This window comes from Cupressus sempervirens, chromosome 1 (assembly GCF_028749045.1).
Source record: "Cupressus sempervirens isolate cs-2001-9-10 chromosome 1, ASM2874904v1, whole genome shotgun sequence".
Taxonomy (NCBI): domain Eukaryota; kingdom Viridiplantae; phylum Streptophyta; class Pinopsida; order Cupressales; family Cupressaceae; genus Cupressus; species Cupressus sempervirens.
In genome coordinates, this window is record NC_143118.1 from 29916698 (window position 1) to 29988786 (window position 72089).

Here is a 72089-nt window from a genome sequence, read left to right on the forward strand (position 1 = left end):
TCAAAAATTCCTCGTGTGCTTCTTCCACCAACTCCACCCGCTATCACATCTCCTCCAACAATGCTTCTACGCTTCTGCATCCGTCAGCAACAATCTTCTAGAACCTCTTTCTGCGTTCGACTTGCTACGCCAAAATCAAATCTCCGTGTGTTGTGCGTATTTCGTCCTTGTCCTTCAGCTTGTTCTTATTCTTGTTCAACTGATTCGACATTACTCTTCATTCTCCTGCCTTCCCAGGTCCATTGGGCAACAATGCCAAATGTTTACCATACTGGGTAAAGAAACAATGCATACAAATAATAGAACAGAATAGCAGATAAGAATAACAGAACTCCTCTGATTATATTCGCATATGCCAAGATATTACATTAAGTTCTGATATGATGATTACAACGATCCCGAAGGGGGATATAAATACTATCTGAGGAACCTTCTCGAAGGTATCTGTTGGCCACATATAACATGTCGGCTACAATAATAGAACCTTCCCGATACATCTCGATACATGTCGACCTTACGACATACATCCCGATACCTCGACGGTTACATCCTGTTACCCCGACGCATACATCTCGATACCCCGACGGGTACATCCCGTTACCTTGACGCATACATCCCGTTACCTCGATGGGTACATCCCGTTACCTCGACAGGTACACCCCATTATCCTGACGGGTACATCCCGATACCCCGACGAGTACATCCCGATACCCTGACGAGTACATCCCGATACTCGGACACATACATCTCGTTACATTATTTCCTAACAACAGTTGTTATGTTTGAAGGAAGCCAAACAAATAAAAGACCCTAATGCGACTCGATAATATGAAATACAGTGCAAGAGTTTGGATGCTTACATAGCATGACATTTTGAGCAGCTTGTTTGATGTAAGGCTTGTTTGCTGATAACTTAGAGGCTAATGCACTAGGACAAATATGAATGGTGAAATCTAATATGGAGAGAGCTAAGGAAAACTAAGTAGATTATACTAGGGTAGACATGCATGCCCCTGTTATTCTCCCCTAACAAACTGTTGCATAGGACTTTGTGCCATTGTTTGGCAAATTATGTCTCGTTGCAAACTAATTCAGTGAGGATTGACTTAGTTGTTTATATTTTTGCAAATTGCTCATGATTGGCAACTATTTTAGTTGTATTTACTTGCACTTTGTCTAATAATTAGACCACATTTATCTATTGGTTTATACAAAAGATTAATGTGTTATTCTAAAATGAGTACTATGTTACTAGTGAACATAAATTTTGCTTCCATATAATTGTGCTTCTATTTGTACTAAGCTTGAGTTCTAAAATATGATGTTTAGGAAAGGGATGGCTATTATTAAACACACAAAGAGAAAACGTACCCGTGATCCTTCACAAGTAAGGATAGCAAACGCTCTCTGAAGATTATGATTAGTACCAAATAAAACCTATCGGAGATGATGAAACTATAGCTAGATAAAACCTATTAGAGACGATGAAACTATAGCTAGCGCGTTGAACATGATCATGCATGAAAGGCGCGAGTGGATACCTCAGGTTAGGGCCGAGGTCAAAGCTGCATTGCTTGCTGAGGGCAAACCCATGCAAGTGGCTCAAATGGTAGAATAGAGAAGCTTGGAAGAGATGTAGCCAGGAAGAACACCAAAAGAAATGAAATGCTAGATATAAGGGAATGTAAATGCAAGTTTAGATATGGTCTCCTTAATAATGTAAAACAACTTTTGCAGTGTTATGTAAATACAAGTATCCATATGTGTTATGCCCATCCACGTTTGGAACTTATAAACAATTATCCTACATGGTTAACAATTAAACTATTATATTCAATTCCAGTAATAAGATCAGTGGAGGCTTCATGTTGGAATGCTTTTGAATAAGTAATTTCATTCTCATTGCAACATCTACAACATTATAATTAGGACCAAGGACTCATGAGTAGTTCTACTCTCCTTAGTTATTTCATTCTATACTAATGTTCGTCCTCGTTGTGCGAACAACGCTCATGATCTACCTAACATATTTGTGATGTTCAAAATACAATAAACTATATAGCAAACTCTAAATGTTCATCCTCGTCGTGTGGGCATCACTCGTAGTCTAACTAAAATATTTATGTGGTAGACGGTTGTGTTATGGAAATCAATCATAGGATATCTATATTGAACTCGCTTCCAAATCTGTTAGAGATGAATTTTTTTAGGTAACCAGCAATGTAGGCAGAGGTGAAGATGCCCATTTAGGAGCTGCCTAGCATCTACAGTTATCCATACCACAGAAATGTTGATTTATGGTCTAACTAAAATATTTATGCGCTAGATGGTTGTGTTATGGAAATCAATCATAGGATATCTATATTTACCTCACTTCCAGATCTGTTAGAGATGAATTTTTTTAAGTAACCAGCCATGTAGGCAGAGGTAAAGATGCTGATTTAGGAGCTGCCTAGCACCTAAAGTTATCCATACCACAGAAATGTTGATTCATAAACTTGTCTACACTCATGCAGAAATGCTGATTCAGCATAACCATTTACACTTTGTGAGTTTTCCATGCAGCTTCCCTTTTTTCCTATTCGAATAGGTCAAAATAAAAAAAACATGGATCAAAACCAAACACAATAGAAGGAGTACAGAATTAGGCAAACTAATATCTTTCTGATTACATTTAAACAACAAAACCCAAGTCATTCTTGACATGCATCATAAAATTAGAATTACACTACAGTGTATTATACCATTTAGAAGTACAGATTTAGGCAACCTAATATCTTCCTGATTACATTTAAACACCAAAACCCAGATCATTTTTGTACATAAGAAGACATACATCATAAAACTAGAATTACACTACAGTGTATTGTACCATTTTGCATTGTAGATGCCTGCTAATCTAGACCTTGAACAATTATAGAACTCTAGTTGCTTGTGAGAATTTCTCTATTTTAGATGTCTTTTAATGTAAACCTTGAGCAATAATAGACCTTTAATTTCTTATGGCAATTTCTCCCTTGACCAGTGCTGCAGGAGCAACTACAGGAATAATATTTCTGTATTGTTTATGGGGGGTACTTTGATATTTTAGGGCATATTTTAATATTTTGATATCACTTAGTAAATGATTGATGTTTTAGGGCATATTTTAATGTTTTAGGGCATATTTTGATGTTTTGTTATCACTTAGTAAAGGATTGAACAAAACCTTTATGGGTCTGGTGGTTGCCAAAAACAGTTTTTAACTGTTTGTCATTGTTTATATATTCTCTCCAAAATCGATTGCTAGGGAGAGGGATTTGATTTTCTTTTTTGTGGAAAGAAGGCCGAGATATTGTGAAAGTTATTTGTATTCTGCCTTGAATAGATGAAATAGATGAAATAGATAAAATCGTGGTGGTTTCTTGTTACTTAGTTTATATTTTGTTCACACTGCAAATTAATTAGAGATGCATATCATAGTTATTGGTTTCTGAATAAAATAGTAGTGGCATTGGTTTTTGTGTAGGAGTTATTGCTGCAGGAAGCCAGACTCACACAAGAATCTCTGTGAGTTAATTTGGGCAGAAATGCCTCTTGCTCGCACGAACACCATATGAAGTGGTCTAAGTGTGGTGGAGAGCGGGTAGGAGGAATGTACAGTACTTTCTCCATGGTCATTTGTAGGAACAGGCTACAATTTGAAGAAACATGCATTTGGTAAGGCAGCATCCCTATGTGCTTGTCGTGAATGAATAGATGTAACCCATAAGGTGTTGTTTGTATTTGATGTTTTTCCTGTAGTCTTCTCTAGCTTCTTCTTTCCATCCCATCCTATATTACAATTTGCAACTATATGTCCAATAAAGCAACAGCAGACTGCAGCTGTGACATATCGGTTACAACTTTCCGATGGCGTACACACGCATCCTTGCCTCATTCCGCATCATTTTAACAATCTCATTGTGGACGTGTTAGAAGAAGGATCCATCATATGTTTGACGGATTATGAGTGCAAGACGTTTCTGAATTTCACGTATGTATTTTGCTCCATTTTGTGCCATAGAAATGCATGTACTCAACATTTTCCATTACTAAATAGTACCCTCTTTTAATGCAGAGCTATTGTAGTCAGTAATTTTAAACTAGTTGCGACTTCAAAAACATGAATTGGATCACCAATTCCTCTACTCAAAGCTGCCAACCGTGTTTTGTCAGACAATAACCAAACTGAAGTTGGCGAAAGTCTAAAAGAGACAACTTCAAATAGTGACCCAGCAGGTTGAGTAGGTATACAGAGCTTGCACCCATCTCCACTATCCCCAATTAAGAACCTGACGCCTTATCATAAGGCTTGGTCAATAGAAGGCAGAGCATTGAGGAAAACGACAATTCATAATTTCAAGAATGTCGGCTGCAATGGCAAGGTATTTGGCTTCGACCTTGTCAATAAGGCAAACAGTCTGATACATGTCATATGCTTCAATGATGTGGTAGAGCGATTTCACAATCTAATTCAATCAAGTAGTATTTATGTCATATTTAATGGTTGAGTTAAGGTTGCGAATACAAAGTACAACAGCTCCACTAATCCTTTCGAGGTAGTTTTACATAATTCATCTACCATAACTCTATCAACAACTGTAGAAAGTACCATTCCTCTGCATTCCTTCAATATCAAGAGCATAGAATCCTTATAGTGTCTACCTATAAATCATGTTATAGATGTCATTGGCATAATGCTATCTATCAATCCTACATCAACCATTCGCAAAGTAGATGGTACTGAAAGACACAAATGCACAATTACTATTACTAATATATCAAATTGTACTATTGATGTCACCCTGTGGGGGTGAACTTTGTGATGTTGAGGGCAGGAATATTGCAGCACTACTGCTACTACCAAACCCTCCAATACTCCTAATCCAATCTGCTCATATTATATATCTTGGCGTGGCAAGGCTCTAGATAGTATATCTCTAACTACAATTGTGATAAATCCTGATATATTAGAAGCCAATTGTTAGTGTATCAGATTGAAGGGAGAATATTATTCTAAGATAATAATTAATATATGATTGAAGCAGATCAGAAAAACTGAACGACAAAATGATATGTTCGCTGTTTATATTTATGCTTGAAGACTGTCTGAATGTATGTGTTTTGTACATAAAATAAACTGCAAGTATGATGTCTTTATACATCAACGGTTTGTCTATGGGTCACGACTGATAGCCGTGACTCATACTTGAGTCACGTCTATCGGGCATGACTCATTTAACTAATCTGCAAACATATAACTCAATACCGATAACAATGTATCGACGGGAGTAAGACACGGGCGGAATGTGTGTGTGTGTGTGTGTGTGTGTGTGTGAGTTATAAATAATTATTCAACTAATCTATACATTAACACCAATACACTAAGAACATGGTACAACACAAAAGGCCTTGACAATGCTCCAAGACCCTTGGTCCAGTGCCATCTCAACCACTCTGAAAATTCAGTCCCTATCTCATCTTTGCTCCATAGAACAATCTTCCAAGAGGAAGTCACATGTATCAAAGAAACTATAACACAATTACATCTTGACAACTTCTACTACCTCTCATGCCCGCGTATTGTGGAGAATTAAAAATGTAAGAAAAAGGTTGTGCAGTGTGATGTCCCCAGAGTGGGCCCCTAACGGAAGGTGACGTAGGTCTGTCCGTGCGGTTTGTCGCTACCACGTGTCCGGGGTCCTCGCCAGCGAGGCTATCCTGGGGTTGCCCCCTTAACGCAGGGAGGTGCCATTTACTAACAGTCCGGGCTTTTGGTACAACGGTTACTAACTTGGTATTAGAGCCGGAGGTCTCGAGGTCGAGACCCGCGGAGCGTGGTGGGCTGTGATGTCCCCAGAGTGGGCCCCTAACGGAAGGTGACGTAGGTCTGTCCGTGCGGTTTGTCGCTACCACGTGTCCGGGGTCCTCGCCAGCGAGGCTATCCTGGGGTTGCCCCCTTAACGCAGGGAGGTGCCGTTTACTAACAGTCCGGGCTTTTGGTACAACGGTTACTAACTAGACCTCTCCGACTACATTTGAATGCCCAAAGTGTGCTCTAAATTTCCTCAATTGTGAGTTTAGCTACATGCTAAAGATGGACTTAAAAGACGCAAAAAGTGAGCTTGAAATTGAAAAGGTCACATCATTTGATGGCCCTGCAAATGCCTTGTTGGGTATCTCTACAGAAGACCTTCAACTGCTACTTGTAGAACCTGATGCTGGCAAGGAAATTTTGGCTACAGTGGTAAACCACACATTTCTATTTCAGATCAACATTAGAGCAATGACATTTGATGGACAGAAATGACAAAGCATCATCATGACAACCTTTAAGACCATTTGAGTCACATTTGCAATGCTTTAACATAGAGATATTGTAATTATGTACAAGCTAGGAATTCTGGACAAGCTCACCGGTAATTGTTGTAAATGAACTCGACCACAACTTCTAAAACAATGTTGTTTTGTACATGCAAAGTGTTACTAAGTTTGAGTGTCTTGTAATGTAGTCATATGTATACAAATGTTGCACTTACAAACAAATTTATTCTTTAGTAATGGGTATGTCTCCAATTGCAACTATAAGGTTACAGATTTATTATGCTATATCAATTTGCCATTACTTAGAAATTAAGATTTACAAATTGTCTATAGACCATGCTATGCCTGATAAACAAGATTACTCTTTTTTTAAGTGCAATCAGCTAGACCATGAATTGTCCAACAATATTGTTCTCCCTATGAAAATAGCTAACATGCTTATTTTACGTGTGTTATACTTGAATGTACAAAACAGCTAAAATTTAGAAATGTCTTTAACAAATAACATCAACATTATTGTACACTGTCTGTAAATTAACGTTGTCCTTATATTAGTATTTATAATTTCGTATTATTTTACTATGTTTAAAAATTACATGTTCTAATGTATTACTATTTCTACAATGCACAATATACCTTCCTCTCTTGCCTATACAGTAAACTTCCATGTGCGTTCCAAACTAGTATGCCTAGCATTTGTCTATACCCATTAAGTATTCTTGTTTAACAAACTTTTTTTTCCATACACTAAAGGTACAAATAGCCATCATCAATACAACCATTATTGCACATAATCAAAGAAATCAGCTCAACAATGCAAGTGCACAATAATATTGATGCCGACAGATGGGCTCGAAGAAATGAGCTACAAAGAAAATAGTATTCTGAGAGAGCAGAAACAATCAATAAGAGACGTAACGAAGCCTTCATTTAACAACCCCAGATGTTACACTGTCACCATCTCATAACCTTGTTGTCCTCCCAATATGTCAACCACAACTCAACCAATCCAACACAACATGTCTATCTGACATCCCCATCTTCTCCGCACACCTCCAAAATGCAAGCCAACATACCGATTCAGTTGAGGCAATGGAATGGATACTGCAATTTGGTGCAAATTACTCCACTACTAGAAATGACTTCCGCTCAAAGTTGGATAGCCTATCAAAGATGCTAACCTGTGTAATTTGCATGGAAAAGTATCAGGTATCAAAAGCAAAAAATGCAATAGTACAAATACTTGTTCTAGATGTGCATATGAAAAGGACAACCATTGGTTCTCACAATAGAATCACATGGACCTTGGAGAGCAACCTTCTTGCTTTAAAATACTAACTCGGATAGAAGAGATGCTAATTGCAAGAGTTAGTCCAATACTTCAGGTGACCTATGCAAAGGTGTATGCAAAAGGTGGCCAACTAAAATATAGTGGTCACACTATATCTTTCCCTCAAGATATTTCTACTATCACATCTCAATTGCCAAGGCACATAGGTGAACTGGATATAATAATTGTTAACAAGAAGAGTATAGCAAAACAACAATACAATTTCTATGTTAGCAAGGACCGTGTATATGAAGCATTGAAGTACAAAATCCAGAATGATCCATATTATCGGGATATACACCTAGACAAACCCGCACTAGCATCGTTGCCTATTACCTCTATTGATGTCTTAGACCTCCTACGTCAAACAACATCAACTCTTGATCAACAAGAATTGGGCTTTTCAGCAATAGAAGTTACAGAGGACGACCTTCTTGAAGGTATTTTACAAGAACAATCCTTCTTTGTAGCAAATCTGCCACCTACATCCACTGAAATTGCAAAAGTGAGATCCCTGCTACAATTAGGAACAAGCCAATCAATCCTTAAAATACAATGGCCGACCATTTCACCATAGCCAATAAATGAGTATACCACAGAAAGCTTATTTGCAATGGCATTTCCTACATTGTTTCCTAACGGTGATGCAAATCTCAAAGAACAATGATTGAAGCAAGTGCACCTCCAAGAATATGATGTGCATCTTATGCGGCATCATAATAATCAATTTGGGCAGCACCCATGATTTAGATCCTTTCTGCTTAGCTTACTCATGAGGCATCGGACCCAATCTACAACGTCAGTTTTGTCCAAAGACAACTAGATGAAGCACTGCCTACAACTATAGCAAACCTTCGTCAAAGGCTAAAGGACCTACTAGATGATAAACTTGTAGAACAACTTATGCGTTTTACCTTGAAGATCCGTGGAACAAGGCCTTTTTGGAATTAAAGACGAGGTGAGTTGTCCGATATGGTTATACAACTTGGCTATCCAACACTCTTTTTCACATTGAGTGCAGCAGATACAAAATGGGTCGACTTGCGCAACATCATGCCCTGAAAACACCACTATGCCATCATGCAGCAAGCTCGTGGAGGCTACAAAACATAGTGCAAAACCCACAACTTACAGCCCTATATATGCACCACAGATTTACCGCATTTCATGAGGAGGTCCTCGAAAAGCTCTTGGGGGTTACAGACTATTGGTACAGGTACAAACTTAATTACATTTAGTAATTACATTATCATGATACTCATACCACCTAATAAATACTTTCCTCCTTAGGTACGAATGGCAACATAGAGGGTCTGCACATATCCATGGATTCATTTGGCTTCTTGGCACCCCAGACTTTGAGAAACTTGATTGGAACAATGCACAGGCAGTGGACAGTGCAGTTAAATACATTGACAACTATGTCTCTGCATGGAACCCGAGGACCACTGAACAAAGAAAGGAGGTGATACCCCGCTCGCCAACTGATGAGCCTTGCCTCCTGGACACTGCCTCAATTTTAACAACACCCTCAATGATTACATTGAATTAGTCAATCATGTCTAGCGACATACAAAGTGCACAACACAAACTTGCCTCCGAAAAAAGCAGGCTACTATGGTTTGTCGATATAAAGACCCATGGATAGTGCAAATGAGTTTAGACATCTCTATTAGTGCAGACGAGCATGCAAAGACCAATCTGACATGCAATGACGACCGCCTCAATCTGCACAATGCATCAATGTTGTCCATTTGGAGAGCCAATGTAGATTGCCAGCCAGTTCTATCAATAGATGCAGTCCTGAAATATATTGCAAAATATGCTGCAAAAGCAGAGCAAAAGTCTGAGACATTCCACTCTATGCTATCTCGCATCTCCACCACCTTTGCATCTGATAAACCAACTACAAATGCATTCCGTGAGATGCTAACTAACACACTAGTTGAAAGAGACATTGGTGCCCAAGAGACCTGCCACCTACTGCTAAAATTGCCCCTCTCCTTGTGTAGCAGGAAATTTGTAAACCTTAATGTACACAAGCAACTAACCGACCACATTTCCATCTCCACGACAACTACAAGCATGTCTCCACACCATATTGATGTATACATCGCACGACCTACACAACTTGAGGCATTGTCTCTTCTGGACGTAACACAGAAGTGGTCTTACAGAACATCTCACAAAGCCAGCCAATGGAAGGAACGACCCAAAAAGGCAATCGTGCGGGTATCTCCACGATTCACTACAATCCCTCCAACAGAGGACAAAACATTCTCTACATTTTGTTGGATGGAACTAATGTTGTATTGCCCATTTTGCAACATTGAGGCAGACCTTGGCAGCTCTAATGCTGAATTTATAACACATTGGGAAAGATTCAAACATTTGTACAATCCATGGCATGCACACCAACCAACTACAGCGACAACAAAAGAGGATGAAGGAAATAGTCCTTTAATAGGGATGGACTATATGGCAGAAGATACTCGAGATGAATGGCAAGTTCTTTTCAGTTCACAATCACGAGAACCTATCCATGTTAACGAGCTCGACATGCTTGGGCGACGTAACATAGATATAAACCATGATTGGGGAGAAGCTCAACTCAATCCCTTAGAAGAGACCATTGCTACATCATTTATTGACTCCAACAAGCAAATGCTTCAACCTCTACATGCTCCTTGGCAAAATCTGGAATCCACTCTCTCGCCAAAGCAAAGAAAGGCAAACGACCTCATTGCTTCCCATGCACAGTCCGACATAGCTCTCCCACCATTACGGATGATTATCCAAGGCATAGAAGAAAATCACACTTGATCAAATGCATTAAAAACACACTTATGAAAGTTGTTCTGAATAACCAGGCACCTCTCCTTCTCCTTGCACCTACAAGAGTAGCTGCATTTAATATACAAGCATCAACAATTCATTCGACCCTCCACATACCAATTATAGAAATGCAGCCATTACAAGGCTAGACACTTTGTTCATTCCAAGAATCAATGCGTAACATCCAATACATTCTAATAGATGAAATGAGCTTTGTAGGGGAGAAACTTATTGAAAAAATTGACAAGCAATTACGCGAGGCATTTCCATGTCAAAGAAAAATCCCATTCGGAGGCCGATCATTGATATTATTTGGTGACCTGGCACAATTACCACTAGTTAAAGACATCCCAATGTATGCATCGACATCTTATGGAGGAACACTTTGGTGCAACTTCAACACAATTATAACTCTGACAAAAATATTCCAACAAAGTGGAGATGACAGTGCACAGGTAAGTTTCTGGAACCTTTTGGAAAACCTACGAAATGCACGACCCACAATTGAGGATTGGCGGCTACTAATGACAAGATCAAACTTCTCCTTGAGTTCTGCAGAACACTCTACTTTTGCCACATCTACTCACCTATTTGCTACAAATGAAAAGGTATCATTACACAATAAACAAATGTTAGTATCTTCAACAGTACCCGTTGCCCTCTGCATAGCAGAACAACTCAGGGGTTCTACAACATTGGATATAGAGGATGAACAATTAGAGTCAAAGATACTTTTATGTAACAGACAAGAGGTAATGTTGTCTTGCAATCTGTGGGCTGCCACACGCCTTGTCAACGGAGCACTTGGACAAATCTGAGCAATAGTTTACAAGGCTGGTTAGATGCCACCTCAGCTACCCATTTTCGTTGTTGTCTGCTTCAAGAACTACATAGGGCCCCCATGGAACCACAATACACCAAGCGATGTTCCCATAACACCATTGAGTCATGGGCTTCGTCGACAAATACCATTGAAAATGGCATGGGCTTTGACCATACACAAAGCACAAGGCCTACCTTTACAACGTGCTATAGTTGACATTGGCAGCATCGGCCGCCAAGGACTCACCTTCACAGTGATTTCAAGAGTTAAGGAACTTTCTGGCCTGCATATATATCCCACCTTCACATTTGATAGATATTCACGTATGCAAACAAATCCATTTGTCACTCGCCAAATCCGAGAAGAAGCTCGATTAGCTGAACTATCAAATGAGGCACCATGCATCTCTACTTAGTACTGAACAAAGCCAACATTCACAAGTTGGCCCACCTTTTAAGCCATTTCCCACCAATCATTTTGAGGTTCCACTAGACCACACGCCAAGCTTAATATGTAATATACATATACACTTGTTCTGCCACTGTAAATTCCAACACTTGAAATACAATAATCCTCACCAATCTTCAACTTGCAATATGTGTATGTTTCCACTTGTAGCTATCTGATATCAGACAGAGATTGTCTGTTCATTTCTGCTCACTGCTCTTTACGTTTTATGGACGGATTGTATCTTTTCTTAGATAGAAAGAGTTAAGAGTACTGAATAATCTGTTTTAAGAAGTTGATCTGCAAGTGCTATTTCATAAAAGTATCTGCTTATGTTGGCATTTTTCCAAACTTGTTATATGATGTCATCGAAGGAATATAATTATGGTACTGCTGTTGTCTGATGTAATGTCCCCTCTTTAGTTCGACATGGCATTGATCATGGATTTGCCTATTCCAGACTCTCGTAGGCAAATGGTGTGGAAAGAGAGTCAATTCTGCGGATCAGATAGTCATATCTTGCTCTTGAAGAAGTGTTAAGAGGTTATATTTTATCATTATGTGATATTGGGGCCCACATGTTATAATTTTAATTTGAGTTGCACTTTTTATTTTATAAAATTACTTTATTATAAAAAAGTGCATTATAATGAGAAATTATAAAGGATGTTTCTAGAAGTTCTAGCAACTTCTTAGAAAAGTGAATAAATAGAGGGCTGGGCCTCTCATTTGGACATGCTTGGATTGGAGAACTCTTCTACTTCTTCATTGTGAAGACATTTGTGGACTTTGGATCTGCAAATTATTCGATCTTTGGGAACGAATCACTCCCTTGGATTGGCGACTTTGAGGGTGTGAAATATCACCTGAATTGTTGCATAATTGGAGTTGGTATTCAGCCATCTCATTGGAGCTTATTGAGAATTCGTTGTTAGGGTTTGTTTTTGGTTGGAATAAGGATTTCAGATTTGCCCTATCATTGGAGAAGCATTTGACAAGAGTTTGAAGACAGAATAAGTGCATTTTCAGAATTGGCAAAGCAGGGTTCGGAACCACATAATTGCTCATATCTCCTCAACCCCTTGGAGTTATTTTTTATGGTTTTACAGGGTTACTACCTAACCCTAGGCGCCCATTTTCCTTGCATTTGGGGGTCCCAAAACCCTAATATTATTTTATTTCAGCAGCCGTACAGGTACGGCCTGGTACAGCCCTGCTAGTTTGGGCAGCAGCAGCAAATTAAGGACAGTTTGGGGGTGCGGTTGGAGGTCTTCATCAACGATCTGCAGCAAAACGTGGTGTTCTTCCATAGTTCTTCAAACCAGGTTTTTGCATTCTGAAATATATGTCAATTTTTTGGGTGAATTTGCTGTCATACAGTCATTGTAATAATCAGTCCAGAATTGGTAATAAAAATAATTTCAGAATTTATTGCATTGTAATTGAAATATAGTTCAATGGCTTTATATATATTGTAATTCTGTGAAAGTATCAAATCTGAAATTACCATATTCTGAATATTGTTACTGTTACACGCCAAGTGTTTGACAAAATTCCTAAGTTCAGTTTGAGGGTTTCTGTGGCCTTTATAGTGAGGGTCATTACATCTGATATATAAATTATAATGCATACAACATGTTTTATATGTAAATTATAATGTCCAATATGCAATCAATCTATACATTTTGAAAAAATATTGCTTATAGTAACTCTGTGATATCTGATATATCTATAATATCACGCAGTGCAAAGTAATCGATCAGAAGCGATTAGTATCATACCTGGTTATCAATGAATGTTTACACTTCAAGGAGTGTCGTCTCTAATGTCAAATTAGTTTCGTCTGATAGGACCAGTTGAAATTGTACATGGAGCTTGCTCAGTTTCAATCTTCAACTACAACTTATCAGACTGCTTTCAGATTATGCAGCGTTGTTGTCTAATTGTTGCATTTAATGGTTTTAATCAGATTTGTTCAACTACTTAGCTTGAAATAGAGCACAACAGAATTCCATTTTTAACCTAAACCACAACAACTGAAGTCTGAAACTATAGAACTATCTTTAGGACCAGTTGCAATTGTACATGAAGCTTGCTCAGTTTCAATCTTCAACTCCAACTTATCATACTGCTTTCAGATTATGCACCATTGTTGTCTAATTGTTGCATTTAATGCCTTTAATCAGATTTGTTCAACTACTTAGCTTGAACTAGAGCACAACAAAATTCCATTTTAACCTAAACCACAACTGAAGTCTGAAACTATAGAACCATCTTCTGAGAGGCAAAGAGTTGTTCTCCAATTTAGTTTAGTTTAAATAAACCATGACTGAATACATCCAATAGTCTATTTTTAGTTGCATAAATTTAAGGCACGTGAAGTTTATTTTCAGCGTAGGTTTTCAATCAACAGTTTGCTGGGTGATTATATACATGTAATTAGTCTTTGTCATAATGATGCAGCAATACAATTGTTTAGCTTTGCTGTAAAAAAACCACAGTATTCTCTATAAAAAAACAGATTTATTTTTCTCTTCTTTTGTATATTGTTTTTCGTTGGTTGAATTTTCTTTTCAAATTGATGTTGTCTGAATCCTACAAAATTATTCCCAAATGATTTTAGGAATCTATATCCTTTCTGAATGATTGGAAACAGTATATGATCTTTTACATAGAATAGATGGTATTAGTGAATTCAAACTGGCAATAAGAAAACATTACAGTTTATTTCTGTACTGATTTTATAATTTGTAGCTTCCACAACAAAGTCTTTATCAATAAACTAATTTCCGAATGCTGAATCTTCCAATGCATATACAATGTGATTTTTTGATCAAGTTAAATCAACCATTTCAATCTATTGCCCAGATAGGTCTGTTGAGATGCAGAACAACTGCAATGCAAGACTTCATCCCGGTCCCTACTGTTCTAAGGGGAGTCCTATTAATCAACTTGTTACCCCCGGAGGGCGGCCGGGGCTCCAATTATTGGATTATAGTGAAGGTATATTAGTTGAAGGTGCCCCTTCCGGATCATCGACCACGGTAGGTAGGATCATCAATAGCGGGACGCTACCATCCGATGGACACTCAAGGCGAGGGGTTCAAGGCATGACACTCTATCGCACTCCTCGTCTCCATTCCTTCTCCGTCCGTTTGTGTGGAATTGCCCCAACTATCTTAGCAGCTTCAGGGCGAGACTGCTGGATAGCTTTATTTGTTTATTCGCCCTATGCCCGCCAAACAGAATTTGACACAATTTGTAATGAAGCAAGCAACGCCTCCATAATTGCAGAACAAGCATTGGCACAAAGAAGTTTGATTACATGTCGACTACCATCAGAACACAATTTCGACCATATGATCAGCTGCAGTACCTGCAAGTCAACAGATATATATTATCTTCCAAGTGAGATATGGTTCCAGCTAGCATCAATAGCAAGTGCACTAGAGTATGCTTGTTTACTGTCTGGAGTTGGAAATATGTGGATAGAACAAATGCTGCAGAGGCCCCAAATCAATAATCCAAGTTTAGAGAGTATGCACTACCATGGCCAAATATTCCGGCCGCAATTTGGCTCTACCTCAAACACAACGTGGAATCGACAGATAGTAGAAAGGTGGGGGCCACAGGAACTCTATCTAGCCCTGCCACTCAAAGACAGGATTACAATAATTGCCACAGAACAGATACCCACCTGGACACAGACGGTTTATATCTTTTCTCCAATACTACACCCTACCATGGGCAACTGCAGACTACAACGCCATCGACTTGAGCATCTCTAGTGGTTTGATGTGGTGTACCCAATAGCAGAAGAATTTGTACCAGCCCAACTTGAGCACCATGAAGGCTTACTTAACTCATGATGTAAGCTTAGTAACAGAGTGCAAATTTGTTGTTTCCAATTGGACAAATTGAATGTAAACTCAATAACAGAGCACAAATTTGCTGTGTCCAATTGCGACTTAAATTTAGGGGCTTATGGTTAAAATCAAATCAAAATAAAGTATATTCCTTTGAACTGAATCAGACTGAAGAGCACACGTTGGCTTTCTGGTTTTCATAACAAATCCTGAAGGGGATTCACCTACTTAACTCATTTCCCGGCATCTGTATATATTTTTACATATTAAAGGACTCCTGGGAAAATTTGCCAAAATGATGTAAGCTTAGTAACAGAGTGAAGATTTGTTGTATCCAATTGGACAAATTGAATGTAAACTCAATAACAGAGCACAAATTTGATGTATCCAATTGTGACTTAAATTTAGGGGCTTATGGTTAAAATCAAATGAAGAGGACACATTGGCTTTCTTGTTTTCTGGCAAACACTCCCCTGAACAAGCCCATAATAATGTAACTCGCATTCCTCAATCTCAGATTTTCCCTGATATAATTGCATACATACTCATAGGCTTCCAGAGAGCTTCCCTGTTTTCTTTCCATGGATTTTTCACTTTTACACCATGAAATTATCAGACAATCTTTGTCATGTTTGCAATTGCTTCTGTTAAAGGATCTTGACTCCCTCTACATTGACATTACAAAAATGCAGACAAAGTCAAAACCAGACACAATTAATCCTTCCAGAGCGTCATGATTTCTTCATGTGGCTCTTTATGATTAACACAACCCCAGTAGTGTGGACGTTCCCTTTCTTCATCTTCTTCACTGGCTTCGCTGGAAAGCAACCACCCTCCTCAATTCGTAGCTTGACCTCTGACTTTCTGGGAGTGTGTTTTCTTCCTCTTCCATTTGTCTTCCAACTGCTCCATCTCTGTTTAATGCTGGACCAGAAAGATAAATTGTTAGTATGGTTACTTATTGGTTCACACAAAAGAACAGCCAAAAGGTCTTACTCTCTAAACAATCCGCAATTGCAAACAGTATCTATGAACCATACATTAGAGGGATGTAAACTCCGACACAACTATTGTTTTGTATTTCCTAAGAACACCTGCAGACATCTACAGCCTACCGGTACATTTTGGTGTCCCTGTTGCACCCAAAGGTGCGATCGCTAGTTTAGTAATGATAAAGAGGAAAACCCCAAATTATCCTCGGACTGAAGCATGTCACAGTCGTCAATCCTCATCCAAATGCTAGAAACAAACTAAGTCTCTATGACCCTCTGAACAAAGCATCCACAGGCAAACAATTAGATGTCAGCTGTCATGAGATTACATCAACTTGCCACGTCAATAATGATCTCTATGTGGTCCTCCAACGAGTTCCTGCCAACGAAGGTTATACTTTTCAAAACATCACTTTAGGTTAGTAGTTCTGCAAAACTGTCATGGCAATTTTTGTGCAAATGAATGAATTGAGTGAAAAGGTCTGGAAATTCCAAATGAATGCTATAGGGAGCTACTTGTTTTAGCCTGTGAGTGAAGTTGGAGCCTGTTTTAGCTAATTATGAAATTCCATTCATTGTGGACGCCCCCCCTCAGCGGTGCGGATTGGGGCTTTGGAATCAGTATGAATGTGCATCAAAGCATTTAAAAGTTTTGCCAGATGTTGTGGCTGCTGTAAAACCAGATTCAACACCTTTCCACGCATTTTCTTTGCGTTTGTCAAGAATGGGAAACTTACAGAACAGGGCATCGACATCCCTCGTAGCATAAACGATGGGGTTTTAAATCATTTGCTAGCATAAACCTGCTCACCCAAATTATCCTCGGACTGATAAACCTGGTTTTAAATCTTATGCACCCTTGACAGAGATAAACCTGCTTGCCCATGATGCCAGCAGGGTGTTTGAGACCTGCATGCACAAACCCTCGGCCACTCGAGTATCTAAAAGAACACAGATAGAAACCATTCTGTGACTAGATCCATATCAAAATAATATTCCCCTTATGAACGTCCAAAAAAAATAAAGGCAAAGCAAAACCCTTTAATTCCATGAAACAAAAATGAACAAAAACAACAATTCTTATTAGGGTTTTAAATAACGGAAGCTCACATCTCAGAATGCAAAAAGAGGCTCAAAATTCATGAAATTTCACTGGGATTTAAACATACATCTTCCAAGGATGCAATAAGTATTTCTCATCTCATATTTGCAGTAATTACCTGTTTATAGCAGGAATTAATGCATGTATATGGGAGGAACTAGTAATGGTTAAATAGGGGTTTATAGCTTTGATTTTGTTTCGATATTCCCCACCTTCCTTCATTGTCTCCCACAATTCCATGTTTCCCCAAGATGAATAATTGAACTTCTTTAAACTTTTCAAACATTCCAATGCCTCTCCCACTTTCTTTAACTCGGGAAAAACCCCAAATAGAGACAAGTCCTCCAGACATGCCATCACTCCCTCTTCTAATTCGGGCAACTTCTCCAATTTTTTGAAGTTCGCAAGTGTGAAGAAGCGGAGGTGGGGAAATGCACCAGTCTTTCCAAATGCCTTGGGGAATTTGCTGCACCATTTATTCCCCCTCAACACCAAATTCACTAGATTGGGCATTCCATCCAACTCCGGGTAGTCAATACAGTCACAATTTGTCAACTCCAATTCCCTCATATTTTCCAAATGGCACATCCAACTTGGCAACGTAAAATTGGTTAATGCAAGTCTTTCTAGATGTTTCATTGCTCTTATTTTATCAGGAAGCTGCTTTACTCGACCATCTCCAATCACATTCGCTATTCCCAGACAACGCATCTTCACCAGGTGCGCGAGGAGCCCTTCTTCGATCCTCTTCAACTCCATCTCATGATTAACTCTTAACACTATTTCCTGAAGCTGATTCATACAGCCCAAATCCTCTTCAATGTATTCTTGCTCCACCCAGCTGACTGTTCGTAATGTTCTCAAAGAGACCAGCTTTGATGTTCCCTTTGGCATGCGATCAACACTCCCGCATTCTAAATGCTGAAGACATCTAAGCTCAGTCATCCATTCTGGTAATTCTTTGCAGGGCGAAGGCGTTACAAGAAACAAGAGACCTTTCAGATATCTCACACAGTTGGGTACCTCCTTTATATTTGTATACCTTAAATTGAGGACTTTAAGAAGTACCATCTTACCAATGGACTCGGGCAATGTAAAGATCCGTGTCCAACTCAGGTCCAGAACGCGCAGTCCTCTGGTAGTAGTAAACAAGTTTTCCGGAATGCTTGTGATCTCTGTGATCTGAGATAATGACAATGTACGGACATAGGCAGGAAGGCTAAGTCTCTGTGAGAGGGCATTGTGCTTTACATCTTTCTTCGCCAATAAAATCCGACACCATCCAGCGTTACCATTAGCATGTGTAGAGGCCTCCTCCAGAGAGAAAACGCATTTGTTTTCTCTGGAAATGTTTATGGCTAAATCATGCAACAGGTCATGAATTGCACAATATTTTCTTAGAGTTCCTTTAATAATTTCGACATCCAGATCTTCCCATAGTTGAAGAAGGCACAGCTGGGCAAGTTGGTCCAACCAATTCCATGCCATATCCCACTGCTCCTCTCCTGCTGGGACAAACCCCTCTCCTATCGACAGGTATATCAGATACTCGCAATCTACCCTCGCAGCTTCTGGGAAGAAACAAAGATAAGCAAAACAGGGTTTGAGATGTGCCGGCAAGGAATCGTAACGCAATCTTAATATGTCCATCACAGGATCATGCTCACCAAAGGGGATAACTGCCTTTTCCAGCTGACGGAGCTTGGACTCCCATTTACTCGGAGATTTAGTCTTGGCCAATGATGCTGCTGTCGTCTTGATAGCCAGGGGTAAATTTCCACACTGATTTACAATCTCATGCCCCACCTCTTCCAACGTCTTTGATGGCGCCCTTTTTTCTTTACAATCCGGAAATGCATAAAAGCAGAGCAGTTCCCAACTGTCTGTATCTGACAATGTTTTCATCTCATAGAGGTGAGCTTTCAAATTTGTAGCAACCTCTCTGTTTCTTGAGCTCACAACAACTTTGCAATCTTTATCAGCTGGCAGACCAAGTTTATCTAAGAGACTATCTTCTGTAGACAACGTCCACACATCATCTAGAACAATAAGACATCTTTTACCTTGTAGGCAGCCATGAATCAATACAGCCGCTCTCTCTTCAGTTACATCCGCCTCCACAATTTCACTTATTAAACCAATGTGGGAGGCTATATCCCTTTGTAAACTCTTGACAGAATAAGATTTCGAAATAGAAAGCCAAATGGAGGAATGGTACCTGGATTTCAAGGCATTAAAGACATATTGGAGAAGAAATGTCTTCCCCAAGCCGCCCATACCAACGACAGCTATAACTTGAATTTCTGGGTTGTTCAACAAGCCTTCCACGTCTTCAAATTTCGACTCGATGCCCACTGGATGTGAAACTCGCGGAAGAAGACTAGTTTTCTTCGCCGGAGCAGATGCCTCTGGAAGTTTTGCATCTTCCACGTATCTTGGAAAGCCCTGAAGTGAATTTCCAACCTTCTGTTACACAGCCAAGGCAATCTTTGAACACAACATCTCCACATTACTGCCAATTTAGGCGAATAAGAAATCAAAAGCGTTTAAGCTCAATATGGACATCGGGTGTGGGAGAAATAATAAGAAGACTCAAAATCATAATGTATTGAAAACAAACAACTGAAACAAGAAAAGAGTTAAAACGGAAAAGAAGTCATGGTAAAAAATAAGCTAAGCCTTACTCATTAGATGTACTGAATTCGTAGCCAGAGATGAGCGAAGAAGAGTGAAGGGCTGATTTCCACTCGTTAAGTGTCTCTTTGCTGAACCTTCCTTTTTCTTCATGCTTAGCGAATGTTTCTTTATAAACTCCCTTGTCAGGGAATCGAACATCAGAAGGCTTCAGATCACAAAATAAGGAATAAACAAAGCTTGGGTTTTCAGCATGTCAACCAATTCGTTTAGACACCATGGGACTCTGCATATCTTGGTGAGAAGATAGCGATTTGAACAGAGGAAGAGTAAACGGCATTTCGAATGGAAGGCTCAAGTAAATCTCCCAATTGTAATTCTTGATCATCAAGAAATGTCTTAAATCCCTTTTCCTCCAGTGAATCGTAAAGAGCAAAGGCCACAGTTTCTTTGGTGTCGGGACCTCTGTGATTGAGAAATGCATCATATAATTTTTTTGACACTGTGAACGTTCCCCTTTCAAATTCAGTGGAAGAACGTTTGTCAGATGAGGAGGAAGAAGCCATCGGATGGAAAATGCGAGTGAGAGTGGAGTCGACTGGGTTTCACAGAAGAAGAGAAATCTGAAGGCTTTAAAGTAGCAGTGATACTTCAACGAGCTTTCCACCCTTCTACAGACTAGAAGCGGAGAAAGCGCGTAAAGAAGAGTCGAATTCAGTGAAAGCGGAGAAACCGCGTAAAGAAAGCGGAGAAAATTACTTTAATTGTAAAGAAAATCCCATGGGGTCTTTACCATTGCTCTGATCAATTCCATAGAGAAAAACCAAATGAGTTTTATCATGTTTCCCCACTTTTCCTAAGCTACTAGCATAGGTTTGAAGATTATACTAGTACATATATCTATACGAGGAGGTTTGGGATTAGCTAGTAGCAAACGTTAAATACAAATAATTGTAATGGCAGACTTATGGTTAAAAATTATGTGTTGAATTTGGAATCATTATTTTTGGTTAAAAACTAGAACTAAGGGCAGATTTTTGGTTAAAAATTACGTGTTCTATTTGGAATCATTACTTTTGGTTAAAAATTATGTATCAGAATCATTATTATTAATGGCGGGTTTTTTTTTGATGAATAGTTACCTTTTCTATTAATATAATATACTCAATTACAATTATGTGTTGCATTTGGAATCATCACTTTCAGTTAATGTTTTTTTTTTTTTGACAAAAAACATAAGCCTATATAATATTATAATAAAATAAGAAATAAGAAATGATTATAAAGTTTGAGGCTCAAGAGTTGGAAATGAAAGAAAGAAAATTGCTAAAAGACTAAGAAGACATGACTAAATCTTTTATTCTCAGTGGATATGTGGGACATGCTGAGAACAAAAAACCAATATTGACGGAGGATTGAAACGATATCTAGTCAGTCTTGCAGTAGCTAAGAATGTTCATCAATATGCAATGGAATACCTTCGCAAGCATAGTTGGAAAGTATATTCGCCAACCTGTTGCCCTCATGGTAAGTATGAGTGAGAATGGTATATTGAAGCTTATCCAGCAAAGCCCAACTTTGTGACATGATGTATTTGATCTTCCTATTTGGCATTGATCTCTGCTTAGTAACTTGATTACTGACGAGGGAATCCCCCTCAATATGCAAATTTGAGATGCCCAATTTGATGACCATGCTAGACCGTATAATAGAGCAAAGGCCTCTGCCTGGTTATTTGTGGAATGTGCAATTAGAACAACAACTCCCTTAAGAAGAAAGCCACAATTATCCCTTAAACAAAAACCAATTCCAGAGGCACTAGGATTGCCTCGTGAGGCTCCATCAAAGTTGAGTTTGATGAAGGGATGTTGTGGCAGATGCCATATGATATCAGACCTATTAGGTTTACTCTTGTAGGAGTGAAACAGAGAGCCATCGATTAGAAGTTTGATAAAAGACAACCAATTAGCGAGGACAGAGGTGTCCCAAGAGGTGAAGTTAGAATCAACAGATTTAGTTGTAAAGCGAAATGCACAAATTGCCTCCTCAATGGCAAGTTGGAGTTTACTTAAAATCATTGTTGTTGTGTTTTGTTGGTGTCTGAACAGACGCAAATTTCTCACCCACCATAGCGTCCAAACAATGACTGACGGGATGAGCATCCATAAAGATGCAAAAAAGGAGCCCTTCTATAGCAACAACCATAACAAGAAAATATCCCATAATGTGTTGGGCAAGGGAAAGGAAATGTTTAATTTGTTGAGAATGAAGGTCCAACAAATAAATGCAATTGGGTAGCGTAAAAAAGTGTGGTCTACATCTTCTAGAGCATCTTGGCAAAGGACACAATTAAAAGGGTTGGTCGTGTTAAGACGACTAAGTCTATCGCTAGTCAAGATTCTATGTTTAAGGGTAAGCCAAGAGAAGCATCCAACCTTGGGAGGGACCATTGGTTTCTAGCAAAAGATGTAGGGCCGATGTGAAGCAAACTTGTCATGTCCCCTTTTCAAATAATTAAAAATAATAATCTTTGCTAAGGCAGGCAGGCAGGCCCAAAAAGGTGAAGTTTCAGCAAAAGGGGATAATCTTTGGAAGCGAATGGACTAATAAATAAAAATTATTATTAAAATATATTTTATTAACCCTTCTTGGATGTGAGTTAGGGTTATTCCCTCTTTTAAGGGGTTCGGAGGCATTCTGGGCTCATTCTAGAACTTGATTTTTGCTCATTTCTTTGTTATTCTTCAGAGGCTGCCAAACCTGTGGAGAAGGAGACCCAAGAACGGGAGTTTGCAAGTTTCTAGGGAGACCCAAGAACAGGAGTTTGCAGGTTTCCAGGAAGGCTAAGGACAGGAGTTTGAAGCCATTCCATGTGCATGCTCATGCAGAGTTTGCCTTTGTGCTGAACAGTGCAGATTTGTGAGTTTTCGGGTGTATTTTTTTGTAAGAGTTTGGTGTTTCCGGTTGAGTATTTCATATCAGTTTGGGTTGCTGCTGTATATCAGACTTTTAAATGTTAAAATAGAGCTGAAAATATGTATTTGGATATGATTATACTTCTGTGATAGATTATTAAGTTTTTGTGGTGATTCCGGGCTATTTTGTGCTATTTTCGGGAGCCCAATGAGCATTGTTTTGTCCTCCGTTTGGGAGCTATTGTGTGCATGTTATACAGATATGGAAATATCATTTTATAGGCTGTTATGCTGCTCAAATTTCTGTAAAAATGTCCACTTTCAGATTTATTAATAATAGGTGAAGCTATGAAGCTTTTGGCACTATTTTTGGCATACCCGATTTGGGGTTTCTTGAGAAATTTGGTTAATCTTTGTGATATTAGTTGTTTGATTTTGAAAATCTGATTAGAGGCCTGAAATATCATATAGAATCAGAGAAAGGGACATTTCAGTGCTATCAGAGCTATGATCTTGCCAGCCTGAGGGTTTGTAGAAGTCTGCATGTCAGTTTTGACAACTACCCAGATCTTGCATGTTAGTTTTGACACTACCCAGATCTTGCATGTCAGTTTTGACAACTACCCAGATCTTGCATGTCAGTTTTGACAACTACCCAGATCTTGCATGTTAGTTTTGACACTACCCAGATCTTGCATGTCAGTTTTGACAACTACCCAGATCTTGCATGTCAATTTTGACAACTACCCAGATCTTGCATGTCAGTTTTGACAACTACTCAGATCTTGCATGTCAGTTTTGACAACTACCCAAATCTTGCATGTCAGTTTTGATAACTACCCATGCATGTCATAATTTATGGTTGCATGTTGCTTCCAATCAGCTGGATGTCAAAATTTATGGTTGCATGCAACTAAGTGAAAGAGAAAAGAGATATTTACAACGAGAAAAGAATAAAGAAATTTTGATCAAACCTCCAGTTGAAAGTAAAAGTATAAAACCCAAGGAAGGAAAAAGTATGGCTAATCTAGATGAGATGGCAAAGAAATTCTTCCAAGACATCCAAAATACTCAAAAGCAAATAGTGGATAGTTTGGCAGAAACTAGAGAGGCTTTGCGAATATTGACAGAAAAATTGCAAGGAGTTGCATCTGTTAATGAGAAAGGGAGCACTTTAGAGGAGTCAAGAAATCTGAAACTCACACCCTCTCAATCAACAAAAACTATTTTTCTGCATGCAGATGAGCCACCAGTGCCAAATCCAGCCCTTAATCCCATGGAAGAGGTTACAGGTAACTTGATTGCATTAAGAGCTACTTACAATGGTTTAGATGATGACTTTCGCAGTTTAGTTCCTTTTAGAGAATATGTGGATATGATGAACACTTTGATGCCCAAGAAAGAGTACAGAAGGGAGCATGACATAAGTGGAAGAGAGCTCAAAAATAAAATAAGCAAGTTTATAGCACCTACTTTTGATGGAACAAATAAAATTTCAGCTAGAACATGGCTACAAAAATTATAGACCTTCTTCACACTTAACCCCATGAAGGAGAGTGATGCTGTTCAAATTGCAAGTCTACACTTGGAAGATGCAGCCTATGATTGGTGGTATCATGGAATGACTACTCAAGGTAATGATCAGGTAACTACATTTGATGATTTTAGTCAAAGAGTGATAGATAGATTTGACCTCAAGGATGATGATTATGAGGATGTTGTTGTGCATGATGGTGAGATACCTGGTAGAGATGAGCAAACATTGAGCATTCATGACTTTTCTGAGAGAGAGTACTAGGCACAGTTAGATGCTTCGTCACATGAGGTTGAGGCTAGTAGTACTTCACATGATTTATCCCACCAGCTAAAGGTGAGTGAAGATAGTATTGTGACTTCATTATCTCATCATGATAGGTATGTGGAGTTAGTTGCTATTGGTCATATTACTCAAGTGAAGATTTTTCTTGAGTTACCAGTTGATTCTAGTTTACAGATATGGACTCGAGATTGTTATATTGGCATTTGGGATTCAGTTGACAGGAGATCTTTAACACTTTTTGGTAGCAGTGTTTGTTTGGGTGCTATCATAGATTTGATTAGCAGATTGCACAGTGTTGTCTTTTCTTGTGCTAGCAGCTTGTCCGATGTTGGTATTAGTTTTTATACATCGGTGTTGGGCTTTGTTCATATATCCAATCGACCATACTTGCTGGAATGTGTTGATGATCTTTCATATTTGGCAGTGTGTACAAATGAGTCCCAGGATCATATTGGCATTGATGACATCCAGGAGGATGCAGTGGGCAGTTTTGAAGACTTAGTTTCTTTGGGTACAAAGGAGTTGGACAGCAGTGCTACAATTTTTGATACTCCATTTGTTGATATGAGCTTTAGAGTTGATTCACAGGATATGGATGGTAATAATCTAGAGACTAGTAAGTTTGAGGATACTCCTTTAGATAGTGCATCAGAGGAGGTTTGTAGGAGACAGTCAAGCCAGTGCCATCATGTGTCTAATCAATTGAGAGTTAGTGACCAAGACATTGCTATCACTTGCCAGCATTTCGATGCTGCTCATCAGTTATTAGCAGTTTATGGATGGGGTTCTCCTACTAGTGATGAGCAGGAAGGCAGTTATCTTTCCTTGATAGAGTTCCACTCTTTATGGGAGGCTATCCAAATTTTGAGACATGATTATATGTAGCTAGTAGCCGATAGAGATTATCTTATGGAGTGGGGCAGTACAACATACGATGCATTGTTGGCCAAGGAAGATGAGGTGAGTGAGCTTACTCAGCAGCTTGAGGTGACTTCTGAGATTCTTGAGAGTACACAGTTGGCTTTCAAGGAGTCACAGTTTCATTTGGCTAAGGTGACCATGGAGTTAGAGCGACTACAGTCTTTACCTGATTCTATACAGTCACAAGCTGTGGTGTTTGGTGATCCGAGGATGTCCATGGCCGAGATTGTCAGAGATAGTGGAGATGGGGATGCATCCATCCTTGATACTAACATTGGCATATCAGGTTCATTCCCACTAGAGTCAGGTTCAGTTGAGTTGGGTGTTGTAGCAGATTGTTGTATGCCTGACATGGTGGTGGCCTCTAGTACTGATGGCACGGAGACTAGAGATGTATCAAAGATCATGTGTGATGTTGGTGAGTCGGCAGTTGGCATGGTTCCTGCTAGTAATACTACTCCCTTGGTGATATCTTTGGAGGTAGTAGTCAGTTCCAACATGGTTAATGATCAATTGCAGTTAGTTTCATCTGGATTACAGTCTGAGCCACTGACTGAGATTGGCACATTCTATCGGCATTACACTGTGAGGTACGCTCATCAATTTACCTTTGATGACCATGTTGATGAGATGATGATACAGAGATATACTTTGGTTCCTAGTGCTTATCAACAGTTATGGGACAATTCGATGCCTCAAGATGAGAGTTGTGATGGGCATGACATGGTGATAGGTTCTGCAGTTGACAGCTCGATAATATATGACTTAGAGCAGGAGTTTGGGAGTGATGCTTCAGTGGGTGTTGTTATTGATTCTACTCGTTTGGCTATGACATCTCCTGACTTAGCTAGTGATCAGTCATAGTGGGTTGTATCACTTGTTCATGGTGAGTTGTTGACTGAGGTTGGTTTTTTTAATCAACATTATATTGCAGGGTATGTACATCAGTTAGCATTTGATCCTTGTTTTGAGGAGTTGATGGCAGGCAAATTTGGTTTGGGTTCCATTTCTTGCTCTTTATTTTGTAATGTCTTTTCACCATCACCAGTGCATGGGAGTTATGGTTATGAGATAGTGGCCGGTGATTTGCAGATTTGTGTTGACTACAGGAGTTGTACGATTCTCCATACTTGGTACAATTTCATTCGAGAGCATTCACCATTGTTGCAGAGTTGGATTGTACATTCTGTATAGGCCAGTGGGATGCGTTGATGGTATTTATTGTGTTGGTAGTTTGGTTTGTCCACTTTACTTGGGTTTTGATGTTCTAAGAGTTTGTGTCTAATGGGTTTCTGACTGTGGCAATGGTGATTTTGGAGTTTGGTTGAGTTGTAATTGTCAATTTGATTATGGGTTCCTCTTGGTCATATTGCAGAGGATATTGCAGGAGCTTGTGTTAATTGGCAGTAGTATAGTTCATGACTACATTTGGGATCCAGGTGGATTGATTGGTTTATTGTTCAACCATTGCTTGAGGACAAGCAATATTTGGGAGGGGAGGACTTGTCATGTCCCCTTTTCAAATAATTAAAAATAATAATCTTTGCTAAGGCAGGCAGGCCCAAAAAGGTGAAGTTTCAGCAAAAGGGGATAATCTTTGGAAGCGAATGGACTAATAAATAAAAATTATTATTAAAATATGTTTTATTAACCCCTCTTGGACGTGAGTTAGGTTTATTCCCTCTTTTAAGGGGTTTGGAGGCATTCTGGGCTCATTCCAAAACTTGATTTTTGCTCATTTCTTTGTTATTTTTCAGAGGCTGCCAAACCTGTGGAGAAGGAGACCCAAGAACGGGAGTTTGCAGGTTTCTAGGGAGACCCAAGAACGGGAGTTTGCAGGTTTCCAGGAAGGCTAAGGATGGGAGTTTGAAGCCATTCCATGTGCATGCTCATGCAAAGTTTGCCTTTGTGTTGAACAGTGCAGATTTGTGAGTTTTCGGGTGTATTTTTTTGTAAGAGTTTGGTGTTTCCGGTTGAGTATTTCATATCAGTTTGGGTTGCTGCTATATATCAGACTTTTAAATGTTAAAATAGAGCTGAAAATATGTATTTGGATATGATTATACTTCTGTGATAGATTATTAAGTTTTTGTGGTGATTCCGGGCTATTTTGTGCTATTTTTGGGAGCCCAATGAGCATTGTTTTGTCCTCCGTTTGGGAGCTATTGTGTGCATGTTATACAGATCTGGAAATATCATTTTATAGGCTGTTATGCTGCTCAAATTTCTGTAAAAATGTCCACTTTCAGATTTATTAATAATAGGTGAAGCTATGAAGCTTTTGGCACTATTTTCGGCATACCCAATTTGGGGTTTCTTGAGAAATTTGGTGGATCTTTGTGATATTAGTTGTTTGATTTTGAAAATCTAATTAGAGGCCTAAAATATCATATAGAATCAGAGAAAGGGACATTTCAGTGGTATTAGAGCTATGATCTTGCCAGCCTGAGGGTTCGTAGAAGTTTGCATGTCAGTTTTGACAACTACCCAAATCTTGCATGTCAGTTTTGACAACTACCCAGATCTTGCATGTCGGTTTTGACAACTACCCAGATTTTGCATGTCAGTTTCGACAACTACCCAGATCTTGCATGTTAGTTTTGACACTACCTAGATCTTGCATGTCAGTTTTGACACTACCTAGATCTTGCATGTCAGTTTTGACAACTACCCAGATCTTGCATGTCAGTTTTGACAACTACCCAGATCTTGCATGTCAGTTTTGACAACTACCCAGATCTTGCATGTCAGTCTTGATAACTACCCAAATCTTGCATGTCATAATTTATGGTTGCATGTTGCTTCCAATCAGTTGGATGTCAAAATTTATGGTTGCATGCAACTAAGTGAAAGAGAAAAGAGATATTTACAACGAGAAAAGAATAAAGAAATTTTGATCAAACCTCCAGTTGAAAGTAAAAGTATAAAACCCAAGGAAGGAAAAAGTATGGCTAATCTAGATGAGATGGCAAAGAAATTCTTCCAAGACATCCAAAATACTCAGAAGCAAACAGTGGATAGTTTGGTAGAAACTAGAGAGGCTTTGCGAATATTGACAGAAAAATTGCAAGGAGTTGCATCTGTTAATGAGAAAGGGAGCACTTCAGAGGAGTCAAGAAATCTGAAATTCACACCCTCTCAATCAACAAAAACTATTTTTCTGCATGCAGATGAGCCACCGGTGCCAAATCCAGCCTTTAATCCCATGGAAGAGTTTACAGGTAACTTGATTGCATTAAGAGCTACTTACAATGGTTTAGATGATGACTTTCGCAGTTTAGTTCCTTTTAGAGAATATGTGGATATGATGAACACTTTGATGCCCAAGAAAGAGTACAGAAGGGAGCATGACATAAGTGGAAGAGAGCTCAAAAATAAAATAAGCAAGTTTATAGCACCTACTTTTGATGGAACAAATAAAATTTCAGCTAGAGCATGGCTACAAAAATTACAGACCTTCTTCACACTTAACCTCATGAAGGAGAGTGATGTTGTTCAAATTGCAAGTCTACACTTGGAAGATGCAGCCTATGATTGGTGGTATCATGGAATGACTACTCAAGGTCATGATCAGGTAACTACATTTGATGATTTTAGTCAAAGAGTGATAGATGGATTTGACCTCAAGGATGATGATTATGAGGATGTTGTTGTGTATGATGGTGAGATACCTGGTAGAAATGAGCAGACATTGAGCATTCATGACTTTTCTGAGAGAGAGTACCAAGCACAGTTAGATGCTTCGTCACATGAGGTTGAGGCTAGTAGTACTTCACATGATTTATCTCGCCAACTGAAGGTGAGTGAAGACAGTATTGTGACTTCATTATCTCATTATGACAGGTATGTGGAGTTAGTTGGTATTGGTCATATTACTCAAGTGAGAATTTTGCTTGAGTTACCAGCTGATTCTAGTTTATAGATATGGACTCGAGATTGTTATATTGGCATTTGGGATAAGAACAATGTTAGTGACATTAAAATGGCTTACCATAGCTCTAGATTTTTGAGATTCTTTCATAGCCTGGAGTAGATCAAAACTAATAATTTCCCAACTTTTGTGAAAGAAGAGGGCTGTGAAAGAAATGAACCAAAAAAAGGAAAGTGGGGAGGGTTTGGATGGCATCATTGAGGAATCATTGGGGAAGGAGGTGCCAGTCTCCATAGTAAATTAGAATGGCCCAACATTAGGAGAAAATGATGTGCATTAGACTCAAAGTGTAGATAGGATAGAAGAGAATGGTGAGAGGCCATCAAGATCTATGGGGGAAAGAGTAGGGGAAGTCCTACCTATTCCGATGGGTTTGAAAGGAGGAGAAAAGGTAGATGAGGTGGAAGTGGTAATTATGGATTCATAAAAGGAGAAGAGCCAAAATAGGATGGAGGAGAATAAAGCTTTAAGCACAGGGTTTGAAGTTACTATTTTTGGCTCACAAGAGGTGAAATTTATGGTGGAGGAAATTAAGAAAGGTAAAACAATGTCATGATGGTAGGGAATGTGTGTCAAATGGAGTTAGAAAAGGATCCAACGTCCTTTTTTATTTTCAAGGATATCTTAACTATCATTAAGGCAAAGAAGAAAGCGGGGAGAAGGTAGGTGATGGATGTTTGAAAAAGTCACTCTAAAAATGAGGAGGATTTTTCTTGGCCTAAATGAGGAGGCTAGGATTTTAAGGAAGTGGATAACTAGTAACAAAAAATCAAAAGTCAAGAAGCCCAACATAGGAGTTGGGAAGACTAAGGGTAAGAAATCCACTTCAAAGAGATTTTGGAGAGAGTTGGAAGTATGAAGGACTGGTCTAAACTTAGATTTAAAAGAAACTTGTTCTCTCCTACAGAACAACAAAGTTCCTTATGTGTAACATCAAGGGACACAATTCTGTTGAAGAGAGGAACCTAATTGAGAGATGTGTTGATCAAGAAAGACTAGAGATAAAAAAAAATTACAAGAAACAAAATTAAAGAAAGAGGGTAGTGTGAACCTTTTATGTAGGGTTAGGTGATGGAATGGATTATTTGTGGATTTGGTAGGAGCTTCTAGTGGATTGGGGAAAGGGTCTTAATTTTCCACCTTAAACAATTTCTTTTTTTAATAAATAATGGTTTCCTAGTGGGGACAACTACAAATCAATAGGTATGGAATGAGATCTCAAAGATTCTTGAAATTTCAATGCTACTTTCTTTCTAAATGAAAAGAGGGGCAATAGAAGAGGAGTTTTTTATTTTGAAAAATATTTGTATTCCTTTGTTTACAACAATGGGATGTGGGAGATATAAACCTAGGAAGGGGCTTTTGCATGGAAAAACTAGAGATAGGGATTTATTGGGGTTGTGAAATAGCTATATCACATATTTGTGGTAGGCAATTGGGAAGCTCACATGCTCATATTTGAATGTAGAATTATTCCCTATATTAAAAGAAACTTAAGATATCATAATTCATAAATTAGACTAAACACAAATCTATTTCAAGTTTTGCTCTAAAGACATTTGCTCAATATCGTAGCTCTGAAATTTTTTTAGTTCAAGTATTTATGTATGCATACAATATTATCCACCATCGAACATCTGTAGTAAAATCCATTTGTTTGGTTTGTCCTTCAAGCATTCTTACCCACCATTGAACATTCTATGCATATAAGAAACACAATAGTAGCAGCAAAGAGATATATTGTAAAAATCATATCCAATTTATAACAAAAAATTCATAAATATTGCAACTTACATCAAAAATCTATGATAGTAGGAAAGTTGCATGACATCACTTCGTCCTTGTCATTTCAATTGGCAAAATACTGCTAAGTAATCAAGGGTTTTCTTTCACATTATAGCAAGAACAAGAATCAAATCCTAACGACGTGATTAAACAAGAATAATGAAGAAAAAGCGGAACACATAAACAAGAATGTTGCCCAAAAATGAGCTATCAAATACCAAATCAAGCTATGAAAAACAAAAACGTAGAGGTGATCTATGGAGCACATACCTATTTAAGGGCAAAATGCAATGGAAGAACATGTCAAAATGTCAATGGAAGAACCTGTAGGAAAATGTGTCAAGGCAAAAGTCAAGGAAAATGTGTAGCAAATGTGACATTCACGTCTTCAAATTCACACACACCTTAACCAACTCCCACATGTGCAAACCTCCAAACCTCCCGCCCATAATACCCAAATAGTAAATCAAGGTTTAGTGTGATCTTGTACATTTTTATTTATTTTATAATTTTTTATGAGCCCGATTTTGTCAAAAAATTTGACCAAATTGGGCTCATAAAAAAAAAACAAGAAGAATTGAACAAGCAAAAAAGGCTTTGGTCAAAATTAAAGGTTGAAAATTGACCTCAAGTGTATTAGAGTTGGTGGAGTACTGGGTGGTGTTTGAGTACCTTGTTCCTTTGGTTTATCTTCACTTTGAAAGATTGGTGTTTCTCCTCTAGTGAATCTTTTTTAATAATTTCCATCCCATGAATATTCTTCTTTAAATTCAACATCCTTGTTGATGACTAATCTCTTTAAAATAGGACTATACAATCTATAAGCTTTTGAATCTTCATTGTAACCAATAAAGATACATTTTTCACTTTTATCACCTAATTTCTTTCTCAATTCAGATGACAGATGACACCAATGAATAAGAAATACATCCAAAAAATCTAAAATGAGCTACATTGTGTTTCTTACCATTCCATGTGCTTATCGTGGAATTATGTTCTTAACACTTTTTATAGGACTTCTATTCAAGATGCATACAGTACATGCTACTGCTTCTACCCAATAATCATTAGATAAACTTTTAGCCTTCAACATGCTCCTTGCCATTTCCATTATGGTTTTGATCTTCCTCTTCGCTACACCATTTTTTGTGGTATGTACTGATGGGGATATTAAATAGTATAAGTTTAATCAGTTTTATGGTTTTTTGAAGGATCTTTTCCTTTTTAAGTTCAAGGATTATTAAATACTCTATATAAACCTAAAATTTCTATGTTATTCCATGGTTTTGAAGAAATCATATGATTTCATAAATATAATGCCATAGTTAGAACTTATGTGTGATAAATGGGATCATGTGTGTATATATTGGTAGATAGAATACTTTCATTCTTTTTAATTTTACAAGGTAGGTTCCTATAGTCATATGTCATGAGAAAGAATTAGTCCATCTGTGCATTTAATAATTTCTAGGAGTTATTAAGATGGATATATGTTTCAATATATGACATGTGTACTACTCTCTTGCAAGAACAAGTCAAAGAGGATTAGAAGGAGCACAATCAAGGGAAGTAATGACAAGTTCATGTGGTCACCCTATGCCAATGGTTTAGCTAGAGATTAGGTCAATGCAACTGTCAACCACTTGCACACAAATCTAGAAGTTATGACATGCTTCATTTAATGAAAACTTGTTCAATTGTGAAGAATGTGTTCTAAGTTGATGTACTTCATTAATGATGTTGTTGAATCCTTATTTGTTGAGGGCTCCTACATTTAGGGAAGTTGGTTTTCCTGAAATGTTATAAATATGCTATTGATTCAAGCCTTTGAAAGGAGTCCATACATGATTGTAGTTCATAACAACATAATTCAATATATTATCTATTATTTTCAGTTTGTACTATTAATGGTTTAATATTAATAAAGATGGCATTGTTGTTTCTCATCACTTTATCTAGAGTTCATAATCATTCCTTCATCCTAGGGGGCCTACTTTGTGAGTTAATCTAGTTAATAGGATTAGTTTCCATTGTTCTTAGAATAGATGATAGAACTTTGTTGCTCCTACAACCATTGGTAATAGAGCTATTGGTTATTCCTGAGAAAAAAAATGTAGAATATTATTTGTAATTTAATTCCTACACTCTAGATTAGTTTACTCATTTCTACACTTATGTTCAGTATTTTTTTTTCTGTTAAGTCTGGCACTTTTATTTTCATAGATTAGTAATGGCAACTAGGAGGTTTAGAGCATATACTTTGTAGATACCATTTCAAGTTTATGCTCCTAGTTGATAAATTAAATGAGTTCAATGAGGTATTTGAATGCTACTTAGGATGTCCAATCCATGAGTGCAAAGCTCTAGTTTCTAGACCAAGCATTTTTGGTGTCGTTGCTAGGGATGGTGTCAAACTAAACCTTTCTCAAGGGTCATTTTTCCCATTTCCATAGGATAGAAGTGTTTAGTGGTAAAATTGAAGCACTTTCATAGGATGTAGACTTCCACTTTATGGGGCACTGACCCATTCAAATATGTATATGTGAGGGAAGGAGGGGGATTTCCAAACTTATGATTATGCTTATGATCCAAATTAGATTAGCTAAGACCCAAAGGGAGAAGGGTGCTAATACTAAATCCAGGTTGTAAAGAGGATTGCAATACAAAGAAATTGATAAGATTAGTCTGGAGTATTATAGATAGTTGATAAACCTTCCGTGGTATCCCCTACTTACACAAGTTAACCCTAATCAATTAGATGATAACATTTCCTTAGACTTACCTACCTATTTAGGCTTTCACACTAGCTTGAAACTTCATTTTAGGCCTCCTTAATGACTTACTTGATCTTGCAAGGGTTGGAAGATCTTCCTAGGGTGTCTTGGACTTCTTTCCATCCATATACCACAATCATTTCTTTAGGTTCTTATATGATCCCTTCAAATTCATGAAAAACTCCTATTAGCCCTCCTAATGGCCTAAAATTTGATTTGTGTAAATATTTCTCAAGAAGAATCCAAAAAAAATTCATATGGTGATACCATTTTACAAGGCCTTCAAGAATCTCGAGGTTTTAGGTTCCCATCACCTACCACATCCCTTAACCCAATTTTGAGGGTTTGTTATGGTTTACCAACACTTTTAGACTAGTCAGCAATAAAAATTATTTTGCTCCTTCACTAGGGACCTTCAATGATCCTCCTTGCATACAAAAAGTCTCCACTCAATTCTCTAACCTCCCATAACATCCTTCTTCTTCAAAATGTTCTGCCCCTGCAAGAAAACTAGTTTCCTTGGCTAATTTTATAGCTGAGTACAACTCTGTCTCGCCTAGGGCTTCCAGGGAAATGGCTTGAACCTTCACTCCTTGATCCATCCTTCCTAATACATAGTATAAAAGGTGTCTACTATCATTCTTCAAGGTTTCATGAAGTTTCAACCATGGGGAATGCTGGTAGACACCATTTTGCCAATTCTGCCCCAGTACTGGCTAGCAAACAATCAATTTAGTAAAACATTTACTGAAAACACAAATTGATTGCTATGAACTCCTAAAAAAAACAAGAAACAAGTTTTTACAATGTAGAAACTAGAAACCAAAGCAAAATCACTGATCCAATCTCATGTCAATAAAAAACTCAATCTTTCATTCAAATTGTCATGTATTTACGTGTGTAATGTATGCATCTATACAACTCCAAAACTCCCAACTATACAAAGGTGATAGAGAAGTATTTACATAATAATTTCACAACTAACTTAACCAACTCCAACTCATTGGTAACTTCCTAGTGTCTTTTAACTAACTTTGTAACTTTGACAAGAAAAATTGCAAAAATTGTCAATGTGCAATTTTTGCAAAATTGACAACTTTTGCATTTTGACACCTTAGGCTTTGAAAAAATTCACCTTAAGACTCCAAATCAATCATGGAAGGTATTCAGGAAATTTTTATTCCATTTCCATGCCCAACTTCCCTATTATGCTTATTTAACCCTCTAAATCAACTTTTTTTCATTTTTGCCCCTAATCGACAATAAATGCAACATTACATCTAATTGCCTATCATACATTACATTGGTGCTTCACACGCATGACTCCTTATTCCTACTAAGTCTTATCAAGACTCTTATTTCTTCCTAATGAACTTTCCTAGCTACTCCTACACCATACTCCCCCGATGAACTAAAAGTCCTTTTAGGACTTTAATAGGGGAAGGTCAATGCCCTACTTCTTCAAATATCCTTCTACAACCCAAGTAGCTTCATTATCTAGTTTTCCATGTAATTTCATAAGATGCTTCATTGCATGTCTTGTTTCTAGTCACCTTGGAACTAAAAATCTGCTCAGCTTGTAGTTTTCTTGTAGATGGCTTGGGTAAATTAGCTACAATGTCTTGTAGGTCTGCATCCTCTACTAAAGTGGAAGATGGAATGGGTCCCTTATATGCTACTAGATCTACAACATTAAATGTAGTGGAAAATCCCATATTTGAGGGTAGATCAATCTATAAGCATTGGCACCATACTTGGCCAGAATCTTGCATGGGCCCACCTTCCTCATCTGCAACTTGTTAAATTCTCCCTTGGACAACCCATTCTTGTTTAGGTGAACCATGACATAGTCCCCGACTGCAAATTGAACATCTTTTTTCCTTGTATCTGACCATTGCTTCATCTTTGTCGTGTTCTTATCCAAGGTGTATTTTATCATATCATGAACCTCTTTCATGGAAAGAACAAAGTTTTCAGCCACACCACTAACCTTTGCACCTATTTTCATGTCCCTTAGTTCAAGAATGCCTCTAGGATGAACTCCATACACTTTAAAAGGACTCTTCCTAGTAAATCTATTAATAGTATCATTATAAGCATACTCTGCTTGGGAAATAATGTGGTCCCAACTCTGACCATATTCTTTGGTCAAGCACCTTAAAAGGTTTCCCAAGCTCATATTAACCACCTCTGTTTGCCCATTCATTTGAGGATGATGAGCAGATCCAAATGAAAGGTTTGTACCCAATTTGTGCCATAGAGTGTTCCAAAAATGACTCATAAACTTAGTGTCCCTATCAGACACAATTCTAAGAGACAATTTATGTATCCTTACTACTTCCCTTAAGAGCAAATTAGCAATGGAACATGCATCATGAGTGGTTTTAAATGGCACAAAGTGAGCCATTTTGTTGAACTTGTCCACAATGACAAAAACATTGTCAAAAGCTTGCTTGGTTTTAGGTAGCCCCACCACAAAGTCCATGCTCAAACATTCCCAAGGTCTTTGAGGAATAGGCAATGGTTGGTATAATCTTTAATTGGTGGCAAATCCCTTGGCTTTCTGACAAACCAAACAACATTCAACATACCTCTTCACATCCCTACTCAAGGTAGGCCAGTAGTAGAACCTTTGGACCAAATCCACAGTCTTATACACTCCAAAATGCCCACTCAAAGCACCATTGTGCTTCTCTTAGACCAGGTTTTCTCTGATGGATCACCTTGGGACACATAGTTGGTCACCTTTGAACAAGAGGCCTTCCTGCAAGGTGAAATTAGAATACTCATGATGAAAATGATTAGTATAATCAGTACACACTTGATAGAGCTTGACAAAGTCTGGATCATCAATATATAACTCTTTGAAGTTTTCAATTTCCATACTCCTAATCTACACTTCTTGCAGAGTCAGCAACCTATGGCTAAGTGCATTTGCAACTTTGTTTGCAATGCCTTTTTTATGCTTAATGGTGAAGGTATACGTCTAAATATACTCCACCCACTTCATGTGCTTGTGACTCAACTTATCTTGGGAATTTAGAAAGCTTAAGGCCTAATTATCTGAATAAACAATTGTAAATTTCTTAGGAAATAGGTAATGCCTATATTTCCTCAAGGCTTGGACCAAGGCATACATCTCAAGGTCATAGGAAGAATACTTCCTCTTGGCTTCATTCAATTTTTCACTATGAAATACAACTGGCTTACCCTCTTGACTACGTATTGCTCCAATGGAAAGGTTGTTGGCATCACATTCAATAGTGAACAACTTTTCAAAGCTAGATAGGATCAAAATAGGTTGGTGGCAATCTACTTTTTCAACAATTCAAAGTCTCTAGTGGCTTCGTCAGTCCATTTGAATTTAGCTCTAATCCCACCTTTAATGGTCTCCAACAATGGTGCACAAATATGGCTAAACTACTTAATGAACTTCTTATAGAATTGTGCGAAGCCATGGAAACTCCTTACCTTTGAGGTAGTCTTGGGTGTTGGCCAACTAAGTATAGCCTCCACCTTGCTAGGATCCATCTTGAGTTGTCCCTGTGAGATGAAAAAAACCAAGTAGACCAATTCTTCCTTCATAAAGTCACACTTTTCCAAGTTGAGAGTGAGTTTAGCATTATACAACATTTTCAAAACTAGACTCAAATGCCTTAAGTTCTCTTCTTTTGTGCTATTGAAAACCAAGATATCATCAAGATAAATGACAAAAAACTTACCCAAGTAATCAACAAAAACTTCATTCATGAGCCTCATGATTGTGGAGGGAAAAATTGACAAACCAAAGGGCATCACTAGCCACTCATACAACCCTTTAGTAGTCTTAAAATCTATCTTCCATTCATCTCCCTCCTTAATTCTTATTTGATGATATCCACTCTTTAAGTCAATTTTGGTGAAGTACTTTGCATTGCCCAAACAATCAAGTAAGTCTTCAATTCTTGGGATTGGGAATATGTACCTATTTGTAATCTTAATAATAGCCCTTGAATCTGTACACATTCTCCAAGTACCTCCCTTCTTTGGAACCAAGATAGTTGGCATTGACATGGGCTTACACTTTTCTTGATCAATCCACGATCCAACAATTCTTGCACATGTTTGGCTATCTCCTCATGTTAACTAGGTGCCATCTTATAAGCTATCTTATTAGGCAAAGCTGATCCAAGGATGAAGTCTATCTGATGGGTGATGGGTCTCTTATGTGGAAATATTATGAAAAGCTAAGTTACTAAGAGGGGAGGGGTGAGTCAGTAACTTCTAAAACTTTTATCCCTATTAGCAATTAATCTTTTATATGAGTTTTGATCTAACTTCATGCATGAGAAACTGAGACAACATAACACTTTGACACAAGATTTGGTGACTCGAAAACCTTCCAAATAGAAAGTAAAATTGGGGTGGGGATGATGCCCACAAGCTTTAGTACTGTAGTACAAAGTTGGCCTGTTAAGGCTTACATTGATTACTTCTAATGATCTGTCCTATTAGGAGCAATATGGACTGCTAGGTCCACCTTGTGAAAGGATTTACAAACATACAATAAAGTATACACTCAATAAAGAGATTTAAATAAGGCTGTTAGGTCTGCCTTGTTAAAGGTTTTGACTGATCCACCTGTTAGGATGAAATAGTGGCTGATCTTTGATCTGCAACTTGGTTTGCCGAATAAGATTCCTTTGAGTGTACAAATCACCTTGCTATGATAGATGAATCTTTGCTACTCCTTATACTATTTCACTCTTCTACTCTTTTATGATGATTACATTACTTCCTCTTCAATTCCATACATCTATTGGATGTGATACAATATAATACATATATATCAATACAATTACACAATTACAAAGTCGGCCACAATACAAGTTTACACAAAATATTACAAAGTTGGCCAAAGTGTAGAAACTTGAGCTTTCATGACCTCAAAGAGAATGTGAAATTTTAGGTTAGAAGCACACCTATTTGGGTCCAGTGTTTGGTTATAGAACCTCAATAGACAAAACCAATTTGGTACAGTCTAGACCACACCACATATCTCTATTTCCCTAGCCTTGTGTTATATGATATTTCTATATTGGATTGGAGCTTGTGCTCTATAGAATAGTGAATTCCCTTGTTGGAATCTTGACTTCCTCTTGGGTTCGTGATGAATAGAGGGATAATGATCTTGCCCACTCTAGCTCTCAGTCAATGAGTATGTCCAAACAAAGGAAATTATCTAAAAAAGAGGACTATAGGCTAGAAATATGTTCATTTGAAATTTTTTTTTTGCATTTATTTTTGACACTTGATAAGAGTTTATATAAGAATAGCTTTATAGGATAGGCATATTGCCAACCCTTTACATGGTCTTCTCATCTTGTTTCAAAATTCCATATTATTTGATACATTAAACAACTCCTTGATATTATTACCTTCTCAAAATAGAGAGCTTGCAATTTATGATACCAATGTCTAGTTTTTAAATCTTAATTCTCATGATTTGAGACTAAGAACAGTCTTTCAAAGAAAGAATTAAAAATAATGAAGTCAGCTATGACAACACAAAAAAATAGCCTCAAAATATAAAGGTAAATGAGGACAAATTTTGAAGTCTAAGCCAATAAATTTTGGTAGACAAGTTTTTGGGAAGAAAGTTATTAGATAATATTTTCAATCAAGAAGGTTTTGGCTATGGTTGACAAACTCTCAAGGGACTTACATTCTCTCTATTTGATATCACCATATTTGTGGAGCCGCCTTCCATATTCTGCAAGTTAGAGCTCATACTCCAATTATGTTGTGCTTTTTCCATTAAAAATTTCTTGTTGAATAAATATATTATGTGGGGGGAGTGCCATGTTTGGATATATTCTTATTATTTAGTAAATATATAAATAAAATAATTAGCAATAGAAGATATATCATATTTATTTTATTCATATATTGGTTAGAACTATACACATAGAGTGAAACTTAATTGGTTTTATTAAATAAGTTTTTGGGTAGAAAACTAGTACTAGATTTCACCATTGTTTAAATGCCAACTAAACAAAAAATACAAAAAGACAGACACTGGTGAAAGAAAATACACAATGTCTCCTTCAGAATTACCTATCATAAAAATGTTGGAAATATAGATGGAGTAATTGAAGGGGAGGGGGGGGGGGGGGGGTTGAATCAATTACTACAAAAAAAAATCCATAGATCCCTTAGATGTCTGATAAAACTAGTTATCACTCGATAAACATATAGAAAAATGTTGTAACTTGGTAGATGTAGTGTATGTTAACTTTAACAGATCTTAAACATTCATAGTGATTAACATGCATGCATAAAAGAAATAACATGAACACATGAGACACCAGATTTAACGTGGAAACCCAATATGGAAAAAACCACCAAGTAACTAGCTATCGGTTTTCACTCTTCTGAAGTGAGCCTTGTTAGGAGCCAACTTGGTTAAAGGTACAAAACACACTGTTAGGTGTGACCTTGTTAGAGGATTTAATCACCCTGTTAGGAGTGGTCTTGCAAAAGGTCTTTAGAACAATTCAATAGAACTGTCACCTTGTTAGAGGATTTACAAATGGCTATTAGACCAACTCTATTAAGAGATTTAGGAATCACTGATACAATGGTTAGAAAGTAACAATGAAATGACCTGAATGAGATGCAACTGAATTGCTGATTATAGATCTCTATTTTGCTTCACTAGATCCTTCTTGATCAAATAAAACTTTGTTGCTCCTCAAGGATATCTAACCATCCTTCAAAGTTCGCTCACACTTTCCTCTTCAAACAATCAACACACTTGCATGCTCGCTCATTACACTATAGAATTCTCAACTTGACCTTTCATATATAGCTTAAAAATTAGAAAGTTAGCTCATTTACAAGTTACAACTACCAATGATCATTACCTAAATCGGCTACAATCATTACTTGAAACAATTAAACTTTATTTCTCAAAACAACAAAATCCTTCATTGGTCGACCCTACTCGGTAAACACTATTCTTGAATGATTTCTTGTGCTAACCAACAGAAGCTTAGTTAACACTGTAAACCCTACAAAATCCTTTGGAGACCAAGTGAACTCGATAAACACTGAATTTCCTTTGTTAACCATGTGAGCTTGGTTAACACTGACATTCTGCCACATTTCCTTTGACGCCCAAGTGAACTCAATAGACACTATCTACACAGAGTAATTTTTAGGAATGGTTGGTAGACTCTAAAATTTTCTTTGCTAACCAACTGAGCTTGGTAGATACTATCTGCCAACTAAAATGACATTTATGTAACATCAAAGACAACAAACAATTAAACAATTGTATCCAACAATCTCTGTCTTTGGCATTGATGGCAACACAACATGTCATAGCACAATGAAATTTGAAAACAAGTAAAATCCTGATAAAATTTTCTCTCTCTCTCTTAGATTTCATGCCACAAACTCCTCTAATGTATTATTCTCCCTCTGTGAAGGAATTACATAGCTTCTTCTTCAAATAGAAAACTCTTCCTTCAATTCAAATTTTAGAAAGATATGACAGTAAATTCTCCCTCTTTGACAACCCATGCCAAAGACAACACATACCAAAATGAGTAACAATGTACCTTAAGTATTGATTCATATGAGTTCCCATGGCTATGTTGCATCAACTGATAGATCTTCAACTCAGTTCCTATTGATGTATCATTAAAACCTTATTTTAGTGAGCTTCATATAGGGGAATGACCTCTAACTTACCTCTTAGATACAAGAATGCATCCTTAGGTAATGGCTTAGTGAATATGTCTATAATCTGTTCTTTTGTATGGACATATTCCAATCTGATCTCTTTATCTTGCACTAATTCTCTGACCAAATGATATTTTTTTGCCATGTGCTTGGTTTTGGAATACATCATTGGATTTTTTGATATGTTAATCACACTTGTATTATTACAAAACATAACAACTAAATCTTTGATCTCAACCTTCATACCTTCCAATAACTATTTAAATCAAACAATATTAGAACAGTTCATTGCTACTGCAACATACTCTGCTTCTGTTGTAGATTGGGATGTACAATTTTGCTTTTTGCTTGTCCAAGATACCAACCTCTTTCCAAGAAAGAATGCTCCACCACTTGTACTCTTTCTATCATCAATGTTTCTTGCCCAATCGACATCAATAAACACTTTTAAGTCTAGATTTTCTCCAAATTTATACCACAATCCATATTCTTTAGTACCTTTCAAGTATCTCAAGATCCTTTTGATTGCCATCATGTGATTTTCTCTGGGTTTTGCTGAAAATCTTGCCACTATACCAACTGCAAGAGCAATATTAGGCCTTGTATGAATTACACACTACAATTTTCCAATCATTGATTTGTATAAGGTCTGATCTATCTCTTTTGAATCATCATCTTTGGTAAGCTTTAGTCCAGTACACATGGGAGTTCCAACTAGTTTTGAATCTTCCATACCAAACTTTTTGAGTATCTCCTTGATATACTTAGACTAAGTGATGTAGATACCATTCTTGCTCTATTGAATTTGAAGACCAACAAAGAACTTAATCTCACCAAACATAGACATTTCAAATTCTTTGTTCATTTTCTCTGAAAACTCTTTGCATAGATCATCATTTTCTATAAACAAAGTATCATCCACAAATATTTCTGCCAAAACAATCTTGTTATCTGGTCCTTTATGTATAAACTACTATTATCATTAACTCTCTAGAAACTAATCTGAATAAGATAGTTATGAAATCTATCATACCATGCTCTAGGGGCTTGTTTTAGATCATACAATGCTTTGTGTAACTTGCAGACCATGTCCTTCTTATCTAGATCAACAAAACCTTCAGGGTTGCTTAATGTAGACTTCTTCATCTAGAATACCATTGAGAAATGCTGATTTAACATCCATTTGATATACGTTAAATCTTTTATATGCAACATATGCTAGTAAGTTTCTAACACCTTCCAATCTTGCAATAGGAGCAAAAGTCTCTCCATAATCAATTCCTTCTTCTTGAGATTAGCCTTTACATACCAATCTAGCTTTGTTTCTTGATACCTTACCATCTTCATTTAACTTATTCTTGAATACCCACTTGGTTCCAATCACATTTTTGTCTTTATGTCTAGGTACAAGAGTCCATGTTTTGTTCTTCTCTATTTGCTCAATATCTTCATTCATAGCCTCAATCTAAGTTTCATTTTCCAATGCATCTTTGACATTTTTACGTTCAAAATCAGCAAGTAAACAAGTACCTTTTAGCTTACTTCTTGTCATAGTACCTTCTGATTTGTCTCCAATAATCTGATCTGGTGCATGATGCCTCCTCACATACTTGGCCAATATAGGTTCCTTTCCTCTTGAATGAATTGCATTGTCATCTTCTTGCACTTCAACTTTAGGTTTTGGCTATTTTGACTCAATAGGCATTGGCTTGGTAGTGTCTGAATGTGACTTAGGTTCTTGCAACTCGGTTTGAACTTCTTGCAACTCGATGATTGATGAAGACTTGGGAGTAGAAGTCTCTTGATTGATAGATGTATCTGGTACTGTATCAGGTTCAATGAATATCAATCTCCTATAATCTTCTAGTTCCTTTTTGCTTTCTTCTTTAGTCCTTTCTGCAAAATCATCAACTTTCACATGTGCACTTTCTATGATTTTGTGAGTAGACAAATTCAAACATCTATATGCCTTACTCTTGTAAGAATATCCCAAAAATATGCCTTCATCACCTTTCACATCAAATTTTCCTTTTCTCAAATTTTTCAAGATATAACATTTACTTCCAAATACTTTTAGGTAACTTACATTGGGTTTATAGTCATATCATAACTCATAGGGGGTTTTGAATGAGTCCTTCTTCAACTGTACTCAGTTCAAGGTATGAAATATAATGCTGATAACTTCCTTCCAATATTTGATAGCAATGTTCTTTTCAATCATTAGAGTCCTTGCACAATCCATGATTGATCTATTCCTCCTTTTAGCTATTCCATTTTGCTCGGGAGTTCTAGGGGCTGATACTTGTCTTTTGATTCCTCTTTCAATGCAAAAGTTATTGAATTCATGTCAAATGAATTCACCACCTTTCTCTAATCTCAAAATTTTTAGTCTTTTTCCTATTTCCTTCTCTTTTTTGGCCAAATACCATTTGAACTTCTCAAATTCTTCTAACTTCTCTTAGATACATGATAGTCATCATTTTAGAGTAGTCATCAATAAAAATAATGAAGAACTTTTCTCTAGTATAGCTCTCAATTCCAATAGGTCCACACAAATTAGTATGCAAAATTTCCAAAATTTTTTCAGACTGATAGTTTTAATTTTTAAAGCTAGCATTTTCCATCTTACCAATCTAACAATTCTTGCATAGACCAACATCAGGTTTCTTTATACTAGGACTGCCTCATACTTTCCTGAATTTTCTTATCTTTACCATATTATCAAAATTCACATGACATAACCTTCTGTGCCATAACCAAATTTCTTCAACTTGAGAAATAAAACATGAGGATTCACCAAGTTCAAGATAAAACAAGTTACCTTTTTTTTGTATGTCTAATCCAATAAGCTTTCCTTTGTCATCCAACAGTCTTGCCTTTCCATGCATGAATTCCACCTTGAATCCAATATTGATTAGTTGTGCCACACTCAATAGATTATGTTTTAGTGCTTCAACCCAATAGGCATTATCACATAAAAGTTCTTTGGTTAGTGAGATTCTTCCTCTTCCTTTTATGCAACAAGGTTCATTATTACCAAACCTTACACTACCACCATCATAGTCTTCAAAATGTTCAAACTTTGTTTTGTCACCAGTCATATGATGATAACAACTACTGTTTATGATCCATGTATCATTTTTTCTTACATGAGAGATAAGTGTCATCTTATCTTCCTCATCATTATCAGATTCATCTTTCATAGCAATGCAAACAATTTCATCCTCACTATTATCAAAAACCTTAGAGTCCTTAGCCATAAAACATGTTTTCTTACCTTTTTCCTTGAATGATTTGAAATCTTTCTTGCCATTGCACTTATGACCTTTCTTCTCATCCTTGCTTTGCTTGTTTGGGCACCTAGTTGCAATATGATCAATTTCCTCACATGAAAAAAAGATTAGGGGAACTTTACCTTTGTATTTTCCTTTGCTTCTAGAATATTTCCTTGTGAGTAGAGCTTCAACAACTTCAAGATCACTATCAAAACTTTCTTCTAATTCGTCTTCACTTTTTGAATCAGTGTCCTTTATCTTTTTCACATTTTCTTTGAGTGAAAGCTTAGCTTCAAATGTTGATACAATGTTCTTGGAAGTTGGAACATAATTGTCATAGTTATCTAGCTCAAATATTGTCAACCTTCCTACTATGGCATCCAAATTTATCTTATGATTTGCCTCACATCTTCTTTCTTGAATTGAAGATACTCTAATTGCATAGATGGGAAGTGATGTTCTAAGAACTTTACTTACAATTGTTTCTTCCTTGATATCTCCTCCAGAAGCTTTGATTGCACTGACACTTGCTTTGACTCTTTCAACATATTTGGCAATGTTTTTATCATCTCTCATCCTCACATGATCAAATTGTCCTCTTAGACTTTCTTCTTTGGCTCTCCTCACATTGTCATCACCTCCATAGATTTCCTTCAGCTTGTTCCACATCTCAAAGGTAGTTTTGCAGTCCTTGATTTCATCAAATTCTTCATAGCTTAGGGCACATGCAATGTCTATCATCATGGTGTTATGAGTCTTTTTCTCAGCAATTTCATTAATAGATAGTGTACCAGAAGGAGTTGTATATTCTTCATCAAGATATTTCAATCCTGTATCTCCAATGGAAGCTAGATGGAGTCTCATGAGACCTTGCCATTCTGAAAAGTTATCCCTATTAAGCCTTGGAATTTTCCTCTTGTAAGACATCCTGATCTTTAGCTTAGATCCTTGAAATCCTTCCTACAAGCACCAAAAGATTTGATACCAATTTTTGGAAATATAGAAGGAGTAATTGAGAGGGGGGGTGAATCAGTTACCACTAAAAAAAATTCACAAATCCCTTAGATGTCTGATAAAACTAGTTACTGTTGTCACTCAATCAACATACAAAAAAATGTTGTAACTCGATAGATGCAGTGTATGTTAACTTTAATAGATCTTAAACATTCATAGTGATTAACATGCATGCATAAAAGAAATAACATGAACACATGAGACACATAATTTAATGTGGAAACCCAATATGGGAAAAACCACCAAGTAACTAGCTACTAATTTTCACTCTTCTAAAGTGAGCCCTGTTAGGAGCCAACCTGGTTAAAGGTTAGAAAACACATTTTTAGGTGTGACCTTGTTAGAGGATTTAATCACCCTATTAGGAGTGGCCTTGTAAAAGGTCTTTAGAACAATTCAATAGAACTGTCACCTTGTTAGAGGATTTACAAATGGCTATTAGACCAACTCTGTTAAGAGATTTAGGAATCACTGCTACAATGGTGAGAAAGTAACAATGAAATGACCTGAATGAGATGCAACTGAATTGTTGATTAAAGATCTCTATTTTGCTTCACTAGATCCTTCTTGATCAAATAAAACTTTGTTGCTCCTCAAGGATATTTGACCATCCTTCAAAGTTTGCTCACACTTTCCTCTTCAAATAATCAACATACTTGCATGCTCGGTCATTACACTATAGAATTCTCAACTCGACCTTACATATATACCTTACAAATTAGCAAGTCAGCTCATTTACAAGTTATAATTACTAAAAATCATTACCTCAATTGACTACAATCATTACTTGAAACAATTAAACTTTATTTCTCAAAACAACAAAATCCTTCATTGGTTGACCATGCTCGGTAAACACTATTTCTGAAATGATTTCATATGTTAACCAATAGAAGCTCAGTTAACACTGCAAAACCTGCAAAATCCTTTGGAGACCTAGTGAACTCGTTAAACACTAAATTTCCTTTGTTAACCATGCGAGCTCAGTTAACACTAACTTTCTGCCACATTTCCTTTGATACCTAAGTGAACTTGGTAGACACTGTCTACATAGAGTAATTTCTAGGAATGCTCAGTAGGCTTTGAAATTTGCTTTGCTGACCAACTAAGCTCGGTAGATACTGTCTGCCAATTGATATGACATTTGTGTAACATTAAAGACAACACACAATTAAACAATTGTATCCAACAAAAAAATGATAAACCAATTTATTCCTTTCTATCATAGTCACAATAATTTGAGCATGAGATGATGTTGCATCTATAGCACAAAAGAGATTAATTAGATCAATTGATAAGGGCAGTGCCAACTCTTTAGCGGTTGGTTATTTTTAATGATCTAACAAAGAGAGCAACCACTTAGAGATGAGGTGCTTTATAATCTACTAGTCAAATCCAATTGCAACATATATTTTTGAACTTCAGTTGGACTACCAAGCACATAACCGTCTCTAATCATCAATCCCTAACAAAACCCCTTGGAAAACCCTAGAAAAAAAAAGATGTTATGTTGGCCCATTAAATAAATTATCATTTTTTGGAAAGATCTATCCATAATTGAAAAGCAATATAAACTTATCTCACATTTCAACCTTAGCTTGTTAACCATTTATTGTATTCAAAAATTACAAGCTTGTTAACCATTTATCATATTTGAAAATTAAAAACTTTATCCTAGTTTAGAGGAAATAAATAAAATTCAGAATCTTGAAATGGTATTTATCTAAGATAATGCTACAAATACTTCATGTTCATGTAGTGCCATTAATCAAACATTTAAAAATCCATTCTTAAAAAACACTTGCACATCTACCTAGTGTGTTATTTATCAATTAAAAATAAGCTAGTGCAACATTCCTATGAAATCTATATAAAAAAATTATAGGTGAGAAAGTACACCTTCTAAGAAAGCCCTAGGTTTTGAATCATCAAAATAATAATGCAAAAGTAGTCATAACAAATAGGAAATGGAGCTTCATAGCAAGCGCACAATTAGATATTAGATATGATGATTGGAATTGTAGACACCTAAATTTGTCCAAATCCCTTATCCTGACCAATTAAATAGATATTTATTATTTATTTAATTACCTACATTTATTTAATTATATTCGCCCTTCCTTGATTTAAATAAACTAAGGTTTATTTAAATCCTAGCCATTCCTTGATTTAAATAAACTAAGGTTTATTCAAATGCTAACCCATTCACTTTAATTAAGTACTTCGTTTACTTAATTAATCCCTTTCCTAATCCCACTTGGAATGAAATATTAAATTTAATCCTATTCGAGCACATGGATCCTAACTTTAACCCTCACCTAAGCTCACTTCCCTAACCTAACCCATCCTTCTAACCTAAATCAATCTACTTATCCACTAATTAATCCTAGTTTCCCATCTAATCACATTCTTAATCATTTGCACAATCCTAATCAAAGGATTAGCAAACCCTAGTCACATGTGACATGTGACTCTTACACACTTACAACTTTGTCCCCCTTCACATGTGAACCAAGGTGTCTCACACATGTGTGAGAAACCTTGAGCCTCCAACCCTCTTACACGTGTCATTGACCCATCACTTTCAACGGTGTCTCACACATGTGTGAGAAACCTTGAGCCTCCAACCCTCTTACACCTATCACAGACATGTCACATCAAAATTTGCTCAGACATGTGTGAGCATATTGCCCCCTTTGAATGGTCAAAACCCTAATCCACATGGAGTCTACTTGGCCTCCACCTCATAGACACCTCATTGATCCTGAGAGATCCTAACCTTCCATCTTGCATTCAATCACAGCCATCCATTGCACCTTTTTTCCTATAAAAGGAGAGCTCTCTCCTCATTTCCAACAAGCACTATCTACCCCATTGTTATGCTACAAGATTTGTGAGCAACCACATCCCACAACAATGAAATCATCTACACTTGATGATTTCATGAGGTTTGCATATGTGCTATTTTGAATAGTTTAATGCTATTTTGATGTTCATGTTGTCTTTATTTTACTTGTTCTCTTGCATATTTTGAGGTTTTCATAATCATGTAGGAATAGATGTTAGTTGCTTAGTGTTTATTCCTTTTATTACATTTTTTGTCAATACAAGAACCTTTATCTTGTCCTTTGACTCACTAGGTAAGTACTCTATTTAAATAGATTGAATTGTTAAGCTTTCCTTTAGTGGATTATGAAAATATAATTTAACATACCATCAACATTCAATAATGTCCTTATATTGCATCCCACAAAAGGGCCATTACTATTTTTGTCAAACATAAAAACAATATGATTTTAGTATGTAAAGATTGGGATATATTGTACCAAAGGGTAAGATCCATTGAGTTAACAGACATTTAAAAGGAGACTATAAATGGAGAAATAAATGTTAGTCTAGTTAATATCCAATTTTGAAACAGACTATAAAAACTACATAATTAACTAATTGTAAGAATTTTCCTAAGGGCAAAATTCACCTAGGAACTAAGAACTCAAACACAAGCACACAGTAGACCAGAAAGAGAGAGTATGATCAGAATGAAGATATATTCAATATGCCATGTTAAGAGTACACTAGGAGTGCCTATATATAAAGGCCTACATCTAGAATGCCTCATAATCAACACTATGATGTGTCATACAACTAGGCACATGTCCACCAGATATGGGTTATCCTCCATTAAGCACAAAAGTATGTGCAATGATGTGAGGATAAGCCTACAAGGGTGTGACACGCAAATCAGTGTTGTAGACACCATGTGTAAAAATAGAGTTGCATACTCCTATGTTGTCAACATGAAAACTCAAAAAAGAGTGCAAACTCCTAAGTGTCTGACAAATAAAAATAATAAAATAGTGCAAAATAATTAAATAATGCATTAACCTGAGTAAACTTAAGTAAGTGTAATAAGTAAATACTTATTTACACCAACACCCCCCCTTAAGTGCAACTTAGAGGAATGTCCTTAAGCTTATGAAAACTAGGATGAAGATGTAGAATGGGTCTTGGCTACTAGGCCATGTAAGGTACCCATGTACATAATGAAGATGCGATCTCTCATAAAGTGAGGAAAGAGGGAAAACCTCATGGGAAAAACCCTCCCCCAAAAAGAGAGATAAATAGGGATACATCAATGGATGGAGAAATCAAGACCCCCCCATTACGAAATACATCCAATATATAGATACGAGAATGAGAGAAGGAAGAGAGGCAAAATGGGCTCCCCCCCCTCCCCCCAAAGAAGAATGCCGACAATTGAAAGCTACTCCGATGAAGAAGCTGGTCCAAGAATGTAGAAAGGTGTTCATCCCCTTAAGAAGAAACAAAGGAAAAGGTACACTCCTAAAGATGTATGGTGGCCCTGAAACCTGCTCAAGTATCCCTATACTAATGTTGAAGTTCACCCCTTCCAACTATGCAGAAAAGAAAAAATGCAGATCTAGCAAGGATGTCTATTGAACCTGTTCCACTGAACCATCTATCTCCTCAACTGACAAAGAACCCTCCACTAATTGTTGTTCATAAGGATCCACAATTATGCTAACCTATGAAGATTGATCATGTAGATAATGGACATGAGGGTTAGAGTGAGCTCTTGCAACAACTGTAGAAGGATCATTATCATCAATGAGAAGATGTAAGTCCTCAAGTCTGTCTCCCAAGTCAACTGAAGCTAGAGCTAGAAGATGAGATGTACCATGCTATGTTGGACCTTTCACTATGGCAATGTAAGCATTTGGACTGGACTGATGTGACCTCTCACTGTAATTATCAATAGAATCCCATGTGTCTAAACCTGTTGAAGCACTATCGCTAGTGTCACTATTAGTTTCCACTATGAATGATGTGCGAAGAGGATTAGAGGATAAGCTGGGTGAACTTTCCTCAAAGTGAACATTCTTCTCCACAAAAAATTCATGTGTCTCAGGATCAATCAGTCTATAAGCCTTTGCATTGTCTTCATTATTGATGAAGGTACACAGCCTAGGTGCTAGTGCTTTGCAACTCTTGGAAGATAGGTTAGCCCATGCTGGACAACCAAAGACTCTAAGGTGACTCACAACTAGTTTTCTGCCGCACCATGCCTCAAAAGGAGTCTTGCCATCTAAGGCTGGATGAGGAGACCTATTAAGTATGTGAGTAGCACTACTAATGGCTTCAACTTCTAATGTAGGATTGAGAGACTTGGCCTTTATCATGCAACTTGCCATGGCCTTGAGAGTCCTAATCCTCATAACTACAACATCTATCTTGTGTGGACTAAATGCTGGTGGGTTTTGAAGATCAGTCCCCTCAAATCTACAAAAGTTCTTAAGTCTTTTGTCTACATATCTATTCTCATTGTCCACCCTTAGTACCTTGATTTCTTTCCTTGACTTGTGTTCAACATGAGTCTTAAAATCTTGAAGCTTATGAACTAATTCATTCTTGTGATGAAGGAAGAAGATCCAAGTGAATCTAGAAAAAGTCATCAACAAATGTGAGAATGTAGCAGCCTTAGCTGACTGAAGTCACTGCAAAGGGTCCTGCTAAAACCAAGTGAACTATCTAAAGAACAATTGGAGCTTGAGAAGACCTCCCTTTATCATAATTCTCCTTGAGATTAATATCCACTGAACAAGATGAAAATTTTCCCTTAGAAAAGATGATATTAAGTAGACCTTTGACAATGCATTTTGAGAAAAGTTGCTGAAGAGAGTGAAAGTCAAGGTGACCAAACTGCTCATGCCATAAGTTGATATGTGAAGTAGAGTAAGTCAACAAGGCTTGAGACAAAGACTTAGGCACAAAGTGGGAGAAGGAATAAAGCCTCTTTTCATCATTGAATTTCCCCACTACAACTAATGAATCATCTCGTAGACTTCACACCATCACTCAATCCAGAAGGAACTAAACTTTGTGACCATCTCCAAGGTGAGTGATCTAGTAAACTAATAGGAGATTGGAGCTTAAATTTGGAATGTAGAGAACATCTTTGAATTCCCCATTTTCTATTTCCACATGTCCTTTCCCTTCAACTTCCATTTTAGTATCATCTCTCATGAAGATGTGTGGTACCTTTGACTACTTTAATGAAGAAAAGTCTTCCTTTGAAGAACCCATATGGTAGGAGGCACCTGAGTCAAGTATCCATTTTGAAGAATAACTTGTATTTGCCATAAGTGCTTGAACTTTACCCTTTGAAGAGGTTGGATTTGAATCCTTGGAAGTACTTGGCACTTGAATCTTTTTCTTCTTGAGTATATTTTCTAACTCATTTATTCATTTTGTCTTGCAATGATGCTCGTCATGATTTGGCTTTTTGCAATATGCACATAAGAGTTTTTCCTTCTTGTCATTACTTCCCTTCTTTTTTGAAGAAGAATTGCCTTGTTGAGAGGAGGATTGTTGTGTCTTAGACTGTGATTTCTTCTTCCACTGCTTCTTGTTGTTGTTGCTTTTCCCTCCTTGACTTGATTTGTGCTCATCACTAGCCACTAAGGCTTTGGTCTTTGATGAATTGAGAAGTCCAAAATCCACCAAGTGATATTGTTCAACAATCAACATCTCTACAAATGCATCAAAGGAAGGCTTGTGGTAAGAAGATCCCATGGTCAACTTGTGAGTATTAAAACTCAAAACAAAGTTAGCATACTTAGAAGGTAGCCTCTTTAGAATGTGATGAATCAACCTGTCATCCTTCATGGGATTTCCACAATCTTTTAGAAGTGCCCTATACTCATTGACTTTGATGATGTAATCTTGAATCATGTCAAAATTCTTAGGATCCAAGAGAAGTAGATTATCTTCAATCTGAAATCCCTTTTCTTCATCCACCTTACCATACAACTATTCAAGTTTATCCCAAGCTTCTTTAGAGTTTGAACAATTTTTAATGTGGAAGAGAAGATCACCATCTACACAACTCCTGATAACACCTAAAGCCTGTTGGTCTTGATTTTGCCAATCAATGAGTTCTTTAGCATCAGTAGGTTTGGTAATTGTACCATCAACATAAAGACTATATCCTTTTTCCATTAATCTACTCCATGCAATATCTTTCCATGTAGAATAGTTGCATGAAGTTAGAGGAGGACATTTAAAACCCATGATGTAGAAATGAAAAGAGCATAATAGAGAGACAAAAAACATAGTACACACCCCCCTTTTTCCCTCAATCAAAAGACCCCCCCAAAAAAGATGCTGTTGGCACTTTATAAGTAGTGTGTTTACAATGGGCCACTTGTCAAAATGATCAAAGTGGACTTTCTAATTTTGCTTTTACAACTACCTTATGAAGCTTAAATCTACTTAAACTCTGAAGCTCATATTTACAACAATTGTGAAAAAGAATCAAAGCTTTACAATGCCAAAAAGGCCTAATTTTGAAAGTGAGATTTTGGTCCACACAACCCTAGAATCTAACTTTAGATATGAAAAGTAGACAAAAAGATATGCACTTTCAAAAAAGATAGAACTAGAAAAAGTGACTAGATGTGCCCAAATGGAGTGTTTGAAGTTGCAAAATGCAAGATTATGCAGGTACAATCAACAAAAAATGCAATTTTTGCAAAATCTATGCACCAAAACTAGAAAAAAACACCACAAATAGAAAACTAAGGAAATTCTATCCAATTTCAAAAAAAATTGCACTTGAATTGGACTTTGGATGTCCAAGTTATGGGCTTGCAAAGTCAAGCTACCAAACAGAAAAGCAATATGGAGAGGGGTCTAAAAGGAAATTTGCAAGCTTAAATTTGATGATCAAATGACTATCACTACATTTGTAAATTTCCCTATTATTATGGTCAAATGGGCATCAATTTTAACATTGTCTTCTATTAACGTCAACAAAAAATGGGCCCTGGGCTGACGTGGCAGGGTGACTGGATTACTGACTAGGATTTTCATACTATACAAAACTTGCATTGAAAATTGTGATGTCATCCATACGAAAAAGGTATGGTAAATGTGAGGTGTCTTCAGTGGCTACTGAGTTGGTAGGACTTAGGTCCTATGCTGCTGTTTGAGCCAATAAATAAGTGCCATGTGTCACCAGTAGAGGGGGTAGAAAAATTTGAGTTGGCAGAATATTCGGTGTAGAATCACACTCATGGTTTCTCAAACCATGGGTGGGAAATAGGGCCAAATTTCAATGCAGCAGCCAGATTTTGAAAAGAATGCTGTGAAATTCTTCAATCATTGTCGAGAAATCTGAAGCGGGCAGGAGATTTTTCACGTGTCAAAATCGTATGTAAGCCTTAGCATGGGTGGGAAAAATTTTTGCTACCAAAAACCATTTTTGAAAATCACTTTAGCTTGTCAGGAACTATTCTGTAGGTGGGAATTTTGTAGGGCGTGTTAGATGAAGTCTGACAAATCACTTACCACCAGAATAAGCCAAATGTGGGCTGGAAAATATTGTGATCTTGCTGTAGATTTTAAATGGTGCCAAAAACTGTAAATCACATCCGCCAAAGATAACTGGCCAGAAGAGAAGTTCAAACTCACTGAAGTCTTTAACCATGTGCTCACTGGGGAGTCTAATGGGAGGGAAGGGATATCGTGCATCGAGATTTTCAATTAAGATATCCCACATGCATTGGAAAAGCGTAGAGTCCCTAACTTATATGCTCAAGTTTGCACGATGTATGATGTAGTTGGCTGTGGGGTCTCATGTGATGGCCGCCGATTGTGGTGTGTTGAGCAGTTGGAAAGTAAGGAAGCTTAATCACCGAGAGGAAGGGCCAGATTTTGACTGTTTGAAAAATAAAAGTGCTCACCGTGGAATAAATTAATGATTGATATGGCCTGTGTGCCCAATGTCTCTTGAAGCCCTACGAACACACAATACCCTCCAAATGGTAGATCTGGGGTGTCACTGCCCGAGTTTGCTAAAAAAAATTGTTTGCTAGGTGCCTGAAAGGGCAAAAAAATTTCAAAAATTTGCAGTCAAAAGTTAAATTGCAGAGAAAAATAAAAAATTACAGATCCAAAAATAATAAATGAGATCTGCAAATGACCATACTCGATCTGCAAATTGGGTCTTTGGGTTCTGATTTGCAAAATTTTTTTTCCTCACAGTCGACTTTGGGCCAAGATAGCCCAGTTTATAGTTGATTTTCACTAGTTCAGCATTCTAGACAAAATGGTGAGGTCAGATCTGGCTCTAGACACTCCCAATTTTTGTATTACTTTGGATTTAGGTTGAGGTGCTGAAGCAAGCGTGGTCTCAAATAACTATGTGATGAGAAAATATCCAAGCTTTGATACCATGTAAGAATTTGACTAAGGGTAAAATTAATCCAGGAACTAAGAACTCAAAACAAGCACATAGTAGACCAAAAAGAGAGAGTATGATCAGAATGACGATATATTCAATATGCCATGTTAAGAGTACACTAGGAGTTCTTGTATATAAAGGTCACTGAGTTTCATCTAGAATGCCTCGTAATCAACACTATGATGTGTCATACAACTAGGAACATGTCCAATAGATATGGGTTATCTCCATTAAGCATGAAAGTATGTGCGATGATGTGAGGATAAGCCTACAAGGGTGTGACACATAAATTAGTGTTGTAGACACCATGTGCTAAAATAGAGTTGCATACTCCTGTGTTGTCAATAGGACAACTCAAAAAAGAGCACAAACTCCTAAGTGTCTTACAAATAAAAATAATAAAATAATGCATTAACCTAAGTAAACTTAAGTGTAATAAGTAAATACTTATTTACACCAACACTAATTTTGAAATAGGAATTTCTGCAAATGAACTCTAAAGTAACTAACACACATACAACTTATCAAGGAAAAATTTAATATTGAAATCATTTACAAATCTTGTGCTTATTCAAGAAACAACATGAGACTTACAAGATTATTCAAGCTTCTTACAAGCAACCACACTAGAAATAATAATTGGAAGATCAAGAGTCACAACTTAGAATCCTTACAATGAGAAAAATACAATCAATAGAAGACCAACAGTCACAACTTAGAATTCCACAAAGATGTCCCTCTTGGGATTTGAACCAACATCTCCATAATGAGAACTCATTGCTTCAACCAAGTTAAACCCCTTGGACTATCAAAGAAAAATTTACAAAACCATATATATACAAAATAGATGAACCCCTCTAATGAAACACCATAAGATATTTGGTATTCAACTGCAATTCATAAACTTTGTTGGCTTCCATTCTTGTCGAAATGGGTTTTCATCTTTAATGCAATGCACTTTCCACACTAGATAACCAACTCGTGGATTTGTGAAACATGGAAAATCCAAAATTGGCATCACTAAGTTGTTTGCCTTAAATCTATGGAAAAAAAGAGACACTTGAACAACCTACTCTTAATTTCTAGCATAATTCATGGGAATCTAGAAAGGACTATTGCCCATGATCTACTCATACAAAAAAGCATAACAAGGAGGCTAAAGATTAAGCTAATGAAATTGATGCCCCTTGACTGCTCATAACAGATAGAGATAGCCAAGGGCTAAAGGGAATCTTGAAGGCTAGGTGCAAGTGTTGAGTAATGGAATAAATGCCCCTTGGACATGTCTTCTATGAAGCATTCCTCCCCCAATTAACAAATGCTTAAAGTTGCTTGCTTGGTAAGTGGTTCCCATTGGCTTTCTAATTATTAAAGGATAAAGGAGGAAAAATGGGTAGTAAAACTAATATGTAATACTATTTCACTGAAGTCATTTTACAAAATCTACCAAACATAGACCAAAACATCAAAAGGTTATAATGACTAGTGAATTCTACCTATTTTAGATGTAAAAATAGGCTTTTTATTTTATAGAAAATATAAAATTATCATTTTTTCAGTAACCAATTTCTATTAGGAACAAGAACCAAAGCTTTGCAATAAATCATCCTCTTTTGGCTAGGAGAAAAAACTTACAGATATTCGTTCAGCCAAAATTGTGCAATCATTATTTTTACCAAATCTTTGATTCTTTAAAGCATTACAAACCTCACTAAGTGACCTTACACTAAGCATCATTGAAGAACTCATATTATTTAAAGGCATCACAGGTGCTCCATTTAGAAAAACTTGGTGGACTCTTTGTGTGTCATCTGAGTGCCACTCCTAGTAGACATGGTACTCTTGACATACTAAAAGAAACAAGCATACTATTTTTTTGAGAAACTTGTGAACTCATTTTGGAAGAATCTTCTAACAAGTGAATGAAAATAGCACAAGAATAACAAAAAAAAAGTCAACTGGTTGAATTATTCCATGAATATGAGTTGTAAATGAGTTGTACCCTACTTCTGGACCAAATCATACACTATGCATTTGCTAAGAAGTTGGCATGAGAATTACCAAACTGCTTTATCACAATTGCAAAATATTTATATGAGGGTTTTTAGGGGTTAGATATTTCTAAGAATTTGAAGACTTACTCTCCTTATTGTGCCCATTTTGTTCAATGTAACAGAAAGATAGCTAAATCTAGAGAAACTAATTTCAACAAATATATTTCCTACAAATGATACAACAAGACAATATTTTTTTGAAGCAACATGTTAAACACTTCACATGCCTTGTCTATTGCTTCAAAGTGTTTCAAACTATTGTGTTGGATGTTCCTAATTGATTTGAATTCTCTCATTTTGGTACATGCCACATAAAAGAAATTATTCCCCAATCAAAAACCTATTTGTTTCAGTTGGAGAACTTATTAATGGTAGAAAATATTTTCTAAAATAAAGCTTTGTGTGGGATTAATTCCCCTAAGAAGTAACACTAACAGTGAAATATATGGGTTTGGGGGGATTCATGATAGTTACAATATAATTAAAAATGATTATTTTCAAAACGGTGAATGTAAGAGGAATGAATAGATGCACATTACACCTAAACAATCAAAGTTTAATATGTGATGTTTGTGCTATGTCAGCCCAGGGCCCCCTAGGTAGTCAAAGAATAGTTTGTGCCCTTTAAGTATGGCTTGATGATACAAACAGAGGAAAACCATTGCTTCAAAAATATCTAGATGCCACAACCTATTATTATGGAGTCCCTAATTAAAAATATTGTGTGAAGTGTTGTTAATGAAACAAAATAAAGTAAAACACAGTAGATGTGATGTTCTGCAATCATTTTATGTATAGCATATGACAAATATTGATAGAGAATGAGTTTGATATTAGTCTGTTAGTGTACCTACAATTTACACCTTGCCCTTGACTTTGTTTCCCACATTTTAGCTCACATCACATGAATATTTTGAGAATATTATGAGTGAGCTTTGGTGAGCATTACCAATCCTTCTAGGTTTTGAACAAGTTTTTTTAGTATGCATTTTTACTGCATTAATTGTAGATTAGAGAATTTTCCACTTCAAAGCCTACATTTGGCCATTTTATAATTGTTATTTATCTAAAGTTTTTGTTTATCTATTGCACAAGATTGTAATTTGTAACAAACAAATAAAACAGCTACATAGGACCATGCAAAGTAATAAGCCATAATTATATATATACACTGCACTGCAAGAACATCATTATCATATTAAAATTTTATTTATTTATATATTTTATGTTTATATTAAAATTTTATTTATATAAATCATAAAATAGATGAAGGGTTTCTCACCTTATTCTAGCTTCTATCTTGACTGATACAAATCAAAATTAGCAATTGAGTTACATCAGAAATTAAGTCATCTCATTGTTACTCTCTAACCATTGCAACAGTGATCTAAATCTCTTAACATAGTTGACTTACCAACTATTTTTAAATACTCTAACAAGGTGACATTTCTAGATTGAAGTGTCTAAAGACCTCTAACAAGGCCACTCCTAATAAAGTGATTAAATCCTCTAACAGGGTCACACCTAACAATGTGTTTTATAACCTTTAACAGGGTTGGCTCTTAATAGAGCTCACACTTGAAGAGTGAAAATCAATAACTAGTTGCCATTGATGATTTTTCTCAAATTGGGTTTCCATGTTAAATCTTGGTGTCACTTGTGTTCATGTTATTTCTTTCATGTGTATGCAACTAAGTTAATTAAGATTAACCACAAATAATATCTTAAGATTTGCATGTTAAGCATTTTCCAAGTTACAGTTGTTATTTCAATGGTTACTGAGTTACAACATATTATCAATATTAATGGAGTGCCTGTGTATTTGCTGAGCAACAATATTTTTCAGTGAAGTTTATGTTCTGTGTTGAGATCTAAGGGATCTAGGATTTATTTTAGTGGTAATTGATTCACCCCTTCCTTCTCAATTACTCCTCTTATGTTTCTAACAATTTGTATAAGATCTTATTGGTGCTTGCTGAAAAGGTTTCAAGGACCTAAGCTAAAGATCAAGATGTCTTATAGAAGAGAGATTCCCAAGCTAAACAAAGATAACTTCAAGGCATGGTAGGAAATTATAAAGTTGCATTTGGAAACCATCAATGATTCAGGTTTGAAATATTTGGAAAATGCTTACAAGGTTTCCACTAGAACATTGAATATGGAGGAGACTGTTGAAAAGAAAAATCCTAACATTATGATGATTGACATTGTATCAACTCTTAACTATGTTGAATTTGATGTAGTCAGGGGATGTGCTACTACTCATGACATGTGTACCAAACTAAAGGATATCTATGGTGGTGATGATAATGTGAAAGGAGCCAAAGAAGAAAGATTGAGGTCAGTTTGATTAGATAAAGATAAGAGAGGATGAGAACATTGCAAAATATGTTGAGAGAATCAAAGCTAGTGTCAATCCAATCAAAGCCTCTGGAGGGACAATTGAAGATGTGATAGTGGTTAGCAAGGTTATCAAAACCCTTCTTCCTATTGATGCAATCACAATGTCTGCTATTCAAGAGATGAGATGTGATCCAAATAATAAGATAAATCTGGATGCTCTAGTTGAAAGATTGACTGCATTTGAGCTAGATAACTATGATAATTATACTCCTAGTTCTTGCAATCTTGAATTTGCATTTGAAACCAAGTTGTCACTCAAGAAGAAAGCTAAAAAGTCTAAAGGAAAACAATCTAAAAGTTAAGAGGAAGATAGTTTTGATAGTGATCTTGAAGCCATTGAAGCATTGCTTGCAAGAAGGTATCCCAAAGGCAAAGGAAAGTGTAAAGGTAAAATTCCTTTAATCTATTTTTCTTGTGAAGAGGTTGGCCACATTGCTGCAAGGCATAAAAGAAGCACAACAAGTTCAAAGGCAAGAATGATTTCAAGAACTTCAAGGACTACAAGGACAAAGGTAAGAAGTCTTGTTTTATAGTTAAAGATTCAGATAGTAGTGATGATAATGAGATGGTCTATATTACTATAAAAGATGAATCTAATAATGAAGAAGATAAAATGGAACTTATCTCTCACGCTAGCAAAAATGATACATGGATTACTGATAGTGGTTCCTCACATCATATGACTGGTGATAAGATAAAGTTTGAATGTTTGGAACATTATGATGGCGAAAGTGTAAGATTTGGAAAAAATGAACCATGTTGCATAAAGGGAAAAGGTTGTATCTCAATAACCAATGAACTTAGATGTGATAATGCTTATTGGGTTGAAGGACTAAAGCATAATCTACTGAGTGTGGTATAATTGAATAACACTAGATTAAAGGTAGAACTCATGAATGGGAAGGCCAAGATGCTAGATGGAAAAGGAAATCTAGTTGGGTCTGGTAACCAAACAAAAAGTAACTTATTCTAATTAGATCTTAGTGAAAGTTCATGTTTCATTGCTCAAGTAGAAGAAAGCTAGTTATGGCATAAAGGTTGTGTCATGTGAAATTTGATAATTTGATCAATATAAGAAAAAACAAAAGAGTATGAGGCATTCCTAGTTTGAGGAAACCTGATATGGGCCTATGTAAAAATTGTCAAATTGGTAAGATGGGCAAGGCAAGTTTCAAAAGTAAGAACTATCATTTTGAAAAAGTCTTAGAATTGGTTCATACTAGCTTATGTGGACCTATTGGAATTGAAAGCTACAATGGAGATAAGTTTTTTTTTTTTGATGATTATTCTAGAATGACGATTGAAATGTATCTAAAAGATAAGTTTGAAGCTTTTCAAAAGTTTAAGTGGTATCTGGAAAGAGTAGAGAAGGAAACATGAAAGAAGATGAAGTGTTTGAGATCAGATAGAGGCGGTGAATTATGTTGGATACAATTGTTAATTGTGTATTATCTTTGATGTTACACAAATGTCATATCAACCATCAAACAGAGTCTACCGAGCTCAGATGGTCAGGAAAGCAATTTATAGTGACTACCGAGCGTTCCTAAACATTACATAGAAAGTTAGCTCTTACCGAGCTCACTCGTGCATCAAAGGATTTTGTAGCAAAAAATTAATGTTAATCGAACTCCTAAGGTTAACAAAGGGGAAGTCAATAACTATTGAGTTCACTAAGTCATCGAAGAGAAAGTTAGCTTTTACTGAGCTCACTCGGTAAGCGAAGGAAGGTTAGTGTTTACCGAGTTAACTCAGTCTCCGAAGGAAGTTGCAAGGTTTGCAGTGTTTACCAAGCCTCACTTGGTTAACACCGGGGAAACTATTCTGGAGCAGTGGTCACCAAGCTAGGTTGGGCACCGAAGAACTTTATGGTTCTAAAGAATCAAGTTTAATTGTTTTATACAATGTTTGCAGCTGACTGATTTAATGTTTTTCAGTTGTTGTAACTTGTAATTGAGCCGACTTGACAATCTGTAAGGTATATATGAAAGGTCAAGTTGTGAATTCAAAAGAAGTAAGAGTTTGGATGCATAAGAGTGCAAATATATGGATATGGAATGAGCGAATATTGAATATATGAGCGAATGTTGAAGAAGGATTAGATATACTTATGGAGCTGCAAAGTTGTATTCGATCAATGAGGATCTAGTGAAGCAGAACATAGATCTGTATTCAGCAAAGATAAGTTGCATATATTATAGATCACTTCATTGTTGCTTTCTAATCATTGTAACAGTGATTCAAAATCTCTTAATAGAGTTGGTTTAATAGCCATTTTGTAAATCCTTTAACAAGGCGACAATTCAGTTGAATTGTTCTAAAGACCTCTGACAAGGCCACTTCTAATAGGGTGATTAAATCTTCTAACAGGGTCACACCTAACAGTGTGTTTTGTAACCTTTAACAGGGTTGGCTCCTAATAGGGCTCACTTCAGAAGAGTGAAAATTGGTAACTAGTTACTTGGTGGTTTTTTCCAAATTGGGTTTCCATGTTAAATTTGGTGTCTCTTGTGTTCATGTTATTTCTTTATGCATGCATGTTAATCAATTTGAATGCTTAATAAGTTAAACAGAACATCTATCAAGTTTCAACATTTATTTGTGTGGTTATCGAGTATCAGCAACAACTATATTTTAAGACATCTAAGGATCTTTGCATTTATTTTTGTGGTAATTGATTCACCCCTCCCCTCTCAATTACTCCATCTCTATTTCCGACAATTGGTATCACAGCTCTTGGTGCTTGCAGGATAATATTTCAAGGATCTAAGCTAAAGATCAGGATGTCTTATAAGAGGGAAATTCAAAGACTTAACAGGGAAAACTTCTTAGCATGGCAAGGGTTGATGAGACTTCATCTAGCTTCTATTGGAGATACATGACTAAAATACCTTGATGAAAAATATGCAGAACCAGCTGGTACACTATCTGTCAATGATATTGCTGAAAAGAAGAACCATAATATTATGATGATAGATATAGCATCTGCTCTGAGTTATGAAAAATTTGATGATATCAAGGACTGCAAATATGCTTTTGAAATGTGGGAAAAGCTGAAAGAGATCTATAGAGCAGATGATAATGTTAGAAAAGCCAAAGCAGAAAGTCCGAGAGAACAATTTGATCAAATGAGGATGAGAGAGGATGAAAACATTGCAAAATATGTTGAAAGAGTCAAAGAATGTGTCAGTGCAATCAAAGCATCTGGAGGAGATATCAAGGAAGAGACAGTTATAAGTAAAGTTCTCAGAACTCTACTTCCCATTTATGCAATTAGAGTTTTTGCAATTCAAGAAAGAAGATGTGAAGTAAATCATAAGATAAATCTAGAGGCTATAGTTGGAAGATTGGCTACATTTGAACTAGACAACTTTGATAACTATGTTCCAGCTTCCAAGAACATTGAATCAACATTTGAAGCCAAAATTTCACTCAAGGAGAAAGGCAATAAGAAATCTCAGTCAAAAAGGGAAGATGAATCAAACCAAAGTTCAAACATTGATCTTGAAGTAATTGAAGCCCTTCTAGCAAGGAAATATTCTAGAGGCAGAGGAAAATACAAAGGTAAAGTACCCCTAATCTATTTTTCATGTGAAGAAGTTGGTCATATTGCTGTTAGGTGTCCAAACAAGTAGAATAAAGATGAGAAGAAAGATCACAAATGGAATGGCAAGAAAAATTTCAAATCATTCAAGGATAAAGGTAAGAAAACATGTTTTATGGATAAAGATTCTAATGATTCTAATGATGAAGAAGAAGATGAAATCATCTACATTACTGTGAAAGATGAATCTGATAATGATGAGGAAATGACACTCATTTCTCATATGAGAAAAAATGATACATGGATCATAGATAATGGTTGTTCTCATCACGTGATTGGTGACAAAACTAAATTTGAATACTTTGAAGACTACGATGGTGGCAGTGTAAGATTTGGTAACAATGAACCTTGTTGTATAAAAGGAAGAGGAAGAATCTCTCTAACGAAGGAACTTATATGTGATAATACCTATTGGGTAGAAGGACTAAAGCATAATTTGTTAAGTGTGGCATAGGTACTCAATAATGGATTCAAAGTAGAATTCATGCATGGTAAAGCAAGACTGTTGGATGGCAAAGGAAAGCTGATTGAATTAGGTACTCAAACTAAAGGTAACTTGTTCTATTTTTAACTAGGTGAATGTTCATGTTTCATTGCTCAAGTAGAAGAAAGTTGGTTATGGCATAAAAGGTTGTGTCATGTGAACTTTGATAATCTAGTAAAGATAAGAAAATTCAAGAAAGTAAGAGGCATTCCTAACATAAAGAAACCTGAGGTCGGTCTATGCAAAAATTGTCAAATTGGAAAAATGGGAATAACTAGTTTTAAAAGTAAAAACTATCAGTCTGAAGATATATTAGAAATTGTGCATACTGATTTATGTGAACCCATTGGAATTGAAAGCTATACTGGAGAAAAGTTCTTCATTCTTTTTGTTGATGATTACTCAAGAATGATGATAGTCATGTATCTAAGAAATAAATTAGAAGCATTTGAAAAGTTCAAATGGTATTTGGCCAAAGTAGAAAAGGAAATAGAGAAAAGATTAAAATGCTTGAGGTCAGACAGAGGTGGAGAATTCATTTCACATGAGTTTAATAGGTATCAGCCCTTGGAACACCCCAGTAAAATGGAATAACTAAAAGAAAGAATAGATCCATCATGGATTGTGTAAGAACTTTAATGATTGAAAAGAGCATTGCTATCAAATACTAGAAGGAAGCTATTAGCACTGCAGTTTATACCTTGAACCGAGTACATCTGAAGAAAGACTCATTCAAAACCCCTTATAAGTTATGGTATGGCTATAAACCTAATGTAAGTTACCTTAAAGTATTTGGAAGTAAATGTTACATTTTGAAAGAATCTAGAAAAGGAAATTTTGATGTGAAAGGTGATGAAGGTATATTCTTTGGATACTCATGCAAAAGTAAGGCATATAGATGTTTGAACTTGTCTACTCACAAAGTCATAGAAAGTGCACATGTGAAAGTTGATGAGTTTGCAGAAAGGACTGAAGAAGAAAGATAAAGGGAACTAGAAGATTATAGAAGGTTTGTTTTCATTGAACCTGATACTGTACCAGTTACATTAGAGAATCAGGAATCTTCTACTCCCGAGTCATCTGTAATCGAGTTACAGGAAGTTCAAACCGAGCACAACTAATCGAGTTAAATTTAGTGTCTACCGAGCAAGTGTCTATCGAGTCTGAAGGACTCGAGCCAACATCTACCGAGCAAATATCTACCGAGCCAGAATAGACAAAACCTGAAGTTGAAATGCAAGAGGATAATAATGAAATCCATTCAAAAGGCAAGGAACCTATATTAGCTAAATATGTTAGGAGACATCATTCAACGGATCAAATCATTGGAGATAAATCTGAAGGAACCATGACAAGAAGCAAGTTGAAAGGTACTTGTTTACTTGCTGATTTTGAACCTAGAAATATCAAAGATGCTTTAGAAAATGATAGTTGGATTGAGGCTACGAATGAAAAAATAGAGCAAATAGAGAAAAACAAGACATGGACTCTTGTACCTAGGCCTAAAGATAAAAATGTGATTGGAACCAAGTGGGTATTTAGAAACAAGTTGGATGAAGATGGTAAGGTATCAAGAAACAAAGCTAGACTACTATGCAAAGGATATGCTCAAGAAAAAATAATAGACTATGGAAAAACTTTTTCTCCTGTTGCAAGATTGGAAGGAGTCAGAAGCTTACTAGCATATGCTACTCACAAAGGATTCAAAGTTTATCAGATGGATGTCAAGTTAGCATTCCTCAATGGTATCCTGGATGAAGAGGTTTACATTGAAAAACTTGAAGGTTTTGTTGATCCAGATAAGAAGAACATGGTATGCAAATTACACAAGATATTGTACGGTCTAAAACAAGCTCCTAGAGCATGGTATGAAAGATTGCATAACTATCTTATTCAGATTGGTTTTCAAAGAAATAATGATAACAGTAGCTTGTATATTAAGGAAGGACCAAATAATAAGATTGTCTTGGCATAAATATTTGTAGATGAGACTGTTTTCATAGGGAATGATGATTTGTGCAAAGAATTCTCAGAACAAATGAACAAGGAATTTGAAATGTCTATATTTGGTGAGATCAAATTCTTTGTTGGTCTTCAAATTCAATAGAATAAAAATGGTATCTACATCACTCAATCAAAATACATCAAGGAGATATTGAAAAAGTTTGGAATGGAAGATTGTAAACCAGTTGGGACTCCTATGTGTACTAGATTAAAACTTACCGAGGAAGATGAATCAAAAGAAGTAGATCAAACATTGTATAGATCTATGATTGGAAAATTGTAGTATGTAGTTCATACCAGGCTAGATATTGCCCTTGTAGTTGGTATTGTAGCAAGATTTTCAGAAAAACCAAGAGAAAATCACATTATGGCAATCAAAAGAATAATGAGATATTTGAAAAGAACTGAAGAGTATGGTTTATGGTATAAGTTTGGAGGTAATTTGGATTTGAAAGTGTTTACTGATGCTGATTGGGTAGGAAACCTTGATGACAAAAAAAGTACAAGTGGAGGTGCATTCTTTCTTAGAAAGAGGTTGGTTTCTTGGACAAGCAAAAAGCAGAATTGTACATCTCAATCTACAGCAGAGGCAGAGTATGTTGCTGCAGCAGTAAACTGTTCTAATATTGTTTGGTTTAAATAGTTGTTGGAAGGCATGAAGATGGAAATCAAAGAACCAGTTGTTATGTTCTGTGATAATACAAGTTCAATCAACATATCTAAGAATCCAGTGATGCATTGCAATAAAATATCATTTTGTCAGAGAATTGGTGCAATCTAAGGAGATAAGATTGGAATATGTTCATACAAAGGAACAAATTGCTGACATATTCACAAAACCATTACCTAAGGATGCATTCCTGTATCTAAGAGGTAAATTAGGGGTCACTCCCCTATTTGAAGTTCACTAAAATAAAGTTTTAGTGATGCATCAACTCATACCAGGTTGAAGATCTATCAGTTGATGCAACATAACCAGGAAATATTGCATATGAATCAGTACTAAAGGTATACTGAAATTCATTTGAGTTGAGTTGTCTTTGGCATGTGTTGTCAAAGAGGGAGAATTTTACTGTCATATCTCTCTAAAATTTGTTTAAAATAAAGAGTTTTCCATGTAATTCCTTCACAGAGGGAGAGTTTTCTATCTTAGAGGGAGAATTGTTATGAGAAAGACTTGTTTTCAAATTTCATTCTGCTATGACATGTTGTGTTTCCATCAATGCCAAAGAGGGAGATTGTTGGATACAATTGTTAATTGTGTATTGTCTTTGATGTTACACAAATGTCATATCAGCCATCAGACAGAGTCTACCAAGCTCAGACGGTCAGCAAAGCAATTTATAGTGACTACTGAGCATTCCTGAACATTACATAGAAAGTTAGCTCTTACCGAGCTCACTCGGGCATCAAAGGATTTTGTAGTAGAAAGTTAATGTTAACCGAGCTCCCAAGGTTAACAAAGGGAAAGTCAATAACTACCGAATTCACTTGACCATCGAAGAGAAAGTTAGCTTTTATCAAGCTCACTCGGTAAGCGAAGGAAGGTTAGTGTTTACCGAGTTAACTCGATCTCCGAAGGAAGTTGCAAGGTTTGCAGTGTTTACCGAGCCTCACTTGGTTAACACTGGGGAAACTATTCTGGAGCAGTGGTCATCGAGTTGGGTCGGGCAGCGAAGAACTTTATTGTTCTAAAGAATCAAGTTTAATTGTTTTATGCAATGTTTGTAGCCGACTGATTTAATGTTTTTCAGTTGTTGTAACTTGTAATTGAGATGACTTGACAATTTGTAAGGTATATATGAAAGGTCAAATTGTGAATTCAAAAGAAGTAAGAGTTTGGATGCATAAGAGTGTGAATATATAGATATGGAATGAGCGAATATTGAATATATGAGCAAATATTGAAGAAGGATTAGATATGCTTATGGAGCTGCAAAGTTGTATTCGATCAGTGAGGATCTAGTGAAGTAGAACAAAGATATGTATTCAACAAAGATAAGTTGCATATATTTTAGATCACTTCATTGTTGCTTTCTAATCATTGTAACAGTGATTCAAAATCTCTTAACAGAGTTGGTTTAACAACCATTTTGTAAATCCTCTAACAAGGTGACAATTCAGTTGAATTGTTCTAAAGACCTCTGACAAGGCCACTTCTAATAGGGTGATTAAATCCTCTAACAGGGTCACACCTAACAATGTGTTTTGTAACCTTTAACAGGGTTGGCTCCTAACAGGGCTCACTTCAGAAGAGTGAAAATTGGTAACTAGTTACTTGGTAGTTTTTCCCAAATTGGGTTTCCATGTTAAATCTAGTGTCTCTTGTGTTCATGTTATTTCTTTATGCATGCATGTTAATCAATTTGAATGCTTAATAAGTTAAATAGAACATCTATCAAGTTTCAACATTTATTTTTGTGGTTACCGAGTATCAGTAGCAACTATATTTTAAGACATCTAAGGATCTGTGCATTTATTTTTGTGGTAGCTGATTCACCCCTCCCCTCTCAGTTACTCCATCTCTATTGCCAAAAATTGGTATCAGAGCTCTTGGTGCTTACAGGATAAGATTTTAAGGATCTAAGCTAAAGATCAGGATGTCTTATAAGAGAGAAATTTCAAGAATTAACAGGGACAACTTCTCAGCATGGCAAGGGTTGATGAGACTTCATCTAGCTTCTATTGGAGATACATGACTAAAATACCTTGATGAAAAATATGCAGAACCAACTGGTACACTATCTATCAATGATATTATTGAAAAGAAGACCCACAACATTATGATGATAGATATAGCATCTGCTCTAAGTTATTAAGAATTGGTTGATATCAAGGACTGCAAATCTTCTTTTGAAATGTGGGAAAAGCTAAAAGAGATCTATGGAGGTGATGATAATGTTAGAAAAGCAAAAATAGAAAGTCTGAGAGGACAATTTGATCAAATGAGGATGAGAGAGGATGAAACCATTGCAAAATATGTTGAAAGAGTCAAAGCATGTGTCAGTGCAATCAAAGCATCTGGAGGAGATATCAAGGAAGAGATAGTTATAAGTAAAGTTCTCAGAACTCTACTTCCCATTTATGCAATCAGAGTTTTTGTAATTCAAGAAAGAAGATTTGAAGAAAATCATAAGATAAATCTAGAGGCTATAGTTGGAAGATTGACTACATTTGAACTAGACAACTTTGATAACTATGCTCTAGCTTCCAAGAACATTGAATCAACATTTGAAGCCAAACTTTCACTCAAGGAGAAAGGCAATAAGACATCCTAGTCAGAAAGTGAAGATGAATCAAACCAAAGTTCAGACATTGATCTTGAAGTAATTGAAGCCCTTCTAGCAAGGAAATATTTTAGAGGTAGAGGAAAATACAAAGGTAAAGTACCCCTAATCTATTTTTCATGTGAAGAAGTTGGTCATATTGCTACTAGGTGTCCAAAAAAGCAGAATAAAGATGAGAAGAAAGATCACAAATGGAATGGCAAGAAAAATTTCAAATCATTCAAGGATAAAGGTAAGAAAACATGTTTTATGGCTAAAGATTCTAATGATTCTAATGATGAAGAAGAAGATGAAATCATCTACATTGCTGTGAAAGATGAATCTGATAATGATGAGGAAATGACACTCATTTCTCATATGAGAAAAAATGATACATGTATCATAGATAGTGGTTGTTCTCATCACATGACTAGTGACAAAACTAAGTTTGAATACTTTGAAGACTACGATGGTGGCAGTGTAAGATTTGGTAACAATGAACCTTGTTGTATAAAAGGAAGAGGAAGAATCTCTCTAACTAAGGAACTTATATGTGATAATACTTATTGGGTAGAAGGAGTAAAGCATAATTTGTTAAGTGTGGCATAGGTACTCAATAATGGATTCAAAGTAGAATTCATGCATGGTAAAGCAAGACTACTGGATGGCAAAGGAAAGCTGATTGAATTAGGTACTCAAACTAAAGGTAACTTGTTCTATCTTGAACTAGGTGAATGTTAATGTTTCATTGCTCAAGTAGAAGAAAGTTGGTTATGGCATAAAAGGTTGTGTCATGTGAAATTTGATAATCTAGTAAAGATAAGCAAATTCAAGAAAGTAAGAGGCATTCTTAACATAAAGAAACCTGAGGTTGGTCTATGCAAAAATTGTTAGATTGGAAAAATGGGAAAGACTAGTTTTAAAAGTTAAAACTATTAGTCTGAAGATATATTAGAAATTGTGCATACTGATTTATGTGGACCTATTAGAATTGAAAGCTATACTGGAGAAAAGTTTTTCATTCTTTTTGTTGATGATTACTCATGAATGATGATAGTCATGTATCTAAGAAACAAATTAGAAGCATTTGAAAAGTTCAAATGGTATTTGGCTAGAGTAGACAAGGAAACAAGGAAAAGATTAAAATGCTTGAGGTCAGATAGAGGTGGAGAATTCATTTCACATGAGTTTAATAACTTTTGCATTGAAAGAGGAATCAAAAGACAGGTATCAGCCTCTGGAACACCCCAACAAAATGGAATAGCTGAAAGAAGGAATAGATCCATCATGGATTGTGCAAGAACTTTAATGATTGAAAAGAGCATTGCTATCAAATACTGGAAAGAAGCTATCAGTGCTGTAGTTTATACCCTGAACCGAGTACAGCTAAAGAAAGACTCATTCAAAACCCCCTATGAGTTATGGTATGGCTATAAACCTAATGTAAGTTACCTTAAAGTATTTGGAAGTAAATGTTACATTTTGAAAGAATCTAGAAAAGGAAAATTTGATGTGAAAGGTGATGAAGGTATATTCTTTGGATACTCATGCAAAAGTAAGGCATATAGATGTTTGAACTTGTCTACTCACAAAGTCATAGAAAGTGCACATGTGAAAGTTGATGAGTTTGCAGAAAGGACTGAAGAAGAAAGCAAAAGGGAACTAGAAGATTATAGAAGGGTTTTCTTCATTGAACCTGATATAGTACCAGTTACATAAGAGAATTAGGAATCTTCTACTCCCGAGCCATCTGTAACCGAGTGAGAGGAAGTTCAAACTAAGCCATAGCAAACCAAGTTAAATTTAGTGTCTACCGAGAAAGTGTCTACCTAGCAAGTGTCTATCGAGTCTGAAGGACCCGAGCTAGCATCTACCGAGCAAATATCTACCGAGCCAGAATAGATAGGAACCTAAAGTTGAAATGCAAGAGGATAATAATGAAATCCATTCAAAAGGCAAGGAACCTGTATTAGCTAAATATGTCAGGAGACATCATTCAACAGATCAAATCATTGGAGATAAATCTGAAGGAACCATGACAAGAAGCAAGTTGAAAGGTACTTTTTTACTTGCTGATTTTGAACCTAGAAATATCAAAGATGCTTTAGAAAAATGATAGTTGGATTGAGGCTATGAATGAAGAAATAGAGCAAATAGAGAAAAATAAGACATGGACTCTTGTACCTAGGCCTAAAGATAAAAATATGATTGGAACCAAGTGGGTATTTAAAAACAAGTTGGATGAAGATAGTAAGGTATCAAGAAACAAATCTAGACTAGTATGCAAAGGATATGCTCAAGAAGAAGGAATAGACTATGGAGAAACTTTTGTTCCTGTTGCAAGATTGGAAGGAGTCAGAACCTTACTAGCATATGCTGCTCACAAAGGATTCAAAGTTTATTAGATGGATTTCAAGTCAACATTCCTCAATGGTATCCTGGATGAAGAGATTTACATTGAACAACCTGAAGGTTT

At 36.4% G+C, this 72089-nt stretch overlaps 2 protein-coding genes and 1 pseudogene across 3 annotated transcripts; 2 read left to right on the forward strand and 1 right to left on the reverse strand.

Annotated features, from left to right (window-relative positions):
• The first annotated feature begins 9292 nt into the window (after nucleotides 1–9292).
• Nucleotides 9293–10498, forward strand: LOC149576013 (uncharacterized). The gene has a single exon (XM_089793726.1). It carries the CDS (start codon nucleotides 9293–9295, stop codon nucleotides 10496–10498), a length of 1206 nt encoding a protein of 401 aa, XP_089649852.1.
• Nucleotides 10499–10683: 185 nt separating this feature from the next.
• Nucleotides 10684–11328, forward strand: LOC149576014 (ATP-dependent DNA helicase PIF1-like). Its single transcript, XM_089793731.1, has one exon. The coding sequence runs from the start codon at nucleotides 10684–10686 to the stop codon at nucleotides 11326–11328; it is 645 nt and encodes a 214-aa protein (XP_089649857.1).
• Nucleotides 11329–14487: 3159 nt separating this feature from the next.
• LOC149576015 (disease resistance RPP13-like protein 4) lies at nucleotides 14488–21123 on the reverse strand (annotated as a pseudogene). The gene is made up of 2 exons (XR_016360980.1): nucleotides 20425–21123; nucleotides 14488–20252 (listed from the first exon to the last, which is right to left on the reverse strand). The product of XR_016360980.1 is annotated as a disease resistance RPP13-like protein 4 (transcript).
• Nucleotides 21124–72089: the final 50966 nt, after the last annotated feature.

Coding starts and splice junctions, on each gene's coding strand:
- LOC149576014 (XM_089793731.1), top strand. CDS start 10,684: ATGCGTAACATCCAATACATTCTAATAGATGAAATGAGCTTTGTAGGG.
- LOC149576013 (XM_089793726.1), top strand. CDS start 9,293: ATGGTTTGTCGATATAAAGACCCATGGATAGTGCAAATGAGTTTAGAC.